This window comes from Rhinoderma darwinii, chromosome 2 (assembly GCF_050947455.1).
Source record: "Rhinoderma darwinii isolate aRhiDar2 chromosome 2, aRhiDar2.hap1, whole genome shotgun sequence".
In the NCBI taxonomy this organism is placed as follows: Eukaryota; Metazoa; Chordata; class Amphibia; order Anura; family Rhinodermatidae; genus Rhinoderma; species Rhinoderma darwinii.
Window position 1 is genome coordinate 41,591,971 of NC_134688.1, and position 72,089 is coordinate 41,664,059.

Below are 72,089 nucleotides of genomic sequence, written 5' to 3' on the forward strand. Positions count from 1 at the left end.
TTTTGATACCGATGACACGGACACTTTCCGTGCTATCTAAATAATCTAATAATGGAAGCTGTGAAGTTTTTTATATTTGTCTTCTTTAATTTCCATTTTAATACTTTTAGTCTATATATATATTTATACTTTTATATTTATTAACATTCCTCTTTCCTAAGTAACAACTGATGTTTATACATTTAGCTACTTTTACTTTCTTGACTGCGAAAACGCACATTAGGTGAATTTGGCTACCAATCACACCTTGTATGTCCTTTCACCCGTTTTATGTGCTTGAGCGGTTTATTATTCATTACACAAAAAAATCCTTTATTCCCAACAATATTCAAACAAAGAAAAATCCTCGTTTGATAGGTCATTTTAATATCGGGGATAAAAATACAAATATGTATTATACTAACATTTGACAGTTTTCTACTTTTTTATTACCCATTATTGTTTTTATTTCATAGGTTGCAAGTTTTTAATGAATCTCTAATGAATTCCTTTTAACTCTTTAAAATTGTGTTTGAAGGACGCACTACTTTGATTACAATTGTATGTATGTTAATTTATGAATGTTAATTTTTGGATTTTTTTAGGGTACTAATACTGGTACAGTTTCCATTTTCCTTCCCTTAGGTACAGTTATCAATTTGTTCGTAAATAATCTATTTTAAGATAATCTCTTGATACCTGTGTTACTTATGACGTCATAATTACCTTTTGACCTTTCCCCTGTATGACCTTCATTTCCTTCCTGTTTGTCTGATTTTTGTCAGTATATAAGTAACCACTTTGTATGGTTTTTTTTTGGCCTGAGGAAGACGCTAGTACAGCGTCGAAACGCGTAGCCTTAATGTTCCAATAAATATTTATTCATATATTTCTATATCTATCATTGATTATCCCCAAACAACCACGCAGCAGCGCCTCATAGGATCCTCCCTTTTGTTTCCACTTTTTTTCTTATGTTCTAACTAGCGGTAACCACCCTGGTTTACCGGTTTGGATCCTGGCAGCAGCATTAAGTGGATTGATTTACTGCTTTTATTATACACCAACGGGGTGAGCATAACAGACTACGTTTATGATTCTCCCTTTATCCTATTGACCTGCACCATGTGGCGCTGTGCCTTTTGCTTCTCCATACTGAATCCTGTCCACTGCAGAAAGCCCCTACAATAGGCACGAGCATTGGAACTGTGGCTCGGACCGATTAATCACATTTACTTTTCCATCATATGGATGGCCAGATACTTGTGCATGGTTATCTGGGAAAGAAATGGTACCAGGATGCACTATGGGAAGAAGGCAAGCCGACGGAAGCAGTGTGATGCTCTGGGCAATGTTCTGCTGGAACACTTGGACCCAAAAAGTGCTGCAAACTAGGTACACCCCTTCATGGAATCGGTATTCTTTCAGCAGAATAATCCGCCCTGCCACACAGGTGTTGACAGCCTTCAAATTCACTAGATCTTAATCTGTTAAAAGCATCTATGGGAAGTGCTGGAAAAACAAGGCCAATCCATGAGGTCCCCATCTCGCAACTTGGAGAACCTAAAGGACCTGCTGTAGACGTCTTGGTGCCAGATATCCTAGGAGACCTTTAGAAGTCTTGTGGAGTCCATGCTTTGAGGGATCAGAGCTGTTTTCGCAGAATGAATTTGACCTACACAATATTAGGCAGGTGGGTTTAATATTATAGATATGCAAAATAAACCCAAAAGCACTCTAAAGATACTCGACTGTATTGATTTCCAAGGAAGAATTATTTATTTTCATTCATTCCAAAATGGTAATTTGTACAAAACAGACTGGATTATGTCTCCCTTAATAATGCTGTAACAGCACGAGCAATGAAGACATGGAAATGTCCCATTACGTTTTGTCTGTAGGAAGGTTTGTCTGGATATTTTTGTAAGACTGCCAATGTCTGCTCTGATGACAAGATCACGAACGTTGGAAGATCTCTTTGAACACATCATTACTGGGTTCTTAAATTCCTAGATTCCTGGATAAGCGGTATGTACTACCGACCAGTGCCTGCGGACTCTCTGTAGTAAATTTGGTATAATTGGATGGTAAGTCAAGATCAAGGGTAATCTAGCCTGTTTGTTTTTTTTTTACAATAGCCTCCTGGTTTGTCATTAGTAGTCTATCTAATTCCTTTGACAATAACGGTTTAGGATAACCTCTCTGTTCAAATTTGTTGGACATATTCTGCAGTCTGATTTTTTTGGTGTCCACATCAGATACGATCCTGGACACTCATGAACTGTGATCGAGGTAAAGAACAGAGCGTGTTCCTGGGATGGCTACTATTAAAATGTAACAGACCATTTCTGTCTGTAGGTTTAGTGAAAAGGGTCAATAAGCCCTCTGGCAGGGCTTAATAGGTGCACAAAGATAACAGACCTGGGGGGCCTTTATTAGGCCTCAGGCTGCCATGACAACCATCGGAACCCTGCGATCGTGTTGTGGGTGGGAAAGCATGATGGGTCACCCCCTTCAATGGTTTATATGCCGCAGTCACTACTGGCCGTGGCATCTAAGGGGTTAAACGTGCGGGATCCTGCTCATTGCAGTGAAGTATCAGATGTAGCATACAAAGATGCGCAACTTATTGAGCGAGCTCAGGCCGTGTGATCGCTTCATACTTTCACTCCCAGCCTCCTCCATATGTATAAGGCGGAGGTCGGGAATGGGTTAAATAGTCGTGCACCCCCCCCGCCCCTCAGGCCCTACACTAGACATAGCACATTTATCAGTTATATTTTCCGATTGGGAATCAGGTCACAGTAATCCTGTATTTTACGGCGACTTGTAGGAGCTGCTGTGTTGACATGGAGCTCTTGCCAAAAACGAATAACCTATATATATAACCTGTATACAAAGGTTGGAAAATAAATCATTAGGCCTGATGCACACGACCGTAAAGGTTTTTACTGTCCGGAAGTAAAGATATGCAAATACGGATGCACATCAGTATCCGTCTGCAATTGCGGAAACTCCCACCATAGACTTCTATGGGCGAGTCCGTGCCGCAATTGTGAACAAGAATAGGACATTATGTATATTTTGCAGATCATTTTTACGGCCCGGACCTCATCCGTAATTACGGATAAAAACTACGGAAATGTGGGCCTAACACATAAAATATGGTGCAAACATTCACTTGGAGCCGTTACCAAAGGAAAAAGTTATAGCTGTTATACAAGCGCATCTCAAAAATTGCCAAAGAAGGTCTGATTATAGAGGACCAATATAGCCCGAAGCAGTTAAATGGTTAAGCAGGTCTAAAATGAGGAACCCAATTTTTTTTATTGTGGAAACATTTCTATATTTTGTCATTTAATGCTACAAATCCAAAATAAAGGCATAAGCAAAGTACTTCAGAAATGTCTACCACAGCAAATATAACTAAAATAATGTTTGTCCCTCAGCTATATTTTATCATGTCCCAATGGCGTGATCCATATAAAAATAGTTATGTTTACAAAATGTGGGTTATGGGTGAATGGATATTAGGAGATGATGCCAGGAAGAATTTTGCTTGTGTCTACAGAAATGCCAAGGTCATGTAACTAAATACCAGCCGGCTCCACCGCTTATGTGTTTGTGTTATAGAACGTCCTTATTCAAATAAACATGTGCTTATATATACACATGGGCTACAGCTGAATACTATGAATACACATCTAGTTAAAAGCATCGCCAACCAAAAATTATAAATTACCGTAGCCAAAATTCCCCTAATGGTAGACCTGGTTGAGCCCGATTTAAGTGACCGCTCCCCCCAATTAATCAGACAACAGCTTCACACTGCTCGCAGCCTGAAAAGTCTTCTGCTATAGAATAATCTTCTATTCTGCTTCTTTTTATTCTGCGGCTCAATACGATTACGGTGATACCAAATTTATATTGGTTTGTTTATATTTTATTACTTAAAAAAACAAAAAAACTTTTCGTTAAAAAAAAATTGTTTTGTTTCACCACATTCTGAGAGCCATAACTTTTTTTTATTTTTCCGTGGATTAAGCGGTGTGAGGGCTTTTTCTTGCGGGACAAGCGGTCGTTTTTATTGGTATCATTTGTTTGGTACATATAACTTTGTGATCACTTATTAAAATTTTTTTGCAAGCTATGGTGACAAAAAACAGCAATTTGGCGTTTTAAATTTGTTGTTTTTACCGTGTTCATCGTGTGAGTTAAATAATGGTATATTGTAATATTTCAGACTTTTAGGCGGGATTCACACGACCGGGTCGTTCCCGAGCCCGAGTGTCGGCCGGTAAAATCGGCCATTTTGCCCGGCCGGTTTGCATTAAGTTTTTCATCCGTGCCGGGCCGGGCAGATCCGGACAGTGACATCAGCGGCAACTCCTGAAGGGGAATCCCCATGTGTTCGGGGATTCCGCTTCAGGAGTTTCCCCTGATGTCACTGCCCAGATATGGACAGAGGCATCAAGCGCTCTGTCCAGGAGCGGAATCCCCGAACACACGGGGATTCCGCTCCTTCAAGGAGCTAAAGTGCGGCTAGCACATAGAAGAGCGGGGAGATACCTCCCCGCTCTGCTATATTGGCGTCGCTACAGTAGTAGCAGCAGCTGCTAGCGGCGCCATCGAAGGTGTCGCCGGGCCAGGGTGCTTTTCAAGCAGGGGAAGGGAGCCAGCGCAGCGCTCCCTCCACCTGCTGTACACCCCGGCCCTGCCACACAGTGTACAGGGATGCCATTCGTCAGAATGGCATCAACTCCTCCTCCTCACATGCACTCTGCGCTGTGAGGAGGAGGAGATAGAGCGCAAGCTCCGGAAAACCCGGCCATCACTCGGGACACATCCCGGTGATGGCCGTGTATTACTCGTCCCCATATACTTCTATGGGAGCCGGGCGGCCGGGTACCCGGGCGAAGATAAAGCATGTCCTATTTTTTGACGGCCGGTTTTCCCGGCCGTCAAAAAATCGGTCGTGTGAATAGCCCCATTAGGGGTCTATTATTCCTAATGCAGCCGGGTGCCGGCCGATTTATGAACGGCCGGGAAACCCTGCCGTGTGAATGAGGCCTTACAGATGCAGCAATACCAATTTTGTTTCTTTTTTACATTACTGTAGAGGAAAAGTGGGAAAAGGTTTTTTTTTTTTACTACTACTAACTTTATTAAAGTTTATTCTACACATTTTGTTGAACCAACGATCGTTAGATCCCTGGTACAATATACTGCAATACTAATGTATTGCAGTATATTGTGGTTTTCACAGGCTTCTGTTAAACTGTGCCAGAAACACGGCTTAACAGAGGCAGACAAAAGGCAGAACTGGGGGCCTTCATTAGGTCCCTGGGCTGCCATGACAGCCACCTGCATCCTCCGATCGCGGTGTAGGGGCGCTGATGAGCTGTCTGAAGGGGCCGCACCTGTCTTTTCAACGCCTCAGATGCTGCGGTCGCGATTGACTGCATTTCAGGGGTTAAACGGCCAAGAACAGCGCGATCTCTGTTCCCGGTCGTTAGTCCCGAGTGTCAGCTGTAAAACACAGCTGACACCCGCAGCGTATGGAGCGTGCTCAGCCTGTGAGAGTGCTTCATACTTCCTTATGATGCTTATCACGTACATGTACGTGATAATGCGTCAAGGGGATAAAATGCTAGCAATGACATTCAAGACACAGTCTGTCCCCTCCATACATCTGTGCCCTAATCTCTGCTTCCTCCCCACACAATCTCTGGTCCTCCCAAAATCATCATCTCTGCTCCTGGATAATTGGCCAGTATAAACAGCTTTTAGGCAGATAGTAGACTTTTTTTTTTTGAGGGGCGGGTTAGGAAACAGCAATTTTGCTATTGCATTTTGGGTTGTATTTTTTAATGGCATGCACAATGTAGTATAAATGACACCTTAAAGTGTAACTAGTGTGACTTGAACAAAGTTAAAGGGTAACTAAACAATTAACAAACTTCTGACATGCCAGAAGGTTTGATCGGTGGGGGTCCGAGCACTGAGACCCCCGCCAATCGCTAAAACGAAGCAGCTGAAGCGCTCGTGCGAGCGATCAGCCGTTTCGTGTCTGTTCGGCTTTTTCTGGAAATAAATGTATCGTGTACGGGCTCATAGACATTCTATTGAGTCCATGCTCCAATACATTCATTTCCGGAAAAAGCCGAACAGGCACGAAGCGGCTGATCGCTCGCACGAGCGCTTCAGCTGCTTCGTTTTAGCGATTGGTGGGGGTCTCAGTGCTCGGACCCCCACCAATCCAAACTTCTGACATGTCAGAAGTTTGTTAATTGTTTAGTTACCCTTTAATTTTGTTCAAGTCCGTGCAATAACGGCGATACCAAGTTTTTACATATAGATTGATATATATATATATATCTATCAATCAATCAAACAAAACAATTGAGGCAGCACCCCAAAGTAGTGGATGAAAAAAGTGGTGTGTTTAATCACCCCACAGGCAGGCAACGTTTCGATCTGGCTTATTGGGATCTTTCTCAAGCATATATTATCTATCTATCTATATATTATATATATATATAAATTTATTTTTTTAATACTTTTGCACAATGAAAAAAAGAAAGATTTGGTTTTGTGTCGCTATATTCTGAAACCCACAACATTTTCATTTTTCCATCGACATAGCTGCGTGAGGGCTTGTTTTTTGCGAGACGAGCTGTCGTTTTTATTGGTACTATTTTGGGGGTATACACAACTAGGAGTCCCTGCCTCTCCGTGGAACTACTGTCCCGTACTGAAAACATGATTACAGTACGGGACAGTTGTCCTGCAGCGAGGCAGTGACTCCTAGCATCGTACATAATTATGATGCTAGGAGCCCGGCTTCCTGCAGTGTGTTCGGTCCGGGATTAGTGGCCGAAATACGTTCCGTCCATTACGGACGTAATGTGCTCGTGTGAACCCAGCCTTATTATGATGGTCTCTTTATAGGTCACAGTAAATACTGCTAATGTGTTCATATACGTATTTTAGCTATAGTCATATATAACTTATCAGCTTTATCCATTCACTGTTTTTTTCACATCTGTAAAATAATTTGAACTGTCTGAGTTTTGGACATAAAATAGAAGAAAAAAAAAAAGAGCAAGTTGGCAACGTTGCTTGGGGCTACTATGATTTTAGAAAATCGCTTTTTAATTGTCCTACAAAGTTGGGTTGGGTGGGTTACCTACTCAGGACTCACCTGGCTAGATCCCAAACCGGTATTGCAGGCAAGGCAAGTATTTACCCAGTGGTTGCTAAAAAGAGAAAGTCTGCAGACAGTCTATCTCCAGAGGACCTCAATTTTAAGCAAAAATTTCACAAGTAAAAACAATCAAAATTAAATTTACAAACATATGAATTTATTTTACAGATATTTTAAATAACTTTTTGGTCACTTTATACAGTTAAAAAATATACAGTAATATGGAAGTGTTAGAAAATATTTACTCTATAGCAAAAATTGGAAAGTAAGCCCTCGTGTACAAACATTTTCTGGAAGGGGGCACCAATATTCATAAAAATGCAACCACGCATTTGCTGGGAACATATTTTACATTGGTTACAGAATCTTCATATTTTAATACATTGCACTGCCAGCTCCATTGATGCCAACCACAAACATGGCCTCAATTTGTAATAAAGCTTGGCAAGGTGATGAAGATTCATTACAGCCCACATGTTTAACAGCTGCCGAGCAGAAAGGAATGTAGCTCATATGTAGAGCCTTACGAATATTTTAGATTTTAAGAGCTGTTTAGTAAGGTATTTTGTCCATTGGTATGGTTTTCTCCTTTCATGCAAAAATCTAAGGGTTGTCTGTGCAAGATGCCCTAGTGGCATGTTATCTTCTGGTTGGCATTGTAGTTAGTTGCTCTGGCACCTGTTGCCTTTCCTCAGAAAGTGGGAGAGCAAAACAACCCCATACAGCCCAATATATTTGTTAAGTAAGAATTTAAAGAGGTTCTCCAGTCATTTTATGTTAATGGTCTATCCATAGGATAGGTCATCAATATTAGGCTACATGCACACGTTGCGTATTTTGCTGCGGAAAATACACACCAAAATACAGGAAACTTGCAGGTAACAAAACACACCTAATCGAGCGTTTTTCAATGCATTTATTGGAGTGCGTTTTTAGGTTTTGATGTGTTTTTCTGCACATTTTTGTGCTGCGGGTTTTGGTGTGATTTTCCACAGGACTAGGCAGGCACAATTCGGAAGCGCAAGATAAATTTACATGCTGCACATCTTAAAATACGCACCGCAGGTCAATTTCCTTCGCGAAAAATACAGCAGCGTGTACATGAGACTTCCTGGAATCTCATTGATAATGCTGGTACTGTATTACGATGCGGATTTGCCGCACGCAAATCCACGCGGCAAATCCGAAAGGAATACTCATTATGTGCATTGAGCCTTAGATCAGTGGGGGTCCGACTCATGGTACCTTCACCGATCAGCTAACTGAAGGGGTCGCAGCGTTCGTCGCCGCAGCTTTTTCCCAGTTTAGAGGCACAGCGCCGTACATATCTGTAATGGCTGTGCCTGGGATTGCAGTTCCACTTCCAGTGAAGTGAATGGGATTGAGCTGCAATCTTAGGTACAGCTGGTACGGATGTGTACGCTGCTATGCCTGGTAGACACTGAAGAGACAGACGCAATGAACGCCGGGCCTTTTCAGGCAGCTGATTGGAGGGGGTGCCGGGAGTCACATCCCCACTGATCTGATATTGATGGCCCATCCTAAGGATAAGCCATCAATATAAAATGCCTGGAATAGTCCTTTAATAAACATACTGTAAATAGCACTTTTAAAATTGCAAGTTATGACTGAAGAACAACTTTAAAGAGGTTCTGTCACTTGGTCATAAGTTGAACTGGTTAACGGACCTGAATAACGCAGTCTCCCTGTTCTAGCGCTGTATATATTTTCTTCCTGGACCCCCCTGTTCCAGAAATATGGCCCACTGTTTTGTTGGCTCCCTCAATGCTAATTTGCTGTAATTAGCCAATAGGGTGTGAACTATCCTCATGCTGATGGGTCAGCATCAGAGGCAGGGAAGCTAGCTCCACCCCGTTGGCTAACCACAGCAAATTAGAATACAGGCAGCCAACACAACAGTGGGTAATATCTCTGGAAGAGGGGGGTTCAGGAAGAAAAGAGAAACAGCGCTGAAATCAGGGAGACGGAGCTATTCAGATCAGTTAACCAGTTCAACTTATATGACCTAGGGACAAGTTCTCTATAAAAGCTTGTCTGAATTGTACAGCGTTCATAGGTTTGTCAGCACAGGTTATGCAAAGGTCCATTTCACGCTAACTTTCCATATTTATACCCCCTTGAAGAGTATGTTCACTTTTGAAATAATTTTTTATTTCACCAATGTATCGTAAAAAAAACAATAAAAGGCAAAGAAATCTTCTAGTGTTTTGTGTATACAGTTCCTATGCAGACTTATCTAATTACAGACTAAAAACACTCATATCCTGCAGTTTTGTGTTACTCTATTCCTTCTCCTACTTTATGTAAGTTAGCAAGAAGAGGGAGGAAGCTTGAAAAAGAGTAACATGTCTTTAGGATCAGACTACATAGGGTTTGTTTGTAGTCTGTAACCATGGCGACACATAGGTCTGTATAGAAACAGTCTTGATATATTCAAGAAATATTCTACTATTTTGTATAGACAATCTGCAAAGTGGCTTCATAGTCTTCATTTACATGCATTGGTGCAATAAAAAGGGTTGCAAAGGTGTACAAAGACTTTAACCTGCTGTACAGTCTTTAGACATAAGGCACCTCTTACCAGAACCAGGTATGTTAGTCATAGTTAAGCTTCTTGAAAAAGACAAGAAATTATTTCCTGATGACCTCTTTGCAAACAATACATATCCTAAGATATTAAAATAGTTTTTATAGTAATATTGATCTTCTAAAAAATACCAATAATTACCTTCTTGAGGTTTTAAAAACCAGTGCAGATCATAATATAACAAACTACAGTACATTGAACATTTGAATAAATACTACCATGGGGCACAAAATCAGCCCATCATAATAAAAAATGAGACAAAATATAACACGTCCCTGTGGTTTCCTAGTTTGCTCTGTTGCTATAGTAAGGTTCATCTAGTCACATCTTATGCCGCATTTCCATAAAGTTATTCCATATACGTCAAAAGGAGGCTGTCACCCATAGGCAAATATAGCATCAGTTTGACACATACATCACAATAGCGTTTTCATGATGTTTACATTAAAAAGGATGCAATTATAGCCTATGGGTGACACATGCCATTGGTAGGCATCCGTCACCCACTGACTATAATGGTATCCATTTAGCATATGGGTTATGAAAAGCCCATGATTTATATGTTAAGCGGATGCCTGTGACGTATGCCATAGAGTTGCCATAGCCTGCCATGTTAAAAAAAAAATGTATAGAGAGCAAGAGAGAGAAAGATAGTGAGCGAGAGAGAGAAGGCTGTTCCCTGCTCTGACTAAGAGATCGGGGTCCTAAATGGGGGACTGCCCTCTAGCAACACAATTTCCTAATAGGGTATTCGAAAATAAATTTTCTCAAATTAGACAATCCCTCTAAAGAGTCTAATTTCTGTGGTGGCAGAATGTACATATTCCATTTATAGCAGTAAAAAAAAAAAAAAAACATTTACAAAATAAAAAAGATCTACCAGCCGATGAAAAGGCAGAAAAACAAATCATGTTCTAAAATTCTAACATTTGGATTTTGGTTCTTGAACATATTTAGCCATAGAGGGTTAATGTTGTCACTGCAATATTAACACTTATATAAAAATTGTATTTATAAAAAAAATTATGGAAAATGTTAAAATATGTTAATAAATATGAAGTCACTGAAAACGAAAACAGATCTTTACACGTTTATGTTTAGAGTGTAACTGCCCATCACGTGTGTGTATAGCAGCTCTGGACTGGGCCTAAGGATTGATAGAAACGGACGGGTATATATTGGCCAAAAATAAAAAAAACGGAATCATTTCTTTAAAAAATGGATAGCACATCATTTCATATAAAAATAGCAAAGGCAATGTGGTGGTTGTCTTCAATCCAGGCGCTCTCTGGAGAGCTCCTCGGGCATGTACTGCAGGGGTGTGGCAGGCTCCTGAGGAGTTTCCTCATCTTTCATTGCGTTATTCTCAATCCCGCCACTAGTCTGTGCCGGCCTAGGCTCCAAGTGGTAAGTTGCTGTGCTGCAGTACATAATGAATCCCACCATAATCACAACAAATGCCAAAATGTAGAGAAGAGAGAACTGCAAGAGTAAGAGAGAAAAAATTAATATTTAGACTCATCAATAAATTAGTTTTTGCCACATCTCCTAAAGAAAATCTTTTATCTTTGCATCTTTAAGGCGTTTTCTGCTTTGGACAATCCTTTTTGTTTCCGTGGGAAAATAAGGTGATCACAGGATGTCCTGCTGTCTAAACCCCCAGGAATCAGCAATAATCTGAGAACAGGAAGTGTTTTATTCCCCTGCAGCGCCGCCACAGGGATAACAAAGTATTACACGATGCCTATTAAAACCAATAGGCTGTCCAGGTAATGCACAGACATGTTGTGGGTCCTCCAGAGGGAGAAATGCATGTTGTAGATCCTACTTTTACTGTATTTAGAAGCATCTAAATTGTGATTATCATCAATTCCATCTATTGTAATTAATATATAGTAGATGGCTTGATAAACATATAGATGGCTAACTCGTCCACAACAACCCCATTGACTTGAATGATCTGTTCATCTAAATGTACAGGTTAGTTCTGTGGAGAAGTGAGAGATAAGCGGTTAACTAACATATCTGGCACTGTTTATTTCTAGGTAAACCACAAAAAGGTTAGTCAGGAAAAATCTTTAGTATATCCTTGTATCGTCAATCACAGCATTTACTAAAGTGACTTTTCTTAAAGATTTGTGTGTACGTTCATATGTCATATGTGTGTACATGAGGAATAACACTATGTCTGGCCATTATATGACTTGTATTATGCATTTTTTAGCAGTTTCCCCCTCTGCAGGCTCTGTCTTTTTTTCTCAAATTTTCTATTAGCTAATGAGTGGGGCCTAAATGCTATCATGTCTACTAAACACTGCACAGAGAACTCCACTATCTCCATCAAATATATAGAAGCTGCAGCAGCATGGAGGAGATTATATAGCAGTAATGAGAAGTGTAGCTGAGAATCCATCACACTGGGGTACCATTTAACACTAACCAGCAGCCTGCTCATTGCCAGCAGTCTTTCTCTCTGCGCTCCCTCCTCCATAGACTTCTATGGGTAGTGTCTGTCTTTCACTCCCTGCTCCCTCTCTATAGACTTCTATGGGCAGAAGCATCGGTGTCTGTCTCTTCCTGCCCCCTCCTCCATAGACTTCTATGGGCAGGCTGTGAAGAGACAGCCCCACTTCCTGCAATCTGTCTGATGGATTTTGCTTAACAACAGTGGGTGGGCCACCAATTACAGGAAGGGAAACGCCTATTGGCAGTGACTTCATACATAATTTGAATGGATAAAACAACTAAATTTTAACAGCAAGTAAATGAGAAGGCTGTTATATATCAGGCATACTATTAGATTTGCATAAGTTGTTTGAAAAGATAGTGTAAATTTAAAAGGGAATCTATCAGCATGTTTTAGGCTAACAAACGGCTGGCACCACCTATTAGCAAGAGGTAAAGGAAGATGTACATACCAGTGATATGGATCATATGGCTTGCATCAGGGTAAAAAATAACTTTTATTCTGCCGCACATCGTATGCTAATTAGGTTGGTGTGTGCTCCAACCATTCCCCTTCCAGCTGCAGTTGATTGAGGGCCCTGCTTGCCTTCATCATCATACATGTAGAGCCGCCAATCAACTCGTTTGAGCTCTAAATGCCGGATACTTCCGGGCTCCACAGACTCTCCAACCTAAATAGCCTACAGTGGGCAGTGAATTAAAAGTTATTTTTTCACCCTGATGCAAACCATATGATCTACTTCACTAGTATGTACAGCCTCCTTTATCCTATCGCTAATGAGTGGTGCCAGCCTAAAATGTGCTGATGGACTCCCTTTAAAGAGGACCTTTCACCTGCCCATACATGTGCAGCTGAGTGCAGCATGTAATGGGCAGGGCTGCACAAACCCTGGGGCACTTTAAAAAAAAATTTCGACCCTCTTACGTTATTTAGATATCGGTGCCGTTATATTTTGCGCCCGATATTTAAATAAGCCCCTGAACAGTCAATGGGGTGTGTAATGGCAAGGGGGCGTGTTACTATGGCTGTGACACTGTCCAATCAGCTATGGACAGTATCACAGCAAGAGCTGGACAGAGGAGAGTGTGTGCGCACACACGCTCTCACTCTTCAGCTCTCGGCAGACAAGGACAAGACTAATCTCTTGCGATAGATCACACAGTCTTGTATTTGTCTGCAGAACTCGCAAGGGGGCATGTAGTGGCAATGGGGCATGTCACTGCTGCAGACAGTGCAAGAGCTGGAGAGTGGAGAGTGTGCATGCGCACGCATGCACACTCTTTAGCTCTCGGCAGACAAGGACAAGACTGTGATCTCTTGCGAGAGATCACAGTCTTCTACTTGTCTGCCGAACTGGCAAGGAGGCATGTCACTGCTACGGCCAGTGTAAGAGCTGGAGAGAGGAGAGCGCGCTGTCCGTAGCAGAGACACACCCAATTGCCAGTTCAGTCTTGTCCTTGTCTGCTCTACTGTCTCCAGCTCTTGCACTGTCCGCAGCAGTGACACGCCCCCTTGCCACTACACGCCCCCTTGCCAGTTTGGCAGACAAGTACAAGACTGTGTGATCTCTCGCGAGAGATCAGACTTGTCCTTGTCTGCCGAGAGCTGAAGAGTGAGAGCGTGAGCGTGCACACGCACTCCTCTCTACAACTCTTGCTGTGATACTGTCTGTAGCTGATTGGACAGTGTCACAGCCATAGTTACAAACCCCCTTGCAATTACACGCCCCATTGACAGCTCAGGGGGTTATTTAAATATCGGGCGCCAAATATAACGCCACCGATATCTAAATAACGGAGGCGGGTAGAACAAAAAAATGTAAAGTGCCCCAGGGTTTGTGCAGCCCTGCCCATTACGTGCTGCACATGTATGGGCAGGTGAAAGGTTCTCTTCAAGGGTCTGCCAGTCCTCACATATTTAATTGCTAAAAGTCTAGTAGCTGCAGCCTCCTTTAGATCACACGTGGACATGTTAAAACAACGGTCAAGCTGTACACAGGTCTATTCTTTGTACATACATTTTATTTCACTACCTACAATCACAAGATATTAAGTTACAACAGGAGGAAGTAAAATCTTCCAAGACCTTAAAATATATTATTAGAAATTGTTCTTACATTGTATCCAAATAAAAAGAGGCCAAAGAAGAGGCTGTAGAAGTCGGCAGTCAGGATACCCAGGTTAACAGAGGTGGCACTGGTGACTCTTATCACAAGGGGCATCACACTGTACAGTCCAAACATGCAAAGAGCAAAAACCGCAAACATCAGACCTGCAATACAAGAAAATACACAAACGTTACCAATGCATGAAAGAAGGAAAACCTCTATAGAGAGAGACACGGAGCGGGTAGTTCTGACCCACAATCACAACCGTCACAATGTTTATTGGAACAGTTGTTGGAGCTCTTTATTTGTATACTCTGATATACTGTGTCATCAGGAACAATTTCTACAGGGGAAAAAAAAGTTCAGTGGGATAGCTATAGGTAGCACACGGACACAGGACTGGTGCATGTGAGGCTTTACAATACTTCTCTGATGTAACACATGCCATCCCAGGAGTGGAATCTTCTTCTACCTCTCTGATATCTAGGCCTGCTCCACGCGGCCAATATGACTGAACTACACATTCAGGCTATAATGCTGGCCATTCATGAGTTAGTTGACTCTCCCGAGTCCCCAATAAACATACATGATCGGATCAGTCGACTGCGAATATTTTTTTGAATAGGGGGGATAAGCAGCTGACAGACACCTCTGGCAGCTGCTTATCCCCCAAGAGAACAAAAGACTGTGCAAAGTCAAATAACCTGATCCTTCATTTACCCTAAAGGCAGACACTAGGAAAACGGTCTTTCCGCCATATTATTAGGCTCTGTTCACACAGAGTTTTCCCATGTACGTTTGACGTCTGTGTCAGAAAAGCTCCCGGCACATACTTCAAACGTACCCATAGGCCGCCATTATACTGAAGGAGGCCAAAAGAGTGTCCATTTGGGCCTACGTGGGGCATATCATTTTTTTTGCTACATAGAATAGCATAATCGACTACGCTATTCTATCCAAAAAAAAAGTATAGGCATTAACGGATTCCATAAAAGCCGATGGATGACTGATGCCACTTTATGGTATCCGTCACTGGCCTCGGTTAAAGGCATACATCGGGAAGCTCCAGTGAGGTAACTGTTCATGTAGAATTATTACTAAAACTTCCTGTGCCTGCTCACTCTCTGGGAGCCTTTGTGCCCCCATCTGCGCTGCCTGGAAAAGCTGTACCCACGACTGTGCTATCCAATAAGGGGCCCACCTTCAGCTGGCAGCGCAGCCGTGGGAAGCCCCTCCGCACATGGACACGCTACAAGGTGGTTTCCTCACACAAATATACCGTCTCAGCAGCCCGCCTGGTCCATCACTCTGCAGAGCTCCACAAATACTGCCTGTACAAAGCTTCCCGTCCTCCCCCTCCACCTTTCTGCGGGACCTTCTCCCTCCATCAGTAAACAGAATATAGAGGTGCATCTGCTCGGTCTCCCCATATACGTGCGCAGGGTGAGTAATGTATCCGAGTCCGGTGCCAGACTCTCTCCGCCTGGTTTGCTGCGCGTCTGCGCTCTCAGTAGCAGCTGGAGTCCCCGGCTGCTTTTAACCTCTGTATGGGAAAGCTCCAGTGACATCACTGGAGCTTCCCCCGGCAAAGGCTAAAAGCAATCTCAAATCCGGCCTATGGGTGTATGTGGGGAGTCCGATCGGAGGACCCTCTATATGGTGCTCACTGATGGGGGGAAAAGGCTCCTCAGAAAGGAGCAGTGTAAACAGAGCCATAGATTGTCAGCAACAATTTATCCAAGTTTTAGCCTTTTTTTATGTGTATGGCTAGCATTAGTCCTCCTTTACACTTGTGTATTTTGTATCAGTATTTGTAGGACAAAACCAGGAGAGGTACCAACACTGATGCAAAATATTGACCAAAATATGAATGAGGCCTTAGGACATTAATATTTTGCTATCTTCGAGTCTGAAAAATTGGGACAAATTTATTTTTTCTTAAAGAAGAAACGTAATTTACAGTTTCAGGAAACCGTATGAAGGGCAGGTGTTGTAATGAACAAATTTCTTCTTAACACAGAAACCAGAAAGAACCTTCAAGAAGACGTCATCTTCTCAGAAGACCTCTATACATACAGAAAGAACTGGTTTCCTTCCACAATCCTATATTCTCTTTATAAAACAATTTCATCTCATCCATGAAGAGGTGGAGGATACCCGAACATCTAATGACGTCCATTATGATTTGGTAACAAGGTTACCTTTTCAAACTATGAGAAGTTGGCGCACATAATGCTTTGATGATGTAGACATATAAGTAAGTGAAAATAGCACGTACCTATCCTCCAGTCCCACTCAATGCTGCCAATAGAATTATATTCTACAATCATCCTTTTAAAGAGAAGGAAAAAAAGAAACAAAAATCAAACACATATTGGAGGCAAGTAGTTTTAGTATTTTTCTAGAAACAGCGCCACACTGGTCGCTGTCGGTGTCTGGTATTGCAGCTTAGCCCCATACACTTGAATGGAGATGAGCTATAATATCAGACACAGGCCATGGACAACAGTGGCCCTGAATAGAATTTGTAACATTCACAGAAGAGCACCATTCAATGGCATTTTTAAATTTTAGGGGGAAAGATTTTTCAATTTGTTTGCTATAAACAATAGAACCAAAAATCCCACTAAGGCCTTATTCATACGAGCGTTGAATACATCCGTGTGATGGCCGCTAAAACAATGACCGTCACACAGATGCATGTTTTTCAATGGGGCCGCTCACACGGCCGTTGTATCAATGGACTGTGTGAAGGGTTAGTTGAAAAATAGAACATGTCCTATTATCTTCCGTTTCTACGGATCCCTCCATAGGCTCAAGGCTATGGGAATCCAGATCCATTTATCACGTCCGAGTTTCCCCACGCTCGTGTGAATCTAGCCTAAGTCAATCTAAGCATCCCACCGGGACAAGATGAAGCAGCGCATGCACACAACCATACAGGCCCTTACATTTGAACCCCACTGATTAAAGTGCCAAACAAGCCCAGCATTCCCAGGAACTCCTCGCGGGTGAGGTTTTTCACTACATATTCTTCAGAAACATTGGAGATGGCGTACAAGCAGGCACCCAGGATAACCAGGGCATCACCGATCAGCATGTCACTTGCTGGAAAGAAAAAAAAAGCACAAACATTGGTAGACGTTCATAAAATCAAAAGGAGTATGGCAGTAGCTATCGCAGGCTTACTGTACATTAAATGCATTTAAAGGGGTATTCCCATTTCAGCAAATCAACCTTATTGCACAAGTCCTGCAATTTTATAACATTTTGTTGATCAGTTTCTCACCATTTTTGGAGATCTTTGCTTGCAGTTATTATCTACCTCCAGAAGCTGTAAATCTGTCCTGGTCACTGATGATCACACAGGTGCATGGCTTATTAACAGTGGCGTAGCATTAGGGGTTGCAGTGGTCATATTTGCGACCTGGCCTCAGGACCCCCTCCCACATCAACCGCTTAGGTTCAACTTACTGTGCATCTTGCGCACAGAACAAGGCGGACGAACCCTTGGCTCTTCAGGACCAGCCGCCTTAAGGGGGAAAGCCTGCACTTAAACTATTGGTGCTTTACAGTGGAGAGGATCATGATTGACTTCACCTTCTGTTCAATGCAGATTGCTGCCATCTCTGCTCCTCTGTTGGCGCAGTGAGTGACCTTACTGCGCCATCTGGCTGTAGCAAACAGAAGCGAGTTCAGCCGCAGCGGAGGAATTCATATAAATGCAGATGTTCGTGCAGTGTCGACCTGGCAGCGTCTGGTATATGAACATATTGAGGATGGGAGGATTTCTAACTACATTGCATATGAGCAGCAGACATCCTCCAGTGTGATAACAGATAAGACTATAATATTATGTAACTGCCGCATCCATATGATGTAACTGCCGCATCCATATGATGTAACTGCCGCATCCATATGATGTAACTGCCGCATCCATATGATGTAACTGCCGCATCCATTCTCCTGCCCTCAAGTATTCAGTCTCCAGGAACTAATACATGAGCCGCAGAATCTACCCCCGATAGTGTAACATATGCTGGTCAGATGGGGGAGGGGAAATTGATTTATGTATGGTGCATGGTTTAAAGGGAATCTATGTCCATTTATACATTTAATGGCCATGTATGTCATCTTTTTTTGCAGGTACTTTTGAGAGATATTCTTGTGTTTAGAATATATATAATAAATTGTGTTTATACATACTATTTTTAGGAGATCTATATTTTTTCAGGGTACATTGCCCTAGATTATTTTACACTTATCTGGTTTGGACCTAATATGTTCGTGGGAGTGGCCCATCAAATCATGACGATGCCAAGTTGATAGGGTGTTTTAATGGTTTTCACTTGTGGTGGCATTTTCCTCAATAAAATATGTGAAGTGTCTTGAGTGTGCCTCTATCTTGCCCCATTCTTTCTATCCTTTAAAATTTTGTGGTCTAAAGGAAATCGGTCAGCATTTTTGGCTACCCAAACCGCTAGATAGGCGAAGCGAAAAAAACCAGTTTAAACACACCCGCTTTTCTCTTGAGTGACGTCTCTATCTCGGTCCCCTGTGTAATATACATCATAGGGCTAGAGCCGTCACTCAAGAGCAATGGGGATGGGTTTACTGGCAAAAACCCACGACACTTGCCATCTAATTAGCCTATGGTATGTGACGGTTGTGATACCAGTACGATTGGCAACTCACCTATTTAGAGGTGTTAGCGGTTGGGGGAGGGGGGGGGGCAAAAGTGTGGACAGATTCCCTTTAATATCTGCAGCCAAAGGTATATATCTATATAGAAGATGGAAGGAGAGAGTCCAGGGTAACTGGCCGTGCACCTAGAGTACAATCACATGGACCAGGAAACTGCTTGTAAACATCAGGAAACGGGAAGAGTTTATATGGCAGTCAGTCAGTGAGGACCTGTGGGACTGGGGAGGCGCTATGAAACGGATGGGGGCACAAGCTGGACCATTGCACCAGGGCCAATGAACATTTAGCTACGCCTATGCTTGTTACAAAAGACAGTTTTCATATTACTGTTACATATTCGTGCACCTGTGTAATCACGTGACCAAGACGGATTTTCAACTTCTGGAAGTAAACCATGAAACATAAAAATGTTGAGCAGTTGATAGACAAATTAATATAGAAAGTTGCAGTACTTATTATACAATGATTAAAGGGATTCTCCACTTTGGGCAATCTTTACTTGTTAGAAGAGTCCCTTGACAATAAGCTTATCACAAAGTGTCCCCTGACTGGAACCCAGCGATCAACTGTAATCTGTGAAGAAACCTTTCAGTGAGAGTTCAGTTTCCCTGCAGCGCCACCACAGGTGAAAATAAGCATTACACAGTGCCTATTCAACATAATGGGTTATCTGTATAATAAAGGACAGCACAGGTCCCTCACACCAAGAGCTCCGTACTTTGTTATCGCTCTCCACTTTGGTCAAGAGATGAGGATCCTGAACAGAGGAACCTCTCTATTAACTCAGAATTTTCTAATAGACTATATGAAGGTTGGTTTTTCAAACTAGACAACCCCTTGAAAGGATTGTCCAGTCTTATATAAATAAAGCTTAATCACTGTATAATGGAAAGATATTACGTTCTATTACTTAACATCTTCAAGATCTCTGCTCTTACTCTTGTTTACATTCAGAGGCCGAAAACCCATAGGACCAATGCACACAACCGTGTTTTTTTTGTCTGTGTGCTATACGCAAATTTGCGGATAGTATACGGACCCACTTATTTATATGACCCATGCACACGACCGTAATGTACAAGGATCCGAGTGGGGGCCACAAAAAACTAGGACAAGTCATTTTACTGTTCATATTTGCGATTTATGTGACCTACAAGTGGGTGAAATCAATTCCAGCCTTCCTTTTTTTTTCGGCTCTGTGAATACTGAATCCGTGGTTTGGCGAGGGTATGTTTGTATCTATTCTAGGCCGTCCTCTGAGTCAAACAGCCTGACACACGGTACCATCACTGATACGTTGCAGCAATTTCTTTGAGCAGGAGAGATTTGTGCTGCTGAGCGTTGCCTAGACTGGATACAATTGTGGCAAACGCTCAGCTGTAAGGGTCCTCTTGCACGGCTTGACATGGGACGTGTAAACGAGTACCGATCAACGAGATAGCTCGTTGATCGGCGCTAGATTGCGCCTTAAAACAAGGAGCAATGATTGTTTATGTACGCGGACGAGCGCTCATTACTCTGATCGCTCGCCCCCATACATTTCCATCATGTCGGCAGCGCGTCTCTCTGTTTACACAGGAAGATATTCTGCCGACAACGATAATATTTTAGGATGCATAAACGATACAATCAACCGATGAACGTTGCCCTGTTTACAGAGCAATAATAGTTTGCCCAATAATTGGCCCATGTAAAAGGATGTTAATGCTTCTTTAACAGCTGCGTCTGGGCTCCGTTTAGGTGTTCCGTCAGAGCTTTCCGTTAGAATGGAACAATTGGGACATAGAATATAATTAAAAAGTTCCAAGTAGGGACTCGCAAGTGTGAGGATCCGTGACGAGGATTGCGAGCTTGCATTCTTTTGGTCAAAACGACAACCAATACCCCATGTTTTTTCATGGTTACTTACACTGTACACTTTTTTTCAGGATGCAGCCAGGTCTTATGATGCTGGGATAGCCTGGTGTGCAGGTGTCTGGCATTGCATGCAGAGAAGCCTGCTCTATCTTACTCTATCTCTAAATAGGCTGCTATACGGCGATATATGCTGTGCTTCACTATCCAAACACTATGCCTCCATGTTTTATACACTACACTCACCTCTTTGTATCACCCACAGCCCTGACCCCTATACACTACACTTAGTAATGTCCCCTATATTTCACATGTATAACATACACAGTATATATATTTTTTTCCATTACACATTTACTTCCATGCCCAACACATCACTCCCCTCAAGGTTAGTTGGAGTGGTTATCATTATTTAACACACCTGGGCACTTCCCTTCAGTAGCATTCTCTGACCTGGTCGCGTCCTGTTTGGAACGGGTTTTTACCCTCCTAATTTGTGAGTATGGCCTTTCCTGTGTTTTTAATTCCGTTAGAACGGAATCCTGACTGAAACAAACGGAAACCATAGGTTTCCGTTGGCATCATTATTGATTTCAATGGTGATGGATTCGGTGCAAATGGTTTCCATTTCCGCTGTTCTGTCACATACACCCACATTAACTTTACTGAAGTGTCTTCAGAGTGAATAGACATCACCTCCAGCCAGGACGCGATGTCTATTCACACTCCCGACACTTCGGTAAAGTTTTTGTGGGACTTACTCACACAGCACAGCGTGATCTCGTGAGATCACGCTGTGCTGTCATTCACAGCATCTACTCCCCAACTTTCCTCGTACTCATAGTACTACCCCCCTTTCTATTAAGCAGTCGCATCAGTGCTTCACCCCCAGTAGTCACAGTGCTCCCCTTTCCTTTAGTAGTAATAGCAGGGACCCTCATCCCTTATCCCCCAGTAAATCGGAGCCACATTTATCCAAATATTTACTGTAAGGCTCCCTGAGTCACAGTTCGGCCTACACCTCCCCCCAATAGTCACATCAGAGCGTTCTCCCCTTTCAATTTCTCCCTTCTTTTCTCCATATACGCAACTGCTGCATGTAGTTTCATGATGCTGCACTGATCTAAGGTAAAAGATCAATGCAGGAAGAGCAAACAGCACTGCCATCATGACACCTGCTGTTTGCTCTTGCTGCCTCTGCCAAGGTGGATGGAGTCAGAACCTGTCAATGACAGCATGACTCCATGTATTTGACAGTGGGTGAAAGCACCAGTAACCGAATGAGCAGGAAGAAAAACCTAGTCTACACAGAAGATTTTTTTAGACATCATGGCGATCATGTCAATACATGTTCTTATTCAATACATGTTCTGCCCTGCCTCTTAAAAAGGGTGTTCCAGCCTCGAGCATTTTCCACCTGATAAATGCTAGATCGGTGGGGATCCAACCGCTAGGACGCCAACCGACTGCCAACACAAAGGTTTGTGTTCCCGCCCGAGCCGCAAGGCGACAGCTAGGAGGGGCTTGAATGGAACGACGGCCGGGTTTGGTAGGTCTGCTCCATTACACGTCTATGGGTCCCACGGAAACAGCTGAGCACAGTAGCCCCCTGGCTGCCATGACAATGCATTGGCACCCCACCATCTGTCTAACGGCTTAGATGCTGCGGGTGGTTAAACAGCCGAGATCTGAGTTATCTCCAATGCCAGTCGTTGGAGCGAGGTGTCAGCTGTAATATACAGCTGACACCTGCAGCGTATGGAGTGGCACATCATGGTGCGGAAAGGGATCACTAAAAATATATATATTACATGTAAACATTAAGAGAACACATTGTAGTAAATGGCGTTATAACGTATACTTCATATCTGCAAAAATATTTCTTAGGAAGGTTGCACAATCCTCTATTCTGCTGATAACAAGGGCTATCTGCAATCTAAGCAACCAAGTTATTTCACAGAAACCCAGAAGTACCAACGTTGGTTATCATGTGGCTAACCTTTGCCTTCTTCTCTTCCAGACAGCACATCGGCCCCAACCATGGTCCCAACCCCCAACAGACACACCACAACAGCAAGATAGTGGATCAGTCTGTATCGTGAGTGAAGAATAAACCAAGAAAGAACCATGAGAACAGGAATCCCGACACAGTCCAGAAGCTGAAAGATGAGGGAAAGACATTTGACAAGTCAAAACTGCTTAATAAAACTTAATTAAGAAATTAGGTGAAAAATATGATGTAGTTACATACTTAGTTTAGCTGGGGCCTCAGGAGACTGCCCCAAAAATACAGCCCAAATTGCTATTGCGTCTGACAGACCACACAACCCATCACAGAATTTCCAGCTAAAAGTTCAGTCCTAGTTAGGCATCACTATACATAACCGAATATTGCTTCTTGTAAAAAGAGCAAACAAGCGCCGATCAACGAGCTGTCTTGTTAATCGTCGCTCATTTTCCCGACCCATATCGGACCCAAGTCTATGTGTAGCCCTGGCCTTAGGGTCAACTCCATAGGGAGCCAATTAACCTATTTGAGAACACGGAGGATACCCACTCAAACATGGAAAAACTACATGCAATTGTTACCCTTGGTAAGATTTAAACCCATGACTCCAACGGTACTAACCACTAAAGCCACCATGCTGGCATTCAATGGTGACAGCTTCACCGCATTTTACTGCTATATTAATACTAAAGGGTGGATCTGGGGGCAAGAAAGACTATTCTTATGTGTTTTTACCTGGACACTGGTGATGGTCGTAAACTGATAGGCTTTAACGATAGAATAGTTTGCTTCAACATCAACGATAGCCAAGAGCAGATACTTCCACCACTTATTTCTCAGAATATGGAACAGCCCGTTCTCTCCTGTTAGAAACAAGACAACAATGTTCAGACATCCCGGGTCTTATCTTTCAATTGGTTTTATTTTTCACATCGGTCACCAGGAGAACTCTGTACATTTGGGTAACTCTTGTTTTGAAGTTCAGGGCATTGGTAAGGGTATACAGTTCTCCAGATGTCTGAGTCTCTAGGAAACAGAACAATAAAATCAAGTTAAGGTGAATTCAAGGTCCAGACTGGACGTCAGAGTAGTTGGAATAACATTCATTGATGTGTGAAATTTTATACAGGAAACAAAAATATAATAAAAACAAAATGAGAAAAAAAAACATGTAAATTTTTATGCTGATAAATCGTTCTACTTCACATTGCAGGAAGAGTTCTATTTAAATAATGTATAGATTCAATGGGCTGGCATTAATCAAGCCTGGGTGAGTCTCGTCTTTGATCGGGTTCACACGTGCTTTTTTTTTTTTTTCTTTTTTTTTTTAACTCTTTCCACTGGATGTGGCGGCCACACAAGTGCAGGTCTCGCACCTCTTGGTATGCCTTTAGGACATAAATAATAATTGCTGAATACGGCAAGTTTAGTAGTGGCTGTAAGAAATAATCCATCGATGGACTACGGATATACCCGATACTTTACTTGATGGATCAGTTGTTTCTTCAAAATTACAGAAATAATATGCAAATCATAATGCAAAAGGATAAAATTATGGACATACCTGATCTGAACGCCAACCAAATGGTGTAAACCAGAAAAAGCAGGCAGTAATTGATGAAGCTCTGTAGCATCGGGGTGTCCACCTTATACTTCTCTGCAAGGAACTGACTAGTCACTGCAGTCCCACATATAAACAGAGAAAGCATCTGACCCAGGATGACCGTCTTCAAGACATACCTGGAAATAAGAGGATCCGTAATGAACGAGCGGGCATTGATTCAGAGGGAAAGCAGAGATGGTGCAAATTGACTCAGCTTTCTGCAACTTTTCCATGTTGTTCTAAGGAGGTATTCACACCTTCGATATTCTGCACGGAATTTCACCTGCGAGCACTCTTATTTTTCAATACACAGCATGTTCCATGTAATGCCGTATAAGACCCATAGTATGGAGCAGCTTGACTGCAATATGCATCATACACTGCACCATATTAGACCACCTGCACACGTAGCGGATTTGTTTTGGATATTCGTCCGGAAAAATGTTTACAAAATCTCATCCGCGTGCAGCTGGACATTCTTCTGCACGGAAATCAAAGTTTGCTGCAGATTTTCAAACCTGCAGCATGCTCATTCTGTTACGGATTTCACCCGATGTAGAAGGGGTAAAATCCGCAGCAAAATGTGCAAATAACAAGTGCAGATTTTGCGGCGGAATAATCTGCAACAAATCCGCTGTGTGCACAGCTCCTGTTCTCAGAGAAGCCTAGTGAGTACGGTCAGGATTGTAAGAGCCTCCAATCCATGTCGTTTATCCTTTTGGTCACGGGATGATCAAAGGGGACTCCGATCGCGTCACTTGGTTTCCCGTGACTTACTTAGAGACTAGGGAACCCTGTGCAGTCAGCCCTGGGGACCTGGAAAGCAGCCCAGGACTGTCTGTTCAGCAAGCCTTCTGGTAGGGCACTCTAAGGCGGGATTCACACGACCGGGTCGTTCCCGAGCCCGAGTGTCGGCCGGTAAAATCGGCCATTTTGCCCGGCCGGTTTGCATAAAGTTATGCATCCGGGCCGGGCAGATCCGGACAGTGACATCAGCGGCAGCTCCTGAAGGGGAATCCCCATGTGTTCGGGGATTCCGCTTCAGGAGTTTCCCCTGATGTCACTGCCCAGATATGGACAGAGACATCAAGCGCTCTGTCCAGGAGCGGAATCCCCGAAAACACGGGGATTCCGCTCCTTCAAGGAGCTAAAGTGCGGCTAGCACATAGCAGAGCGGGGAGATACCTCCCCGCTCTGCTATAGTGGCGTCGCTACAGTAGTAGCAGCAGCAGCAGCTGCTGCTACTACTACTACTACTAGCGGCGCCATCGAAGGTGTCGCCGAGCCAGGGTGCTTTTAACAAGCAGGGGAAGGGAGCCAGCGCAGCGCTCCCTTCCACCTGCTGTACACCCCGGCCCTGCAACACAGTGTACAGCGATGCCATTCGTCAGAATGGCATCAACTCCTCCTCCTCACATGCACTCTGCGCTGTGAGGAGGAGGAGATAGAGCGCAAGCGCCGGGAAACCCGGCCATCACTCGGAACACATTCCGGTGATGGCCGTGTAATACCCGGCCCCATAGACTTGTATGGGAGCCGGGCGGCCGGGTGCCCGGGCAAAGATAGAGCATGTCCTATTTTTTGACGGCCGGATTTTCCGGCCGTCAAAAAATCGGTCGTGTGAATAGCCCCATTAGGGGTCTATCATTCCTAATGCAGCCGGGTGCCGGCCGATTTATGAACGGCCGGCACCCGGCCGGGAAACCCTGCCGTGTGAATGAGGCCTAAATGTTGTCCTAACAGCAGCCTGTCTCAAAAAGTGACACAGTATAATGTATTACAATACAGGAGTATGATAATACGATAGAAGAATAAACAAAGCTGTAAAATAGTAATCCCTTTATGGGATTATTTATTTTATTTTTTTAAATAAAAACATTAATTTAAAAAACTCCAAAAATAAGTAAAAGTGATTATTTCATATAAAATATATTTTACGATGAATAACATACATAAAATAACTATTAGCTATCTACACAACTGTAATAAGCTGAAGAATTAATTTAGCAGTTTAGTGTAAAACCTGAACAGTATAAAAAACTAAGTTGAAAAATTAACAAATAAAATAAATGACACAGTAATTTATATGTACACCCAAACTACACAGAAAAAAAAAAATTAAGATTCCTCCCGCATAAAACAAGGCCTCATACAACCACGTCAATGAAAAAATAAAAAAGTTACGGCTGCTGAAATGCGGAGAGGCAAAAATGAAAAAAATTTAGCTGGTCATTAAGGCTCTTACAGGCCTGGTCATTAAAGGGTTAAACTCTTTCATTATTCAGCACATATACAAAGTTGAAGCCACCCATAAACTTCACAGAATAACCGGATTTCTTTATTTCCGAGTAATATATGGAAAAAAAAAAACAAAAAACAGAGCTCCCCAGGTGATGTGTACATCCTGTACAACGACTGACACAGCGGGACAAAGCAGAGAAGCGGATCCATTGTCCTTACAAACAGGATCAAAAAGCTGAATTCAGTTCTTAGGGTCCTATTAGACAGGCAGACATTCTTTCATGAACGAGCGACGAGCGAGGATTCAGCGAGTCGTTTGCATTCGAAAGACGGTCTATTACAAATAAAGATTTTTGCTGTTCAGTCATTACTGCGATCGTTGCTTGTTCGCCCACACCGCCTCTATAAACTGCTAACAACTGGAAAATTACTGATTAGACGAGGGGTTGTGGCGGCGGCGTCACGTCCATTCTTGCCGCGTAAGGTGTGCCAAATGTTCCCATGGTCAATGGAAGTCCTAATTCCGCACCACAAAACACGTCAAAGAGTATACTGAAAACGCATAAAAAACGCCTGTATTTTAAAAAGTGCTTCACAAATCCGCTAGCAAATTAGACACGTTTACACGTTGGGTTTTTTAGCGCTGTGTGAACATCCCCGAACTGTAGAAGTGTTGTCCGAGATGTTAGAAAGATTAGTGAAACAAGCGCTTCATGTGCTCCTACATTATATACGATCTTCATTTACAATTAAAGGGGTTGTCCAGGATCGGGGGATGTTTTTATACTGATGACCTATCCACCTCCGGACACAAGAAGCTTTGCAGAGGTCGGTGCCGGAAGCAGAAGGCTTTGGTCACAGTATAGCGGCCATGCTGCAGCTCTGCTCCTCTTTAAGCGAACAGGAGCAGAGGTGCAGTACGGGCTGCTATACTATGATCAGAGCCTTCTGTTTCCGGCACCGACCACTGCAAAGCTTCTGGTGCCCGGAGGCAACCGGAACAGCCGATCGGAGCAGGCTCTGAGTGTCGGACCCCCACCGATCATATACTGATGACCTATCCCATTATCCCTATCCCCTTTAACTGGAAAGCACCGTGTTTTGGTGCAACCCAATTGAAAGGAAATTCCCATCTTATACAATGTTGGCCTATCGCTTTATGATCGGTGACGGTCCCACTTCTAGAAGCATCACCGAACCTGAGAATGAAGGGGCTAAAGAGCTGATTTAGCGCTGTGTCCCCTCTTACGTTTTCCCTGCACAGCGGCGCTCCTGGCCACCCAGCTGTGTAGGAAACACACTTTATTCAAGCTGTGCCGCTGTGCAGGGAAAAACAGCAAAAGAGATGCAGCGCTAAATCAGCTCTGCAGCCCCTGCAATATTAGGATTGTGGGGGTCCCAGAGGTCGGACCCCACCAATCATAGTAATGGTATAATCTAGTGATATGCCATCAGTTCATAAGATGGAAGTACCCTTTTAAGAAGCTCTACTGACATCTCTATTTTAGTAAATAATTGTAATCCTCATGAAATAACAATTCTGGACCATATTTTCTTGGAACTCTGCATTGTGCCATTCCTCTGTTATTCCTCCTAGAAAAATATGAATAAATTGTCAGCTGGGTGTTAACAGTTGGGGGGGGGTGTCCAACACAGACTGACACTGTCCAATCAGTGCTGACAGAGTGAGACTGTGTAGGGATATCCATATTTGAAAAGGTGAATAATAACACTCAGTTGTTCATTTATTCATAAATATCTAGGAGGAATAACAGAGGAACAGCACAACACAGTTCTAAGAAAATATGTTCCAGAATTGTTACTTCATGGGGAAGGCAAGTATTTACTAAAACAGACATGTCAGGAGAGGCGACAAGATCCTTTCTGGGGCTTCAAGGTGACTCTCGGTCATGGAAAGTTGCCACGTGACTTTAATGTTTGATTTTTGCAAGGGAAACATTGAAGTTGTGCTCGAGTTGCAGTAATCTTATGATTTTTAACACAAATTGTGGGCAACTCTGTCGCCATGGAGCGCTTGTCGTAAAGCTATGCAGTTCCTAAGCGTAAAACGCTACAAAATACACTTGAAATAGGCCTGCAAACAGTATCCCATTGATTTTAATGGGAATACACGGTGTTGTTCAAATAAGGCGTATTTTTACACCGTCTAATTAAAAGATTGCCTCGTAAAAATACGCCCTGCAAAAAGAAGTGGCAAGTCACTTATTGAGGCGTTTTTTAAGCAGATTTTTCCATTGACATTACAAAAAAGGCGCCTCAAAATACGCTTGCAAACACCAAAAACACTTTGAAAATCAGCTCCAGAAACGCCTGAATTCAGAGGCTGTTTTCTCTTGAAATCAGTCTGGTGTTTCACTACACGTGAACATACGCTTACAAACTATTTAGGGCTCAGTCTTCTGTTTGCAGCTTGAACAGAAGATAATGGACTCAGCTGCACATACACATTATACAAAAATCAGCTGAACCCGCTCATTTTGGCAGACTTTGTGTATGGGGCCCACCCAACTCTCCTCTTGCCGACGTTTATGTTGGAATGGGGAGAAATAGTTGTTGGCCAAATGAGCATTCAGCTGACCGCTATTTCAAGAGAACGTCCACCTTAAGCGTAGGGATACACTAGGCAGAAACACTGCAGATTTTCCGCAACGGATTTCATTGCAGAAAATCTGCAACGTATTGCAGTAGTAGCAGTGTGGGTGAGATTTAAACAAATCTCATCCACACACTGCAGAAAAAAAGATTTATAAATTCAGCTGCGGTTTTTTAAGCTGCAGCATGTCAATTTATGCTGCGGAATCGCTGCTCCTCCATGGCGGATTTTCCCCATTGAATTCAATGGGGAGGAAAAACCCGCAACAAAGAGCTATGTGTTGCAACTCTGCCCCAAAAATCGCAAGTGAGAGGAAAAAAAAATACGTATTTTTTATTAGAGTTCATAAAAAAGCTTAGCGACACGATCCTCTATTCTGAGTGCAGTCCGGCCCCCTAGGATGACTTATCATCCCAATTGACTGTTGCCTAATCAAAGGCTGCAGTGGTCACATGGACTAGGGAGTCATCCCAGGAAGATGGGCTATGCCCAGAAGTGAGGGATGAGTCGCCATGACTACGGCCGGGTAAGTATAAACTTTTTTTTTCTTTTTATTCCTGCAGGATTTCCGCAGCGGTCATGCCAACCGAAAAACTGCACCACAATTTAGTGTGGTTTGTCTTACTGAATTCTCTGCATCTACGCTATGTACTTTTACGCAGCATATTCACCTAGTGTGTTTATACCCCAAAGGGTTATTCCTATCACAGTAGTAGTAATGACGTGTCATCAGGATATGCCATCACTATCTCATCAGTACCGGCTGTGCAGGGAACTCACAGGTTTTTTTCTATGGAGGAAAGTCACGTAACAAAGTTTGGATCTTTCATATTGCTTTTCTCAGCACCTCCGTATATCTATCACATGTTGCCCTCACATAGGGCAGTATGATTGGTCTGACAGTGCCCCCTTAACATTTTTGCATCAATAGTTCCTGGGATCGGCGCTGTAAAATCAACATTTTAAACCATGGGTGGACAAATTACTATATACTTTAGGAGCCGGATAAACAACTCAAGGAGACAGATTTCAGTAGTCAAACAATAAAAACTCCTATACACATCAACAGAAAATAACCCTAAGGCCGGGTTTACATGGTGCGGTTTTGTTGGCTTTCTTATCTTGGTATATAAACTCTAATGTCTGTCAATGGGAGTTCATAACCCAAACAAGAAACGCACCATGCGACTGAAAGTTAGGCATCAGCAGCAAACTACTAGCCGCAATGGCATTTATCCAGTCCTGACTTTCATGAATGTTAAAACACCTACCTCCCCCTTTTCACAAACAGCCATATAAAGAGACTGAATCAGAATATTTGACCAGACAGGCCAGGTCAGGGTAAGGCCACACGGAGCGGCCCTGACACGGTCGCAACGCGGCTAACAACCGCGCCGGCACCATGTTCGGTGCGGCTGTCAAACAGCCTGTTAGTGGCCACATGTTAACGCGGGAAAGCCGTCCCTTTAGCTGCAAAATCATGCGGCCATGAATTAATACAACCTTTATGGCCGCACGATTTTGCAAATGACAACAACTTACCTCCTATTCATTCTCTATGGCAGCGCCAGAAAAAGCCGAACACTGCAAGCGACAACTTTATTCTCCTAGACCAGACGATTACAAATGTATATGTTTTTTTTAAATGTTTTACTACTTTTACAAAGCAAAACCATAGCCGTATGAGGGCTTGTTTTTTACAGGACAAGTTTCAGTTTTTCACGGCATCATTTAACACACCATATAATGTACGATGTACAGGAAACAAATTTTTTTTGAGGGTGGAAAGGGAATAAAATAGGGTAACCTCCATTGTATGTTGGGTTTTATTTTCACAGCGTTCGTGTGATAAAAACGACATTAACTTTATTCTGTGGGTCAATACGATTATGACAATACCAAATTTATGTAGTTTTTTAATGTTTTACGACTTTTACAAAGAAAAAACTATTTGTTAAAAAAAAATGTTTTGTTTCGCCATATTCAGAAAGCCATTACTTTTTTGTTTTTTTGTTGTTTGAGCGGTTGTGAGGGCTTATTTGTTGAGACCATTTTTTGGTACATGGTGACTTTTTGATCAGGTTTTATAAAAAAAAAATTGAGTACCAAGCTAACAAAAAAAACAGGGATTCTGGCGGATTTTTTTAACTCCTTCGCGCACCTCGACATAAAAGCACGTCCTGGTGCGGGGGATGATGTATGGAGCGGGCTTACACGCTGAGACCGCTCCATAATCTGTCGGTCAGCTGTGTATTACAATTGACACCCGGGACTAACCACCAGGAACAGCAATCACACAGCATCTGAGGCATTAAAAAGAGAGGGGTGGCCCGCTCAGACAGCTCATCTACCCGTCGCGACCACGGGGTGATGATGGTTGTCATGGAGGCCCCCAGGTCTGCCTTCACTCTGCCTCTTAAAGAGGCTCTGTCACCAGATTTTGCAACCCCTATCTGCTATTGCAGCAGATCGGCGCTGCAATGTAGATTACAGTAACGTTTTTATTTTTAAAAAACGAGCATTTTTGGCCAAGTTATGACCATTTTTGTAGTTATGCAAATGAGGCTTGCAAAAGTACAACTGGGCGTGTTGAAAAGTAAAAGTACAACTGGGCGTGTATTATGTGCGTACATCGGGGCGTGTTTACTACTTTTACTAGCTGGGCGTTGTGTATAGAAGTATCATCCACTTCTCTTCAGAACGCCCAGCTTCTGGCAGTGCAGACACAGCCGTGTTCTCCAGAGATCACGCTGTGTCGTCACTCACAGGTCCTGCATCGTGTCAGACGAGCGAGGACACATCGGCACCAGAGGCTACAGATGATTCTGCAGCAGCATCGGCGTTAGCAGGTAAGTCGATGTAGCTACTTACATACAAATGCTGATGCTGCTGCAGAATCAACTGTAGCCTCTGGTGCCGGTGTCCTCACTCGTCTGACACGATGCAGGACCTGTGAGTGACGTCACAGATCTGCACTGCCAGAAGCTGGGCGTTCTGAAGAGAAGTGGATGATACTTCTCATCAGAACGCCCAGCTAGAAAAGTAGTAAACACGCCCCGATGTACGCACATAATACACGCCCAGTTGTACTTTTACTTTTCAACACGCCCAGTTGGACTTTTGCAAGCCTCATTTGCATAAATACAAAAATGGTCATAACTTGGCCAAAAATGCTCGTTTTTTAAAAATAAAAACGTTACTGTAATCTACATTGCAGCGCCGATCTGCTGCAATAGCAGATAGGGGTTGCAAAATCTGGTGACAGAGCCTCTTTAAGCCGTGCCTCTGGCAGGGCTTAAAGGGGTTTTCCCATCAGAGACATTTATGACATATCCACAGGTCCAACCTCTGGGACCCACACCTATCTCTAGAACGGGGTCCCCTAAACACCGATCTAACTTTTTGTGCTCACGCTGCCTCCCAGCCACTGAATGACTACATGGTCGGGAGTTACAGAAACAGCGTAGCTCGCATGCTACGTTGCTTCCGTTACTGCCATTCACTACTATGGGAGTTACGGAAACAGCGTAGCTCAGCGAGTTATGCTGTTTCTGTAACTCCTGACCATGTAGTCATTAAGTGGCCAGGAGGCAGGGCGAGCATGAAAAGCCCGAACAGAGTTTAGGGGTCCCCATTCTAGAGATAGGTGCGGGTCCCAGAGGTGGGACCCGCATCTATCTGACATTTATGACGTATCCTGTGGATACGTCATGAATGTCCTTCATGGGAAATTCCCTATAAATTAGGCGGTTGCTATTGACCGCGGCATTTAACTAGTTAAATGGCAAGGAACAGCGTGATCGCTGTTCCTGCCCGTTAGAGCAGCATGTCAGCTGTAAAATACAGCTGACACCTGCAGTGTATCGAGCAGACTCAGCGAGTGAGCCCGCGCCAAACATCGGCACGTCATGGGTCAGGAAGGGGTTAACTAGGGAAGCGGTCAGGGGTCTGGCGCAGCCGGGTCCCTCGACTGCCGACTATAAGACGCAGGGAATTTTTAGCAAGATTTATTCTTGCTAAAAACTGCGTCTTGTAGTCCAAAAAACATGCTACTGCAATACATTAGCATTGCAGTGTATTGTACCAGCGATATAACAATCGCTGGTTCAAGTCCACTAGGGGGACGAATAAAATGTGTATAAAAAAAGTTTAATAAAGTTTTAAATGTCACATTCAAAAAAAAATAATTGTTATCGCTGCGTCCATAAAAGTCCAAACTATTACAATATACCATTATCAAACTCGTACGGTGAACACCGTAAAAAATGTAAACCGCCAAAATCACTATGTTTTGGTCATATTAGATCTAAAAAAAAAAAGTAATAACGACAAGTTGTATGTGCAAAAAAATGGTACCAATAAAAACTACAACTCATCCCGCAAAAAATAAGCCCTCCCACTGCTCAATCGACAAAAAAATAAAAAAAGTTATGGCTTTCAGAATGTGGTGAAACAAAACAAGTTATTTTTTTAACAAATTTTTTTCCTTTGTAAATGTAGTCAAATATAAATAAAAACTATATAAATTTGATATCACCGTAATCGTATTGAGACACAAAATAAAGTTAAGTTGCCATTTCTAACGCACGGTGAAAGCCGTAAAAATAACACCCCAAAAACTATAGAGGAATCTTTTCCAATTTCAGCTCGCAATGCGTTATATTTCGGTTTCCCAGTACATTATATGGTACTTTAAATGGTGCTAATTGAAGCTACAACTCCTCCCGCAAACAATAAGCCCTCACACCGCTCTATTCAAAAATTAAAAAGTTATGGGTGTTGGCAGGTGGGGAGTGAAAAGGGTTAAACAGTGTTCACCGTGTGAGCTAAATAATGTTACATTGTAAGGGTATGTGCGCACACACTAATTACGTCCGTAATTGACGGACGTATTTCGGCCGCAAGTACCGGACCGAACACAGTGCAGGGAGCCGGGCTCCTAGCATCATACTTATGTACGATGCTAGGAGTCCCTGCCTCGCTGCAGGACAACTGTCCCGTACTGTAATCATGTTTTCAGTACGGGACAGTTGTCCTGCAGCGAGGCAGGGACTCCTAGCATCGTACATAACTATGATGCTAGGAGCCCGGCTCCCTGCACTGTGTTCGATCCGGTACTTGCGGCCGAAATACGTCTGTCAAATACGGACGTAATTAGTGTGTGTGCACATACCCTAATAGTGCGGACCTTTACGGACGCAGTGATACCAATCTTGTTTATTTTTTTCCATTACTGCAAAAGAAAAATAGTAAAAAATTATTATTATTTTTTTTTTTAAACGTAATCTTTTTTTTGGACACTACTAAAAAATGTAACTATTTTTAACACTTTTTACTAGTCCCCCTAGGGGATTTAAACCAGCAATCGTCAGATACAATACACTGCAATACTAATGTCATTTTTACAGAATCCTGTTAAGGCGGCAGACTTGGGGGCCTTCATTAGGCCCTCATGCTGCGATGACAACCATCGGCACCCCACGATTGCAACACGGGGGGGGGGGGGGGCTGATGGGCCATTGAAGGTTTCCGTTTTTTCACGGAAACAATAGTGTAGTCGACTACGTTATTCTTTCTGTGCAGACAATGGAAACTTCACAGAACGGAAACAAACGGGAACCAACTGCAACGGAAGCATTGCCATTGAAATCAATAGTAATGCAAAAGTAAGCGATAGTATCCGTCTGGCTTTCCGTTCATCAGTTCCTCTGACAGAATGGTTGAACGGAATCGATGAACGGCAACCAAACGCTGATGTAAAGAGGCCCTAAGGCCTCATGAACACGGCCATGCCCATAATCACAGCCCGCGATTGCGGGCACGGCCGGCCACCCACATTTGCAGGTCGTGCTCCCATACGAAGTATGGGAGCACGGCCCGTAAAAAGCAAAAGAACGGACAGGTCCTATCTTTTTCGGTACACTTCTACAGCAAGGACACCTTCCTGTAAATATATGGGTCTGTAATTACGGATGATTTTTACGGTCGTGTGCATGGGGCCTAAAACCCACTTTTTGTCCTGTAAACTGCCTGAATCTGAAGAAGCAGCAGACTGAGCTCAATGATTCAAAGGTCCTGGCAGTGCAGTGTAATGGCGGCAGCATGTCCTGTGCTGTGTGTAAAGAATCTCGGTTATCTGCTCGCTGAACACTCAGAACTTACACACAGACTTCTGTCATCCCACTGCCCAGAGAACAAATAACACAGACATATGTAAACACAGCTCAGCAATCTCTACAGCTACTGATCTGCAAGGACCTTCTAGCCACGCCCCCTCCTATGAAGGCGCAGCAGCAAGAGCAGATTCATCACCATTAACCCCTGCCTCTCCACACCTCTGATGTCTGGCTGGTTCTGTGGAGGGTGAGGGCACTATAGCTGCCATCATCTTGGATCTCTGTGGCTGGCATTGTATTGGGGTGTTTTGGTACTGTATCTGTACCATATTCGGTGAATATTAATTACCCTTAGGAAATGTAAAGAAAGAAAAACTTTTTCTCTGCTTTTATTCTTCAAATTATGGCAGAGTCTTATGAATATAGTGTGTATATATGTATATATTTCAAGCTATTGCGAGCAGTTTCCTCTTGCTTGAATTGTATATTAGTTTTGTTACTATGTAATGTCTGATATTGTCTGTACATGTTCCCTCTGAATTGTAAAGTGCTGCGGAATATGTTGGATTATTGTATATACAATATATATATATACACACACACACACACACACAAACACACACACACATTGCTCTACACTAAGACAATCCATAAAATTAGTTGTAATACCTGGTGCAAAAATAAGCTATAATTCTACTGCTATAAATATATATATATATATTATGCTTTACATGCAATAATATTCTCGATAATGCAAAGGTAAGGTCACATATTCCACATCATCAGCATTATGTCTGGAGTATAGGGATTTACCAGGTGAAAATCTTCCTCCAGAGCCGAGATAGGAGATCGCACAGTCCGGCGCTATGTGGTGCAGGTGGACGATCCAGTGATGGTTGACAGGCTTCTTCATCATCCATCCTGGAGGGGCATGTAGGTCCTGAAGTCTGCCGGAGGTCAGCAGAGAAGCTGTGCTAGAGCAGCACTGCCCGACAATGTGACAGAAGAGGGACAGAGCGTCCAGACCACACAGCTCACCATGTGGCTCAGGTTTCACAGCACCATCACAATGGGAAGTGCTAGCCAGACCTTACTTGTCGATTCTCGAATCCCAGTACACATGGCTAGGCTGGTTTGCCGCACCTGGAATAATCGATCTGTTCAGTAAAGGGGTTTGTAGCATCTGCTGCGCATGTGTATCTCAGACTTAAGAAGGTGTCATGAATTATTTTTTTTATCATATTGCTTTCAATATAATATTAACATAAATTTTATTTATTTGTGTTCTTCTTTTTACTTTGTTCTTACTTTTACTTCTCTATGGGGGCTGCCATTTTTTGGAATACGGCACATACAACCCCATACAGGAGCCGTTCCATTCTCTGAAGTGTACGCCGTCTGTGTGGGAATGGCGCATGCGCCGCTCCAACACAGACCAAAACGAAGCTCGTTCGCAGAGCGAAATCCGGCGCCATTTTCATGTGGACCGGAAGCCGCTGCCGGACAGTAAGATAACGACTTCCAGCCATATGTTCAAGGAAGCGAAGACGCAAGGTATAGGAGCGGAGGCAGCAGGAGAAGGTAAGTTATGTTTGTGTATGTGATGTGTGTATTATGTTCATGTATGTTTGTGTTATACTGTTGTCTGAGCCCTGTATCTAATCCTCCTACACTGTGCAGTCGCTCAGAAAATGGCGGCACACAGTGTAGGAGGTTTGAAGATTCAAACCCCTGCTTCTCCTGGCACTAGCCAGAATAAGGGTGGGGGGATTGTGTGAGGACACTAGAGCGAGTGTGTCTACCCCAAATTTGCAGCATAAAGCAATGAGGTTGCCTTACCACATTGACCATGCTGCAATTTTGGGAACTGCTCCCTCTAGTGGCCAGCACATGAAATGTTATAAATTAGAATCTAATTTATAATATTTCCTGACTTGTGAAAAAAATTAAAACAATGTGTAATCACTTAAATAATAATTGTTTAACTAAAAAAAAAATATATTTCTAGCGACACATTCTTTCGGTGTAGTGAATGTGGAGTGCAATATGTCTGACTGAATATAATGTCCTTATGTGTTGCATATGATGTGAATATGTTGTGCTTGAAACTAGGGGCAGGGGAATGTGAAGTGTCCAAAGAAATGTAGTCAGGTTTTACTTTCTTTCTGAGAAAGCTGTTATACAAGTTTTGATGTGGGAGATCTAGTAGCGGGAATTGATCAACCTTTCGGCGCAGAAAAGTCGCAAAAGGGCCCAATAGAAACCCCGTAAAGACCAGGCCATTTTTAATTTTTTACTCCCACCTTCCAAGAGCCATCATTTTTTTTATTTTTCCGTTGATATGAGGGGCTGGTTTTCTACAGGACGAGTTGTAGTTTTTAATGGCACCATTTAACGTACCACATAATGTACTGGAAAACTGTAATGAAATTCTTGGTGGGGTGGAATGGGAAAGAAAATTGATTCCTCCTCAGTCAATAGGATCACGGCGATACCGATTTTGTATAAATTTTTTTATGATGTATTTTATACACAAAAAAATATTGTTTTGTTTTATGCTGCCATATTCTGGGAACCATAACATTTAGGGTATGTTCACACGAGGGCGTCCGTAACGGCTGAAATTACGGGGATGTTTCCGCCTGAAAACATCCCCGTAATTTCAGCCTACCGGCATGTGCAGGCGCTTGAACGCCGCGTCCATTACGGACGTAATTGGCGCTGCTATTCATTGGAGTCAATGAATAACGGCTCCAATTACGGCCAAAGAAGTGACAGGTCACTTCTTTGACGCGGGCGTCTATTTACGCGCCGTCTTTTGACAGCGGCGCGTAAATTACGCCTCGTGTGAACAGACAAACGTCTGCCCGTTGCTTTCAATGGGCAGATGTTTGTCAACGCTATTGAGGCGCTATTTTCGGATGTAATTCGGGGCAAAAACGCCCGAATTACGTCCGTAATTAGTGCGTGTGAACATACCCTTAAATTTTAGTCGATGGATCTGTGTGAGTGTTTAACCCCTTCCCGCCGCAGCCCTTTTTCAGATTTTCATTTTAGTTTTTTCCTCCCCACCTTCCAAAAGCCATAACGTCTTTATTTTTCCGTCAATGTAGTCCTATGAGGGCTTGATTTTTGCGGGAGACGAGTATTCGTTTTTCGTAGCACCATTTATTTTGCCATATAATGTACTAGGAAACGGGACAAAAAATATATGTGGGGTAGAAAATAAAAAAACAAAGATTCCTCCATGGTTTTTTTGCGCGCCGTTTTTACGGAAATCACTGTGCAATTAAAACATGTTAAATTTATTCTGTGGGTCAATACGATTACGGCGATACCAAATATATATAGTTTTTTCTATATTTTACTACTTTTACAAGTAAAAACCTAAGTGTAAAAAATAAAGTTTATTTTGTGTCGCCAAATTCCGAGAGCCATAATTTTTTAATTTTTCCATCGATTAAGTGGTATGAGGGCTTATTTTTTGCGGGATAAGCTGTAGTTTTTTATAATACCATTTTGGTGTACATGCAACGTTTTGATAACTTTTTATTTCATTTGTTGTGGGAGATTAGGTGACCAAAAAATAGAGATTTTGGCGTTTTCAATTTATTTATTTTTTACGGCGTTCACCGTGTGAGTTAAATAATGATATATTGTAATAGTTCAGACTTTTACGGATGCGGCGATACCAATTATGTTTATTGATTTATTTTTTTACTATGCTCTAGGGGGGAAATGGGAAAAGTTTTTTTTTTAACTTTTAATTTTTTATTTATTTACTCATTTTTACTTTTTTTATTAGTCCCCCTAGGGGACTTCAACCAGCGATCATTAGATCCCTTGCACGATATACAGCAATACTAACGTATTGCAGTATATCGTGATTCTGACAGGCTTCTATTAAGACCTGCCAGAGGCAGGGCTTAATAGGAGCACAAAGATGGCGGACCTGGGGGCCTTCATTAGGCCCCCAGGCAGCCATAGCAACCATTGCCCCCCGCGATTGCATTGCGGGGGGCGCGATGAGCTGTTAGAGGGAGTTGCCCTCTCTTTCTAACGATTTAAATGCTGCGGTCGCTATTGACCGCAGCATTTAACGAGTTAAACGAGCGGGATCACGCTCTAGCGCGATGCCGCTCGTTACTCTGAAGTGTTGGCTGTAACAAACAGCGCATCGTATGGAGCGGGTTAAATCCGTGAGCCCGTTCCATACTTCCCCTACCCGACTTTGGCGTATGGATACGTCAAATGTCGGGAAGGGGTTAATTTTGAGGGGTGAGCTGTAGTGTTTATTGGTATAATTTTTTTGGTATATATATATATATAAAATTTTGATCACTTTTTATTACATTTTTACTAAAAGGACCAAAAAACAACAATTCTGGTGTTTTTTGTTTTATTTTTTAACAGTATTCATCCTGCGTTTATTTTTTTTGTTGTCACCGCAGGGGATACTCGTTAATCTACTACTCTACGACCATTTGTACAATAATTATGTATTGCAGTGTATTGTGATTGTCACCGGAGGCAGAGCTTAATAGGAGCAGAAAGATGGCAGATCAGGGGACCTTCATTAAGCCCCCAGGCTGCTATGACAACCATCTGCACCCCCTCTTTCTTTTGGCTTAGCTGCCGTTGTCGCTATTGACTGCGCAATCTGTGGTTAAAAGGCCAGGATCTGAGTTAACACCAATTCCGGCCGTTAGAGCGAATTGTCAGCTTTAATACAGAGCTCACATCCACAGCGTCTGGAGTGGGCTCAGCTCCCTTGCCCGCGCCATACTTTTTCCCCTAAACCATAATGTACAGTTAAGGATTTACGCCGCCCTAGTCACTTTTGCACTTTTGTAAGAAGGGGCTGGACCGCAGCGGCCTGTCAGTTATTATACTTTACGCCAGAAAACTGAAATAAATTATAATGAAAATATTTCACTTTGTGAGGCGTAGCAATGTAGAGGCCCATGCTGGACCCCATGCTTTGCTACCCTCTATCTATGGATTATTTTTATTATTTATTTACCCCCATTATACCACCTTATTAGTACCTGATATACCCTGCACAGCTTACCTCTGCCCCCCACATAAAAAATTTAAATACCAATAAAACCCCCAAAAAAACTACTACCAATCAAATTCGTGCTCCAAAAGCCAAATGGCGCTCCATTCTGAGCTCTACAGTGTGCCCAAACAGCAGTTTTTTACGGGTACATATAAGGCATTGCCATGCCCGAAAGTACCTGCTTAACAATTTATGGTGTGTGATACAAGATGGGCACAACATATTGAGCACTGAAATGGCATATCTGTGGAAAAATTGCAATTTACACTTTGCACCATCCACTGCGCATGAATTTCTGGAAAACACGTGGGGTCAAAATGCTCACTACACGCCTTTGAACTCCGAGCCCCTGCAATTGTGAACCAATGCTGTGCAAATTACCAAATTAGGCCTGAAATGTGCATTGGGCTCTTTTACTTCTGAGCTCTGTTGTATGTCCAGGCAAAAGATTACAGCCACATATTAGTTGATTTTAAAACGAGGAAACACAGTATAATAATTATAGACTGCCTTTTCACAAGGGCACAACAAATTGGGCACTCAAATGGTATATCTTTGGAAAAATTGCAATTTTCACTCTGCAACATCCACTGCGTACTAATTTCTGAAAAACACCTGTGGGGTTAACATGGTCACTACACCCCTAGATGAATGTCTTGAGGGGTGGTTTCCAAAATACTTTTGTGGGGTTTCCACTGTATTGGTTCTTCAGGGAATTTTCAAATGCGACATGGTGCCCAGAAACCAATCAAGCTAAATCTGCGCTCCAAAAGCCAAATGGCGCTCCTACCCTTCTGAGCCCTGCCGTCTCTCCAAGCAGCAGTTTACAACCACATATGGGGTATCGCTGTATTCAGAAGGAATTGCTTTCCAAATGTTGGAGTGCATTTTCTCCATTAATCTTTGGGAAAATGAAAAATATTGAGCTAAACCTATATTTTACTGGAAAAAAATTAGTTTTGGTGCGATCGCAGCATCTAAGACTCTAGAAAGATGGGGGAGCCTCTCTCTGACAGCTCATCGCCCGCAACACAATTGGGGGTGCCGATGGTTGTCATGTCAGCCTAGGGGCCTAATAATGTCACCAAGGGCTGCCTTTCTTCATCTGCTGTTAAGCCCAGCCTCTGACCTTATATAAAAAATATGGGGAATTTGGGGGGGATCTTTCTTATGTTTTGGCCTCTGTAAACCTATAGTGGTGCCTGGAAAACATCCTAATAAAGTAGTACCTTGTGGATTTTGGGGCCTACTTTTTATTTCTGAGGCCTGTGTTTCAGTCAAGTAGCACACTACAGCCACATATGGGATATTTCTCAAAACTGCAGAATCCACGTAATAATAATTGAGTTGTTAAATGTTTAAGAAACATTCAAAATGCTGTTGTGAATACTTTGAGGGGTGCAGTTTTTAAAAAGGGGTGATTTATAGGGGGTTTATGACACATAGACACTCAAAGCTACTTCAGAATTGAATTGGTACCTAAAAAAACAGGTTTTGGAAATTCTCTTGACAATGTGAAGAATGACTGCTAAACTTATAAACCTGCTAACATCATGAACAAAATAAAGGATTTTCAAAAATTCTGCCATCATAAAGTAGACATATAGTAACTGTTATCTAGTATCGAATGTATCCACCAAAATCTACCACTAACATAAAGTACAATGTGTCACAAAAACAATCTCAGAATCACCTGGATGAGTAAAGCATTTTAAACTTATAACCACATTAAGTTATGCATTTCGAAAAATTGGACTATGTCAAAACTAGCTGTCTTCAAGGGGTTAAGAGATTACAATTTTACATATTTATTATAAACTTATAATTTATTAGCATACTTCTGTATAATAATAGATTAAGCTTTACGTCATTATGACAGGCTGTTCCTAGGGCAACACTCAGTGTGTCTAGACAGGCCTGGGGTAATTTTTAGGTCACCAGGAAAGCCACTATCAAGGGATCAGAGGTTCCTCCAGTTTCGGCTGTTAGAGCAGGAACTAATCTGTCAATAGACAGCCACGCACCAACTCCAGGGTAGCATCGGACACTCGTGCACCTCTTCTACAGCGCTGTAAAAAGGTAGCACTGAAGAATAAGGGTATGTTCACACGGAGTGTTTTCAGACGTTTTTCGGGCTGTAAACATCTTTAAAAAACGGCTGAAAAAATCGGAAGCAGAACGCCTCCAAACATCTGCCCATTGATTTCAATGGGATAAACGGTGTTCTGTTCCGACGGACCAGTTTTTTACGCGGCAGTTTTGAAAAACGGCCGCGAAAAAGAAGTGCGTGGTCACTTCTTGTGCTGTTTTTGGAGGCGTTTTTCATTGACTCTATAGGAAAAACGGCCGTTAAAAACGCAGCGAAAAACACGATTTTGATTAAAAAAACTTCTGAAAACCAGGAGCTGTTTTCCCTTGAAAACAGCTCCGTATTTTCAGACATTTTTTATTTTGTGTGTGCACAAACCCTAAGGCCCCATGCACACAAACGTGCTTTTGCGGCCGCAATTCCCCCGAAAATCCACGGGAGAATTGCGGCCCCATTCATTTCTATGGGGCCATGCACACGACCATAGTTTTTACGGACCGTGCATGGCCCGGGAGCCCGCACCACAGAAAGAACGGACCTGTCTTATTACGGCCATCTTCTGCGGTCCGGGTTCATTGAAAATAATGGCCGCAGCCATGTGCAGGTCCCGTGATTTGCGGGCGGCTCGCGGCTGACAGTCCGCAGCCGGCCGACCCGAAAATGAACCAGCCGTGCACATGGCTACGGTCGTGGGCATGAGGCCTAAGGGTGGACTCACATGCATCAAATTTTGTTGCTGAAATTTCTGCAACTAAAACTCCGTTCCATTCATCGGTATGGACCTTCGAGAAATCCATGTGAATTCTGCATAAACAACCCAGTCAGATAAATGGAGCCTGATTTTCAATTGCAGAAATTTCTGCAGCAAAATTTGCCGCGTATAAATCCACTTTTCTTAGGGTATGTTCACACGGCTTATTTTCGGACGTTTTTCAGGCTGTAAATGGCTGAAAGACGACGAAAAGTCGGAAGCAGAACGCCTCCAAACATCTGCCCATTGATTTCAATGGGAAAAACGGCTGCGTAATAAAATGCCCGTGGAAAAGAAGTGCATGTCACTTCCTGAGCCGTTTTTGATTGAGGGCGGATTTACACGAACGTGATTTACGTCCGTGCAACCCGCGTGATTTTCACGCGGGTCGCACGGACCTATACAAGTCTATGGGGCAGTGCAGACTGTCCGTGATTTTTGCGCAGCGTGAGTCCGCTGCGTAAAACTCACGACAGGTTCTATATTTCTGCGTTTTTCGCGCATCACGCACCCACTGAAGTCAATGGGTGCGTTAAAATCACGCGCGCCCCACGGAAGCACTTCCGTGGGACGCGCGTTATTCATGCAACAGCAGTAAAAGAATGAATGTAAACAGAAAAGCGCCACGTGCTTTTCTGTTTACAAACATCCAAACGGAGTGTCATAATGATGGCGGCTGCGCGAAAAGCACCATATGAACATGACACACGGAGCTGTCAAGTGCCTTTTGCGCACGCAAAACGCACACGCTCGTGTAAATCCGCCCTGACTATAGAAAAATAGCTCCAAAAACGTCCGTAAAAAAGCTGCGAAAAACGTGAGTTTGCTTAAAAAAATTCTGAAAATCAGGAGCTGTTTTCCCTAGAAAACAGCTCGGTATTTTCAGACGATTTTTAGTAAGCGTGTGCACATACCCTAACATCTCTTCTCCTAATTCTCAGTTTGTCCTCCCTCACACACTTGCGTTTTAAAAAGCATGTAAAAAACACCACGCTTTTCAAGCAGCATCTTTTACATTTGTTTTTGGTGGTGTTCTATGTAGTGTAATTTTGTACATGAGTTTTTTCAAGTTTTTCTATAAAACGTTGAAAATGCCATGACAGATGCCATACATAAAGCATGCTGCATTTAAAAAAAAGAAATACCACTAACCTTAAAAACACTATTAACCAAAACGCTGTGTATGCAGACATTCTCATATTTGAATAGATTTTAAAGTTACATCTGGCTGCAGTGGAAAAATAAAAAATGTGTAAAATAACTCTACGAATAATAACATTTAAAAAGCAAGTAATTACATGTAAAGGGACCTACATCTTCTTGCTCAGCTAATATTGGGTCTTGACTTCGAGCAGCCTTCTATGCGACGCAGCACTTTAATGTCATCAGTGCTGCGTCACATATAACGTTCTGACGCTGCCCGACGTCATTGCGTTGTATGAGCTGCGCTGAAGTGATGAGGGGTAGCGGCTGGGAAAAATGGAGCAGTGAGTTTAGAATATTTTTATTATTATTATTTTTTTTATTTAACCCCTTAATGACCAGCCTATTTTGGACCTTAATGACCAAGCTATTTTTTACGTTTTTCAATCGTCGCATTCCAAGAGCTATAACCTTCTTATTTTTGAATCGACATAGCTGTATAAGGTCTTGTTTTTTGCGGGACAAGTTGTATTTTTTAATAGCACCATTTTTAGGTACATATTATTTATTGATTAACTTTTATTAACTTTTTTTTGGGGGGGAATAGAAAAAAATCTGAAATTTCGCCACTCTTTTTTGCGTCCTAAATCTACGCCGTTTACCGTGTGGTATAAATAACACAATAACTTTATTCAGCGGGTTGTTACGATTGCAACGATACCAAATTTGTATAGTTTTTGTATGTTTTACTACTTTTACACAGTAAAATGCTTTTTTTTCAAAATTATTTGTTCTTGCGTCTCCATATTTGAAGAGCCGTAACGTTTTAATTTTTTCGCCGATGCGGTTGTATGAGTGCTTTTCTTTTGCGGGACGACTTGTAGTTTTTATTGGTACCATTTTGGAGTAGATGCGACTTTTTGATCACTTTTTATTACATTTTTTTAAAGTCAGTATTCACAGAAAACAGCAATTTTTCCATAGTTTTTTATTATTTTTTTTACGGCGTTCACCGTGCGGGTTAAATAATGTTATAGATTTATAGTCGGGGTCGTTACGGACGCGGCGATACCAAATATGTGTAACTTTTTAACTTTATTTTGTTTTTTTAATAGCAAAGCAGTTTGTAAGGGGAAAAGCTGGGTTTTTCATTTTTTTTCACATTTTTTTTTAAATTAACTTTATTAAACTTTTTTTTCACTTTTTTACTAGTCCCACTAGGGGACTATAATATGCGATTCTCCGATCGCTATTGTAATACACTGCAATACTTTTGTATTGCAGTGTATTACTGCCTGTCCGTTTAACACGGACAGGCATCTGCTAGGTCATGCCTGCGGCATGATCTAGCAGGCAGTCGCTCCAGGCAGACCTGGGGGCCTTTATTAGACCCCCGGCTGCCATTGGAGACACAGACACTCGGCGATCGTATCGCCGGGTGTCGGTGGGAGAGAGAGGGAGCTCCCTCCCTCTCTCCAAAACCACTCAGATGCGGTGCTCGCTATTGAGCACCGCATCTGAGGGGTTAAACGGGTGAGATCGATACTAATATCGATCTCACACGGCAGAGCAGGGACGCTCCCAGCCCTCAGCTGCCTCTAGCAGCTGAGAACAGGGAGATCTGACAGTTCCCTGCTCTGTTTACTTATTCCGATGCCGCGACGTAAAAAGTCTATGGCATCGGAATAAGGCCCGTTAGTGACCGACGTAGAAACACGATGGGCCGGTCACTAACGGGTTAACTGTCCAGTGCAGTTACGTCAGTTTTCTGGCGCACCTGATAATACATTTGTCAGGCCACTGTGACCATGCCACACGCGCCCTTTCCAAAAAAAGAGGTGAGAAAAAAGAGGTTAGTGTTGCAAAGAGCAAGAGTTTTAACTTTTGGGACCTTTTGCGAAAACTGGCGTAGAAAAGTTGTGATGAAATTTTTAGCTGAGATCTGTACCGTACATATTGAAGTTTAGTTTATTCCTTAGAAGTTGAAAACACGTTTAAGATCTTAAGTACAAAAACCAAAATCTAACCCTAAGACCCCATGAATAAGGCCATACTGTATTATGGATTTGTGTTGTACAGATCCATAATACAGTGCTCATAGCCTTCTATAGACCAATACTGTACCTCTGTGTGCCTCTGATTTGATATGCTTGAGGAAAACATATTCTTCTAAAAGCATTGCTCCTAGGGAAGAATACTGTGCACTGCACAAAGTGCCTACGGTCTGTAATACAGACCAGAAGTGTAAGCCGTACAGGGTCCATCCATGCAGCATTTTCTCATGTGCATGAGCCTAAACTGAGTAATCCCGTCTCGAACATTTATGGCATACCCACAGGATATGCCATAAATATCCGATAGATGTGGGTTCCCATCTTTGGGACCTGCATCTCTTAAACGGGCCCCCAGACTCCATCCAACCTTCTCCTGATATCGTTGGGCTGCATTACAAGGATGTCGGGCGTACAAAAACAGACAAGTTTGCTGGGCTACACTGTTTCCTGCAACTCCCATTCACTTCTATCGGATTTTTGGTAATAGCGTAGCAAAACGCGATGGGTTCCCACAGTGCAGATCTGCTGCCTATTTTGCATGCGTCAAAACCAGGAACGGTATCTAAACAGAAGAAATAGTCTTCTCTCCCTGATCCAATTCTGGTTTTGGCATACAAAATGCAGGCAAAATCCTTAGCAAATCGGCACGGTGAGAACCTAGCCTAAAGAGGTTTTATGGGACTTTGATATTGATGGCCAGCTCCAGGCACCCCCACCAATTAGCTAAGTGAAGGGGACGCAGCACTCCCGTCAGCGCTGCAATACAAAGCTCAGCTATGCCAAATGTACGGCACTGTACCTGTAAATAATGAAAAGGCCTCAGTAAACAAATCGGTGGGAGTCGGACCCCCACCAATCAAATATTGATTGTACTGTATATCCTAAGGATAAGCCATCAATATCACAGTCCCGGAAAACCTGTTTAATCCAATATAGTACATGGCTCAATGTCTATAAAAATAAAATTCCAGGCTTAAATTGGACATCGATTTATGGAATATTCCTAGTGTGTGCAGAGCCCAGCCACAAAGGGGAGGTGAAGTGGAGGAGAGTCGGCCGTACAATTGTGTGGCACTAACCATTATAGTCTTTGTTTTACTCTCCCCAACATTGAACTTGCAACACCGAAAAGGGGAAGCAAATCGAGAAAGTAGCAGGTGTCTCTAAGACCTGCAAATGATCAAATTTTCAAGCACCTAGCTTCATCTGTGGCACATGGAAGGGCATAAAAGCCAGATTGAAAGAAACGTTTTTTAGCCACATCAAACCTCAAAAATCGGATCAAGTGTTGTGGGATGATTGTGTGATGCCGCCTGTTCGTCAACGTGCTAGTTATCGCCACTTGTCGCAAACTGAGAGGGACAGAATCCTTGAACTGAGAGACCTTGGTTTATCACTCCAGCAGATCGCTACGCGCCTAGGCCGAGATGTCAGCACTGTTCAACGTTGCATGTCCTGGAGGTTGGGAGAACAACAAGGTGCGCGGAAGCGAAACGTCTGATTAGAAGAATTGCGCATAGTGATCCATTCTGTACTGCAAGTGAAATACATAGTGCGGCAACCAGTGTCGGCGCAAACCATCAGAAGGTGTTTGCACAACATTGGGCTACGAGCCAGACGTCCAGCTACAGGTGTTCCATTGACCACACGCCACAGCTCTCAAAGGCTATCATGGTGCACAGCAAGATGGCAAAGGAGGCTGGAATGAAGGTCTGTCCACTTCCGTGATGTCCCACTTTTGTCTCGAATGCAATGATTGCCGGAGATTGGTCTGGAGACCAGGTCGGCAACGCCATGAAGAGGCCTTCACAAGGGAATGTCATACCGGCACTACTCCCGGGATTATGGTGTGGGATAGCATAATGTACGGTAGCCCGTTCCCTTCTAGTATTCCATTCAGGTACACCAACATTTCTGCGTTACATTGATTTGGTTGTGGAACCAATGGTACGAATATTTCTCCAAAGTGTCATAGAAGCCGTTTTTCAACAGAACGTCAGGCCGCATGTTTCTCGTGCTGCTGTGAGCAGCCCGAAAGGCCTAAACTTGCTAACATGGCCTGCAGCGTCTCCACACATGTCTTCCATCGAGCACATCTGGGACGTCATTGATCAGCATTTGCAAAAGGAGCAGTCAATCTTCATGATTTGCGTGCCCAAGTACACTCAGCGTGGCATAACTTTACTCAGACAACCATTAATAACCTCATTGATCGCATCAGAAGGCATGTAAGTTCATGTATTTCTGCACGTGAGGGGGGATTTACACGAGTGTGCGCGTTTTGCGCAAAAGGCACTTAACAGCTCCGTGTGTCATCACATAGGATGTGCGGCTGCGTGATTTTCTGTGCTTTTCTGTTTTCATTCATACATTTGACTGCTGTTGCGCGAATCACGCGCGTCCCACGGAAGTGCTTCCGTGTGGTGCGCGTGATTTTCACGCACCCATTGACTTCAATGGGTGCGTGATGTGCGAAAAACGCAGAACTATAGGACCTGTAGTGAGTTTTACGCAGCGAACTCACGCTGCGCAAAAATCACTGACAGTCTGCACTGCCCCATAGACTAGCATAGGTGCGTGAAAAACACGCGCGTTGCACGGACGTATTACACGTTCATGTAAATCCGCCCTGACTCTCATACTCGATACTGAATGAATCAAGATGTTTGGAATATTTTGTTTCCATTTTTTATCATTTGCATGTCATTAGCATGTCTATCAATCCTGTGATTTCCACAATTCTAAAACTTTTCCTTCTTGGTGTTTCAATTTTAATGTTGAGGAGTGTAGTTATTCCTTACAACGTAGATACAGTTGAAACCGGGACATACCACCGGCCGCCCGGAATCTGGAACTGTCCCTCTGAATCTGGGATGGTTGGGAGGTATGCAGATCTGGGACCCGCACCTATATCGAGAACAGGGTTTACTCCACCCCTGTTCTGTCTGGTGGCCGTAGATTCCAGACTGGGACTAGTGGAGAGAGCGCGCACGGTTCTCTCCAATCAGTTCAATGGTAGTTACGGAAACAGCTGAACAAGGAGATAAAATGTCAAATCCAAATCCTTAAGGTATATTCAAATGTGGCAGATTTGTTACAGAAATATCTGCAACTGTCCCATTCATCTGAATAGGGCTTGCAAAAATGCATGCACATGCTGCAGAAACAACCACATTTAGATGGAACTGATTTTCAGTCACATAGATTACTGCAACAAAATCTGCCACATGTGAATCCAACCTGAGGCCAGGATCACACTTGTAGTTTTGATACAGTTTTTGGCTTCGTTTTTTTTTAGCCAAATTTAGAAGTGGATACAAAATCAAGGAAATGTATAAAGAAAAGATTGATGCATCTCCTTTCTTTATGTCCATTCCTGTGTTTGATCAAATATAGCCAAAAACTGCATCAAAACTGTGTGTGTGAGATCCTGGCCTTAAAGTTCACCAATCTAGCTCTGCCACATCTGTAGTTATCGAGTTCCTTCGGTACGGAAATGATTAACTGCATTTTGATAAAAAATTACCATTGCCTGCACTAAAGTACAGCACAAATCCTTTACACCTCATTGACTCTAGATTTGACCCCATAATAGCATATTATAATAAGTTCATAAAGGACAAATAGACCAACGTCTACAAAATTCTCCCTGTTCCAACAGCTCCGAGCCTTTCACAAGAGTAGGGTTCTGCTTTCTTATTCATTATACAAGTTATGTATATAGATTATGCCCGTGGCAAAACTTTTCTGCCTCCTCTCGGTGGACCCTTATCTCACATGACATACAAAATAAAATATTCTACATACCAATTAAAAACCTTCTCTCTCAATTTAAAAATTGCATTCAAGAAGCGTCTTCTCCAAGGCTGAAGCTGCACAGAACTCTCGTGAGTGTTTATTATCTCCATATTGGCGTCGGTTCAGGTTGCCGCAGAAATGACTGATGCACTGTAATACGTGTCAAAGACTGAAAGCGCTGAGAAGCAAATTTATACTTTATAATGAGCTGCTGAATCATTAACTGTCCTAACAGGGTTCATGCACATTCTGTAACTAGTCCAAGATCTGGAGATGGGATTAAGTACTCACACAGAAAGGACTTTTTTTTTTTTAGTTAGCAAATAATGTGACGTAATTATCTAAAGGGAAAATTATTCACCCTCCTATCACAACAATTGCAGAAAATGTTTTCTGAATGTTAATAAAATTAGATTAAGCAGATTACACTTCATCTATATAGAAAAAACTTTTTTTTTTTCTTTCTCGGATGTAGTCTCCTATCTCGTAGGTCAAAGTTTTAGCATTTGTCTGCAGAAATATACATTTATTGGCTGTGTTAATAATTTGTAGAGGTGTGTTATATAACTTCATCAGATCGCTTCAATACAGGTAATTATTAAGATGATAATATTCAGAAAAGTGATTTGAATTTATTTTTTTACATTCTAAATAGTACAGTGATTCAAAGACAGGTTTTCTTGTTTTTGTATTTATGTCAGACATTTTGGAAAAAGAGGAGACCCCCTGGAAGAGTGTGCTTTTTTTTCCCCCAAGATTACCAGTGTCGCCTTGAGTGGTTCACAGGAAGAAGAAGTGTTGACATCAGCATTAAAAAAAATAAATATATTTTTATTGTCTCATAGTACAGACACCAGCAACGTTTCGGCACTAAATGAGCCCTTTTCAAGTGCAATCATTAAGGGCCTGTTCACATCAGCATTGGCTTTCTGTTGAGGGGTTCCGTCTGAGGTTTCTGTCGGGTGAACCCCTCAACGGAAAGTCAAACGGAAACCATAGCTTCCGTTTGCATCACCATTGATATCAATGGTGATGCAAACGGAAGCTAAGGTTTCCATTTGCCTTTCCGTTGAGGGGTTCACCCGACAGAAACCTCAGACGGAACCCCTCAACAGAAAGCCAATGCTGATGTGAACAGGCCCTAATAGAGACAAGAAGTAGACATGCACAGACCACCAATGCGCTTTTATTTAGGAATATTGTGCTTTCTGTATACTTGAAGTAATAATAAATATTGTTTATTGACCCTGGTGCTATTTTTGGTTGGTGTATCAGTTGTGCACTTACTGTATATTGTGAAACAAATAGAGACCCAAGTAGCTGGAGGGCCAACAATCAAATTATCAATATCACTAGTTGCCTAAACAACAAAAAGACCCTAGATTTCCCAGCTGCATAAATTCATTTAAAACGTAACTTTTAATTAACCCTCTCATGACCGAGTCGTTCATGCCCCTGTGTCCAGGTCAAATGTTCCATTTCTGACATGCACTTCTTTAAACGATAATATCTTTGCAACCGCTTTGAATATCACAACTATTTTTACAAGACTTATTAGGCTTTCATTTTCTAAATTAGTTTAATTAATTCCAGGTTTTTAATTTTTATTATGATCAGAGAAATCACTAATAAGGTGGAAATAAACACTTTTTTGTATTTATCTTTATATATATTTTTATATATTTTATTATATGTTTTATTACATATTTTATTTTTAATATACACTACCGTTCAAAAGTTTGGCGTCACCCAGACAATTTTGTGTTTTCCATGAAAACTCACACTTATATTTATCAAATGAGTTGCAAAATGACTAGAAAATATAGTCAAGACATTGACAAGGTTAGAAATAATGATTTTTATTTGAAATAATAATTTTCTCCTTCAAACTTTGCTTTCGTCAAAGAATGCTCCATTTGCAGCAATTACAGCATTGCAGACCTTTGGCATTCTAGCTGTTAATTTGCTGAGGTAATTGGGAGAAATTTCACCCCATGCTTCCAGAAGCCCCTCCCACAAGTTAGATTGGCTTGATGGGCACTTCTTGCGTACCATACGGTCAAGCTGCTCCCACAACAGCTCTATGGGGTTGAGATCTGGTGACTGCGCTGGCCACTCCATTACAGATAGAATACCAGCTGCCTGCTTCTTCCCTAACTAGTTCTTGCATAATTTGGAGGTGTGCTTTGGGTCATTGTCCTGTTGTATGTGATTCACTGTAAAATTGATAAGGAATGTCGTTCCAATATTTTAAATTAGATTCACCGCCTGAAAGAACGATTAAGAAATTGTTTATTCATTGTATTAGTTAAAAATGTGGCTCAACCAGCCACTAATTCCAGAACCAGGCATAAGCAAGTGATTAGCGACAAGAAAAGCGTCCAGAGTGAATGATATCTCTCTACCACCCAGAGACTAACTTTCCCTGCTTGTAGTATAATAATTCGCTATATCCTTGCCATTAAATTATGATCTATCCAGATCCTACGCGTTTCAGCATCACAATCTAAGTGATGCCTCCTCAGGGATTACTAGATATAGATTCTTAATTGTTAAAAAGTTTGAACACTGGATAGCACTGTTCATGTGCTGATTATAGCCTCCAGATGTGTGCACGACTCTGATACACTGGCCGCACCCGCGCCGGAGAAACTACTGGCTTATAAGGTTGAGAGCCCGCCCTCCAAAAGTCGTCACCGGGGCGAACCGCCAATCCGCATTGCACACGACACACTGTGACGTGCCGGAGGCGGTGCCCCTCGGTCCTAGCAACCAATGAGGGTTCCTGGACGACCAATGCGCCCATAGTAACTAGAGGACGCTAGACGCGGCTCCTGCACTGTCCATCAACATAAAACAGCAATATGGATAGTGATCAAGTATCCCTACTGTCACACACAGCCCTGTCCTCAACAGGCAGGGCAGCGTGGAATCAGAGGGAGATGTAGTCTGTCACGGGAGCCGTCTTGATCACAGACTAACTCCCGGTCATCACATACGTAGCATCGCTGCGTACCGTCACTAGATTAGCCAGGGGTCTCAGATAGGTGAGGGCATTGCCCTAAATATCGCAGATGAGGTACACTATATATGAGGTACAGAAGAACAGGGACCGGGATGAAATAAATAATGTCCCGTCCCGGCCCCTTACAACGTGAGGCAGGACAAGAAGGGCACCAGGCGCACTCTCTACGCCTATCTAGAAGTGGTCCCATATGAACCTCGTCATATATTAATGTCATATGGGGTACCAGATCTCCAAGACAGACACAGGGGTGTTACAACCGAATATGTACCGCAAGGAGACTGCAACTAATAGTCTACTGCGGTGGGAAAGCTGGCACCCAATAAACCTGAAGAGAGGAATACCGAAGGGCCAATATCTTAGGGCACGGAGAAACTGCTCAACCATCTCAGATTTTAGGGTATCTGCACGTGATCTTGAGAACAGATTTAGACATAGGGGATACCCCAGGGATGTGTTGAGAGGGGCATATCAGAACGCACTGGGGTGCAACAGAAACGATCTCCTGAACCCCAAACCGAAGAAAACGGAGGAAGAACAAATTAGGGTTATAGGCACCTTTGACTCTGCCAGTAGAGAGGTAAGGGAAGTCCTTAAACGCTTTTGGGGCATCCTCAAGGCCGATCCTGATGTGGGGGACCTGGTGGGGGACTCCCCACTGATTACATACAGGAGGGGACACAATCTAAGGGATCGATTGGTCCATAGCCACCTACAACCGCAGGCACAATCCAGAACCTGGCTGGATAATAGTGTTAAAGGGACGTACAGATGCGGAACATGTAAAGCATGTGTGTCCATTCTATGTAGTAAGAAGTTCACGAGCACTAAAACCGGAAAAACCTTCGATAACAGGTCATTCATAAACTGCAAAACAAAGGGCATTGTCTATTTGATCACCTGTAGATGTGGCCTACAATATGTGGGTAAAACTAGCAGGGAGTTTCGGAGAAGGATCCGTGATCACATCGGGGATGTCAGAAGGAAAGTGGACACCCCGGTATCGAGACACGTGTGGTCTTGCCATGATGGGGATGCTACTGCTCTTGGTTTTCAGGGAATCGAACATGTGAGACCCCTCCTGAGAGGTGGGGATCTGGACAAGAAAATATTACAAAAAGAGGCAGAATGGATATTTAGAATGCAGACAATAAACCCCCATGGCCTTAATGAACAAATTTCATACCCCTGCTTTCTCTAGTCACACAGTGCGATTGTATCGCGATTTTTATCGCAGGCCACATGTCCTCTTGTTGACTCTGCATATTCCCGTAATAGGGCATCTATATTGCTATCTGGTACCCCATATGACATTAATATATGACGAGGTTCATATGGGACCGCTTCTAGATAGGCGTAGAGAGTGCGCCTGGTGCCCTTCTTGTCCTGCCTCACGTTGTAAGGGGCCGGGACGGGACATTATTTATTTCATTCCGGTCCCTGTTCTTCTGTACCTCATATATAGTGTACCTCATCTGCGATATTTAGGGCAATGCCCTCACCTATCTGAGACCCCTGGCTAATCTAGTGACGGTATGCAGCAATGCTACGTATGTGATGACCGGGAGTTAGTCTGTGATCAAGACGGCTCCCGTGACAGACTACATCTCCCTCTGATTCCACGCTGCCCTGCCTGTTGAGGACAGGGCTGTGTGTGACAGTAGGGATACTCGATCACTATCCATATTGCTGTTTTATGTTGATGGACAGTGCAGGAGCTGCGTCTAGCGTCCTCTAGTTACTATGGACGCATTGGTCGTCCAGGAACCCTCATTGGTTGCTAGGACCGAGGGGCACCGCCTCCAGCACGTCACAGTGTGTCGTGTGCAATGCGGATTGGCGGTTCGCCCCGGTGACGACTTTTGGAGGGCGGGCACTCAACCTTATAAGCCTGTAGTTTCTCCGGCGCGGGTGCGGCCAGTGTATCAGAGTCGTGCACACATCTGGAGGCTATAATCAGCACATGAACAGTGCTATCCAGTGTTCAAACTTTTTAACAATTAAGAATCTATATCTAGTAATCCCTGAGGAGGCATCACTTAGATTGTGATGCTGAAACGCGTAGGATCTGGATAGATCGTAATTTAATGGCAAGGATATAGCGAATTATTATACTACAAGCAGGGAAAGTTAGTCTCTGGGTGGTAGAGAGACATCATTCACTCTGGACGCTTTTCTTGTCGCTAATCACTTGCTTATGCCTGGTTCTGGAATTAGTGGCTGGTCCAGCCACATTTTTAACTAATACAATTAATAAACAATTTCTTAATCGTTCTTTCAGATTGTCCTGTTGTAGGATGAAATTGGCTCCAATCAAGCGCTGTCCACAGGGTATGGCATGGCGTTGCAAAATAGAGTGATAGCCTTCCTTATTCAAAATCCCTTTTACCTTGTACAAATCTCCCACTTTACCAGCACCAAAGCAACCCCAGACCATCACATTACCTCCACCATGCTTGACAGATGGCGTCAGGCACTCTTCCAGCATCTTTTCAGTTGTTCTGCGTCTCACAAATGTTCTTCTGTGTGATCCAAACACCTCAAACTTCGATTCGTCTGTCCGTAACACTTTTTTCCAATCTTCCTCTGTCCAATGTCTGTGTGCTTTTGCCCATATTAATCTTTTCCTTTTATTAGCCAGTCTCAGATATGGCTTTTTCTTTGCCACTCTGCCCTGAAGGCCAGCATCCCGGAGTCGCCTCTTCACTGTAGACGTTGACACTGGCGTTTTGCAGGTACTATTTATTGAAGCTGCCAGTTGAGGACCTGTGAGGCGTCTATTTCTCAAACTAGAGACTCTAATGTACTTGTCTTGTTGCTCAGTTGTGCAGCGGGGCCTCCCACTTCTCTTTCTACTCTGGTTAGAGCCTGTGTGTGCTGTCCTCTGAAGGGAGTAGTACACACCGTTGTAGGAAATCTTCAGTTTCTTGGCAATTTCTCGCATGGAATAGCCTTCATTTCTAAGAACAAGAATAGACTGTCGAGTTTCACATGAAAGCTCTCTTTTTCTAGCCATTTTGAGAGTTTAATCGAACCCACAAATGTAATGCTCCAGATTCTTAACTAGCTCAAAGGAAGGTCAGTTTTATAGCTCCTCTAAACAGCAAAACTGTTTACAGCGGTGCTAACATAATTGCACAAGGGTTTTCAAGTGTTTTCTAATCATCCATTAGCCTTCTAACACAGTTAGCAAACACAATGTACCATTAGAACACTGGAGTGATGGTTGCTGGAAATGGGCCTCTATACACCTATGTAGATGTTGCATTAAAAACCAGACGTTTGCAGCTAGAATAGTCATTTAGCACATTAACAATGTATAGAGTGTATTTCTGATTAATTTAATGTTATCTTCATTGAAAAAAACTGTGCTTTTCTTTCAAAAATAAGGAAATTTCTAAGTGACCCTAAACTTTTGAATGGTAGTGTATATAAATATATATAAAGGGCAGTATGGCAAAGTGATCATTTACAGCTGAAGTGGCGTACAAAATGCTGTGCTCTGATACTGAATCAGCTAGTGACGGATCTGAATTTATTCTTTCCTCATCTTCCAGCGATGATGAGGAAATTCCTCAGGGTCACGAAGTGGGCCGCCATCAAGTCTTCCCTGATAATAGCGAACATTTCTGGGTTCCTCCGTTAATTATACCCCCCAAGTTCCAGAATTCAACGCTACTTCAGGGATTCACTTAGATCAAGCGGGACCTGATGATATACGTTTTTTAAACTCTTTTTTTCAAATGAGTTTGTTCATTTTATTGTTATGCAAACTAACTTATATGTGGAGCAATTTATTGCCGCTAATACGCAGTCATTATATGCCAAGCCAGACAGGTGGCATCCTGTTAATGCAGTGGAAATGTATAAATTCTGGGGGTTGCTGTTAAATATGGGCATCACAAAAAAAACCTCTGTGAGATCATATTGGTCAACAGACATGTTGCACCATACACCCATGTACCGCAATAATATGTTCAGGGGAAGGTTTGACGCAATAACAAAATTTTTGCACTATAATGATAACCTGCAGTGCCCACCCCCAAGTGACCCCAATTCTGACCGCCTTTATAAGATCTGGCCTGTGATCACACATTTTACCAACAAATTCAGTGAAATATACACCCCTGGAAAAGAGATCGCAATTGATGAATCTCTCGTTCATTTTAAAGACCGGCTAAAATTCAAACAGTACCTCCCCAATAAAAGAGCCAGATACGGCATCAAAATTTACAAATTATGTGAGTCTGAAACTGGCTACACATACACATTCAGGATTTCTGAGGGCAAAGACACAAAGATTGAGCCCGCAGACTGCCCTCCTGTTCTAGGTAACAAGTTGTAAAATTGTCTGGGATCTCTTGAACCCCCTGCTAGACCACGGCTACCACTTGTACCTAGACAATTTTTACACCAGCGTTCTACTTCTTAAATGCTTGACTGTAAAAAAAAACGTAGCCTATGGAACAGTACGGAAAAATCAGAGAGGCCTCCCAAAGACACTCCTAGGCCAAAGGCTACAAATTGGCGAGAGCAGGGCAATGTGCAGTGACGGGGTGCTCCTCTTAAAATATAGGGACAAGAAAGACGTCCAATATGCTCACAACTATACACTGACGCAAGCACTCTCATCCCTGTGCGAGACAGATCTGCTGAGATCCCCAAAGCCTGTTTGTATACAAGCGTATAATAAATATATGGGGGGGGGGTCGATCTTGCTGACCAGATGATTAAGCCCTATGATGCTATGAGGAAATCCAGGACCTGGTATAAAAAAATTGGCATGCGTCTTGTCCAGGTAGCGATGTACAACTTATACATTTTGTAAAGATCTGCCGGCCATCGCGAAAAATACCTGGAATACCAGGAAAACAATCAGAAAATTAATTTTTGAAGGCAGTGAGGTGGAAGGAGAACCTTCAACATCAGCGAGTGAAGCCTCAAGAGTAGTTCGAGGGCAACATTTTCCTACACAGGTGTCTCCCACACAGAAAAAGTTACGGGCACAAAAAAAATGTCGTGTGAGCTACAAACGAGGAATCCGAAAAGATTCTCGCTATCAATGCGACACATGCACCTCCAAACCTGGCCTTTGTATAAAAGATTGCTTTAAAACCTTCCACTCCTCTTTAGATTATTAATTTTGTTAATTTATTCAATCTTTCACATTTATTCACTGCCACTTTTAATTTTATTAATTTATCCTTATGCCACTTGCTTTATTGCCCCATTACAAACTTGAACACAAAATAACTAAACAAAACGAAAAATTCTCATTATACCCCTAGATGAATACTGATATTTCTGTACTACAGAAAAAAGCGGAACAGACATTTGTTTCTCTATTGTTACCAACTGCAAAAAAATGTAACTAACTGACACATCTGAAAATAATAACAATTGTTACTCTGTACAACCTCATACATTTCTGCCAACCCCTTGTGCTTTGAAAATTCTTATTACACCACTAGATGAATACCTTGGGAAGTGAATAATTATCATATCTTTTGATAAACTGAGGTTTTTATATTTTTGCTTGTCTTTGCCTGTTATTATGACCATATTCTGCCATATTCAGCTGTTATATTTATTCTCAGAACTGGTGATATGGGCATCTTGCATTTTTTATTTTTTTTTGAGGATATCAAGCTGTTCATGATCAATACAGTATGGACTCTAGATGGTTTTATTCTGTTTTTTCACTGACCTCTTAAAACCGACAAAACTTCTAGTAAAGCTGACAATACTTTGGGGACTGGTGGTCCTTTACTATCCATATATACGGAGTTGGACATTGCCCCTTAAATATGCTGCAGGAGACAGGTTGTTTTGCGCACATTTCAGTTCCTACCTTGCCGGGCAGGGACCTGTTATGGTGTGCCAACATCACTTGGCACGTCCGTCTCACATATAGTGATTGATGGAGCTAAAGAGGCGTTGTACAACCAGTCCCTTTGAAAAAAGATGATGAATATATTTCCCTGCAACTGTTCTTTCATCCTGTGAACACGCTTTCGATTCAACACGGTTGTATCTATTTTTTTTCTCCAATTTTTAGATAGATTGCCCTTCACTACAGGACAATTTTTCCTTGCTTGCTAACTTACTATATATCAAACCAGGACTATGTTTGAAGGTCAACAGCTTTGTTGGCATTATATGGCCATGTAGTAACTACAGGCAAAAATTCACTGTTAGGAACAAGCCTTTTTTACCAGTAAAAATTGGCGCTCCTCTATTGTTTGATTCCCCAGAAACGCAGCCTATTTCTAAACATAGGAGTAACAGAGTAAAGGAATAAATTGTGAGAATACAGGCCATTTATATATGCTGTACCAGAATGGCACATTCCATTTTTTATACATCTAACCCCAATTATTTTCCGCTTTAAAAACTTTTATCACTACATCCCTAAATGAATAGTTTAGGGGGGTATAGTTTTCAAAATGGAGTAACTTCTGGGGTTGATGTATATTTTCAGGTAGCAGACTATGGCCAAAGTAGAGATATTACTGAACACAGAAGAAACGGTGCAATAAATATTGGGGTGCATTCCTTCAGTATCATGAATTTTGCATGACAAAAAATTAAAATGAAAATGAAACTTTGCATAAGTTCTGGACCAAAATGTGGGCTCAAAATGCGCACTACACCCCCTAGATGAATACCTTAGAGGGTTTAATTTTGAAAATCGAGACAATTCTGGAGGTCTTACATCATTCTGCAAGCTGAAATCCCCTAAAGGCGTGGAATAGGGCCTATAATTTAGATAAAATTGTGTCCTGAAAGCCGCAGGGTGCTCCTTTTGGGGCCCACCATTTGATCGAGCAGCAGATGGGGGTATTTATAAACATAGAACAGGCATAATCAATGTTGGGGTGCAATTATTCAGTTTAACCCCTTAACGCTCAGTGACGTACTATTCCGTCATGGAAACCATCCCGTTCGCGCTCAGTGACGGAATAGTACGTCGCAGGAGTAACGGCCATTTTGCCCGTTTTCCCGACACATGCAGGAGCTGTGACAGCTGCGGTCTTGTACAGCGGTTGCCGCAGCTCCTATAGCGGGGACCGATCGCTGTGTCCCCGCTGATTAACCCCTTAAAAGCCACGTTCAATAGAGATCGCAGATTTTTAGGGGTTAAGCTGCCATCGCCGGCCTGCTACACGATAGCGGCGAGCGATGGTGACTATAGCAACCGGACACCTAACAATGGCGTCCGGCTATGCCATCGACGGAAGCCTAGTGGGTCCTGACAAAGTCAGGACCCACTATGCTTGCTGTCAGTGAGTAGCTGACAGCTCTAATACACTGCACTACGCATGTAGTGCAGTGTATTAGAATAGTGATCAGGGCCTCCTGCCCTCAAGTCCCCTAGTGGGAGAAAGTAATAAAGTAAAAAAATAGATGTGTAAAAATAAGAAAATAAAAGTTTTAAAAGTAATAAAGGTAAAAATCCCTCTTTTTTTCCCTTATCAGTCCTTTATTATTAATAAAAATCTATAAACAAACAAACTATACATAATTGGTATCGCCGCGTCCGTAACGGCCTGAACTACAAAATTATTTCATTATTTATCCAGCGCGGTGAACGCCGGAAAATAAAATGATAATAAACCATACCAGAATCATAATTGTTTGGTCACTTCACCTCCCAAAAAATGGAATAAAAAGAGATCAAAAAGTCGCATGTACCTAAAAATGGTAATGATCGAAACTACAGTTCGTTACGCAAAAAATAAATCCTCTCACGGCTTTCTTGATGGAAAAATTAAAACGTCATGGCTCTTAGAATAAGGTAACACACAAAGTGAATGATTTTTTACAAAACGTATTTTATTGTGCAAACGCCATAAGACATAAAAAAAAATTATAAACATCTGGTATCGGCGTAATCGTATCGCCCCGCAGAATAAAGTGAATGTCATTTATAGCGCACGGTGAACGCTGTAAAAAAATAGAATAAAAAAACAATAGTAGAATTGCTGTTTATTAGTCACCACGCCACTTAAAAATAGAATAAAAACTGATCAAAAAGACGCATGCACCCCAAGAAAACTACAATGGATTCCTCAAGGGGTCTAGTTTCCAAATTGGGGTCACTTTTGGGGGGTTTCCAATGTTTTGGCACCACTAGACCTCTTCAAACCGGACATGCTGCCTAATAAAAAAGAGGCCTCAAAATCCACTAGGTGTTCCTTTGCTTCGGAGGCCGGTGCTTCAGTCCATTACCGCCCGAGGGCCACATGTGGGATATTTCTCAAAACTGCAGAATCTGGGCAATAAGTATTAAGTTGCGTTTCTCTGGTAAAACCTTTTGTGTTATAGAAAAAAAATGGTATAAAAAGATTTTCTGACAAAAAAAAAAATATAAATGTAAATTTCACCTCTACTTTGCTCTAAATTTCTGTGAAACACCTAAAGGGTTCATAAACTTTCTAAATGCTGTTGTGAATACTTTCAGGGGTCTAGTTTATAAAATTGTGTGTTTCATAAGGGTTTCTAATATATAGGCCCCTCAAAGCAACTTCAGAACTGAACTGGAACCTAAAAAAAATAAATTAGACAATACTTCGCTTCTTACATTATACTAATAATGAGCAGTGCCCACCCCGAGATGGCCCCAGTTTTGACCGTTTGTATAAACGGAGACCCCTATTAGACCGTTTCAGTGCCCGGTTTTCCCAAGCATACACCCCCGAGAAGTGTATTTCTATTGATGAGTCCCTGGTACATTTTAAAGGGAGGCTTCAATACCGGCAGTACCTGCCGAGTAAGAGGGCAAGGTATGGCGTGAAGATGTATAAGCTGTGCGAGAGTGCATCAGGGTATACCTACAAATTTAGGAAAAATGAAGGGAAGGACACCAGTATTCAGCCCCCAGAATGCCCCCCCCCCTTACTGGGAGTTAATGCAAATTGTGTGGGATTTGGTGCACCCACTGCTGGACCAGGGTTACCAACTCTACCTGGATAATTTTTATACCAGCGTCCCGCTCTTCAAGTGCCTCGCTTCCAGAAGTACTGCGACATGCGGCACTGCTAGAAGAAATCTGAGAGGCCTCCCTAAGACTCTGCTTGGGCAAACACTCAGAAGGGGTGAAAGCAGGGCACAATCCAGCAGCAACATATTGTGTGTCAAGTACAAGGACAGGAGAGATGTCCTTGTATTGACAACAATACATGGCCACACCAGTACCCACGTACCGTACGAGGTACCAGTACAGAGACCCTCAAACCAGACTGCATCCTGGACTACAATAGGTACATGGGAGGGGTGGACTTGTCAGATCAAGTCCTGAAGCCCTACAGCGCCATCCGATGTGGTATAAGAAGCTGGCCGTGCACATCATTATCAAGTATCTAATCTTTAGGGACCAAGAAGGGGGCACCCAGTAATTCTGGAAGCGAGGCCACACGCATCGTACCAGGGCAACACTTTCCAGAAAAACTTCCCCAAACTGGCAAGGGAAAAAGTCAAAAGAGGTGCAAAGTCTGCTATAAGAGGGGAATAAGGGAGGACACAATATATCAATGTGACACGTCTCCTGAAAAACCAGGGCTCTGTATGAAAGTGTTTTAAAATTTACAATACATCCCTTTGATTTTTCATCTACCCTGACGCACTCCGCACAGCTTATCCCCCTCCTCTTTCCATTCTGAGCCCTGCTGTGTGCCCAGGCAGCTGATAACAGCCACATGTAGGGTATTGCCGTACCCAGGAGAACCCACATTACAGTTTATGGGGTGTATATCTCCCGTGGCACATGCTGGGCACAATATATCGAACACTGACTTGGCATATATATAGAAAAAATTGCAAATCTCACTCTCCACCATCTGCTGCGCATTATCTTTTACACAGTACCTGTGGGGTAAAAATGCTCACTACACCTCTAGATGAATGTCTTAAGGGGTGTAGTTTTTAAAATGGGGTCACTTCTCAGGGGTTTCAACTGTACTGGTACCTCAGGGGCTTCTGCATACATGACTTAGCACCAGAAAAGCTCCAGTAGGCCAAATGGTGGTCCTTTCCTTCTGAGCCCTCCCATGGGCCCAAACGGCAGTTTATCACCACAAATGGGGTATTGCTGCAATTAGGACAAATTGGGCAACAAAATGGGGTATTTTGTTCCCTGTGAAAATAAGAAATTTTGATCAAAAATTACATCTTATTGGAAAAAAATTAAATTTTTTTAATTTCACAGCCCAATTCAAATACAAGCTGTGAAAAAACTGTGCGGTCAAAATGGTCACAACAACCATAAATCAATTCCTTGAGGGGTGTAGTTTCCAAAATGGGGTCACTTCTGGTGGGTTTCTATTGCTTTGATATCTCTGGGGCTCTGCAAATGCGACATGGCACCCAAAAACCAATCCAGCAAAATCTGGACTCCAACAAACAAATAGCGCTCCTTTCATTCTGAGCCCTCCCATGGGCCCAAACGGCCGTTTATCACCACAAATGGGGTATTGCCGCACTCAGGACAAATTGGGCAACAAAATGGAGTATTTTATTTCTTGTGAAAATAAGACATTTTGAGCTAAAACTACATATTATTGGAAAAAAAAAGTTTTTTTTTAATTCCCAGCCCAATTCAAATAAGTTCTGTGAAAAAACTATGGGGTCTAAATGGTCACATTACCCATAAATTAATTCCTTGAGGGGTGTAGTTTCCAAAATAGGGTCACTTCTGGTGGGTTTCCATTGCTTTGAAACCTCTGGGGCTCTGCAAATGCGACATGGCACCCGAAAACCAATCCAGCAAAATCTGGACTCCAACAAACACATAGCGCTCCTTTCCTTCTGAGCCCTCCCATGGGCCCAAACGGCAGTTTATCACCACAAATGGGGTATTGCCGCACTCAGGACAAATTGGGCAACAAAATGGGGTATTTTGTTCCCTGTGAAAATAAGAAATTTTGATAAAAAATTACATCTTGTTGGAAAAAATGAATTTTTTTTTAATTTCACAGCCCAATTCAAATACGTGCTGTGAAAAAACTGTGTGGTCAAAATGGTAACAACAACCATACATGAATTTCCAAAATGGGATCACTTTTGGGGGATTCCTACTGTTTTGGCACCTCAACACCTCTTCAAACCTGGCATGCTGCCTAAAATATATGCTAATAAAAAAGAGGCCCCAAAATGCACTAGGTGCTTCTTTGCTTCTGGGGCTTGTGTTTTGGTCCACGAGAACACTAGAGACACATGTGGGACATTTTTTAAAAACTGCAGAATCTGGACAATACATATTTAGTAGTGTTTATCTGGTAAAACATTCTGTGTAATAATGATATAAAGATGATTCGAGCATGGTTAAATGTTTTCTCAATGATTTTGGTGGATGTCATCACTTCGGAAAGTCGTGTAGTACAAAAAATGGAGATCCGAGAAGGAATTACGTGAAGATATGTTCGGTATTTAATACATATATATATATATATATATATATATATATATATATATATATATATAAAAATAATAAAATATATATATATATATATATATACATATACATACACGCTCATGAATATATGGGAAATATACATGTACATCCAGAAAACATATTTATATATCATAAACGTATATATGAGGAAAAATAAACAAGGGGAGAATCTCAGACAATATATATTAATGTCAGTGAACAAGAACACAATATCACAGAAAATAATTGAATTACATCCAAACTGCATATAGAACAACATAGAAAGGAGGGAGGGGTATTAACAAAATACCCCTCAGGACCATACCATAAAGTACCGGTAATATGGTGCACAGAAAGATAAATAGAATTTAGGCACCAGTTAAAACATACCTGTGTATAAATGGTTGTGATGATCGATGTAATGGCGTCTCCCAGACGCTCAATAAAGAATATGTGGCTAGTGTCTTGTGTCTCTCTAAATATACGACGTTAATTATTCTGATCTTACTACCGGATGTCCGATGTCGGCTCGTGTGCAGGGCACTGTCTGCGCATGCGTGCATGTTGTGACGTAGGTATGCTAGTCCTACAGCGTTCCTGGAACGCAAGCAGTGTGGTTGTCATGGAAGGAGCAAGTGACGTAGTCTAAGGTACGGAATGAAGAACCCTGTAACCATGGCAGCATCGGAAGCATCGTGGTATGATAGTGAGTATGTTGAAACAGAATTGTATATTGTGTAGTGCTTACATATTTCTTTCTAGACTTCACTGTAACAAGCAGGATCCCGCTAGTTTAACCCCTTAGATGCAGCGGTCAATAGCGACTGTGGAACTTAACGCGTTAGAAAAGGGGACAACCCCCTCTGACAGAATATCACCCCCTGGATGAATGCCCCCAGGTCTGGCACCTTTGTACTCAGGGGCGTAACTAGGAAAGACTGGGCCCCATAGCAAACTTTTGACTGGGGCCCCCCCTCTGCTGGGTATCACACAACCCCCCCCCCCTTGTAGATAGTGCCTCCCTATAGATTCCACCACACAGCGCCCCCCTATAGATAGCACCATACACAGCCCCTGCAGATAACGCCATACAGACTCCCTCTGTAGATAACGCCATACAGCCCCCCCTGTAGATAACGCTATATAGCCCCCCCCCCCCAAAAAAAAACGTCCTATAGTTTGTCCTACAAAAGACATGCATCCCCTATCCACAGGATAGGGGATACATGTGTGATCACTGGCAGCGATAAGGAGAACGGGGGACCGAAAGTCCCCCGAAGTTCTCCATGGCTAACCTCGGACTTCCGGCGTCTGCGCAGTTCAATAAAAATGAAAGGAGCGCTGGTCACGCATGCGCACAAGCGCGACCGGCGCTCCATTCATTTCTACGGAGCTGCCGACACAGACCCGAGGTTTGTCATGGAGAACTTAGGGGGGACTTTCGGTCCCCCGTTCTCCTCATCGCTGCCAGCGATCACACATGTATCCCCTATCCTGTGGATAGGGGATACATGTCTTATGTAGGAACAACCCCTTCAGTGGCGTCGCGCTGTAGCAGCCATAGCGGCTGCTAGCGGAGCCTGCGGCCATGGGAGGGGGCCGTGCCGGCGGGTGCCACGGGCCCCCTCATGCTGCAGGCCCTGTAGAAGTCGCTACGGCTGCTATAGCGGTAGTTACGCCACTGCGTATAGGTTTGTACGGCGTATAACTACAGCTCCCAGCATGGCCGGAACAATGGTAAGGATATGCTGGGAGATGCGGTTTCACAAAAAAAATCCTATCACCATCATCTCGCTGCAGATCATACAGTGACTACAATACTGATTAGAGGCAGAATAAACATTTACATTAAGTGACTCACCGGTGACGTCTCAGATTCTAGTTCTTTTCTTCTCCCTCCGGTTCAGACATCTATGATGGATTTCTCCCGGCCATGGCCCATTTCTGCAGTTTTCCGTTTAGATGTCTTCAGCTTCTCACTTTTAAAACATTTCTGCACCTATAAAACGAAGTTAAAATTCTCAACACATCTAAATATAACTGTCACAAACACACAACATGCCCCCTGTAGATAGTGACCTACATAGAAGCCCCTGTAGATAGTGCCCACATATGGACTCCAGAGCTGCAAGGCAATAGTGCTAACCACTGAGCCACCGTGCTGCCCTACATATAGCTTCCCCTATAGTTAGTGCTCCACGTATAGCCCACCTCTGTATATAGTGTCTCACATATAGCTCCCCCTGTATATAGTGTCCCACATATAGCCCACCCCTGTAGACTGTGCACTACATATAGCCACCCTGTTGCTAGTGCCCCACAGGTAACCCACCCCTGTATATAGTGTCCCACATATAGACCCCCCTGTATATAGTGGCCCACATATAGACCCCCCTGTATATAGTGGCCCACATATGGACCCCCCCTGTATATAGTGGCCCACATATAGAGCCCCCTGTATATAATGGCCCACATATAGAGCCCCCTGTATATAGTGGCCCACACCCCCACATATAGACCCCCCTGTATATAATGGCCCACATATAGAGCCCCCTGTATATAATGGCCCACACCCCCACATATAGACCCCCCTGTAGCTACTGCCCCACATATAGACCCCCTATATATAATAGCCCACATAAAGATGACCCCCCCCCCCCATAGATAATGCCATTCACATTTTTATGAGGGGAAAAAAAACAAAAACTTGACATACTCACATTCTCCGGTTCCCACGCTGTTCACTGGCGATGCAGACATGCTCTCTTCTGAGCATGTCTGCAGGAGTTGAACGAGCGTCCTCCAATGACGCTGATTGGCGGGGCAGAATTGCTTGCCCCGCCAATCAGCACCTTCCAAGCATGGAAGCGGCGCGATGATGTCATCGCGCCGCTAGCCAATCAGTGTCATTGTAAGGCACTGGATGGTCAGGCACGGAACATGCCCGACCATTCATGTATTTGGCTGCCGCTAGCACTGGGGCCCCCTCCGGTGCTAGCGACACCTACAGGCATGAGATGGCCTGTGTAAGGCTCGGCGTCGCGGGCCCCACAGTAGCGACGCTACCGCTGTAGTAGCCATAACGGCTGCTAGCGGCGCCACCGGGCCCCCTCAAGCCCCGGGCCCCGTAGCAGCCGCTACTGCTGCTACCGCGGTAGTTACGCCACTGTTTGTACTCCTATAAAGCACTGCATTAGTATTGCAGTATGTCGTGCAAGAGTTTTAACGATCGCTTGTTCACTTCTAATAAGGGGACTAATAAAAAGAGGAAAATATATATTTTTTTATTTACATGAAAAAATATTAAGTTAAAAAAAAAACTTTCACATTTTCCCTCTAAAGCATTGTAAAAAAAAAAAACAAACTGTATTGGTATCGCCGCGTCCATAAAAGTCTGAACTATTACAATAAAAGATTATTTAACCTGCACAGAGAACTCTGTAAAGAATAAATACATTTAAAACGCCAGAATCTCTGTTTTTTGATCACAGCAGTAGAAGAAAGGACTGCAGCACTCAGGTATCCAAAAAGTAGAAAATTTATTCACCAAGCATAAAAACTGCAACGTTTCAACCCCAATAGGGTCTTTGTCAAGCATAGTAATAATACATCAGTGCACACCTTATATACCACCTGTGATATGACATCACTTCCTGTACATCCACAACAATAATAAAGTTTACTAAACATTCATAGATACATTACATAGAAAAAATTGCTACATAGTTCCCCCCACATCATTATATTCAAATATAATGGAAACACTATTGTAGATCGCCAGTGTAGTACCTGTATAACAGTCTCCAAGGACAAAGTTGATCTCGTATATATCTATTTTTCTCATTGCGCATGTCCGGAAGTACAAATTTCTTCAATCTCCGGCGACAGCCGTTACCATAGAAGCACATTGCAGTCTTATTCAAGACTGCGCGTGTCCGGATTTACTAATTTCTTCAATCTCCGGCGTCAGCCGTTACCATAGAAGCACATTGCAGTCTTATTCAAGACTGCGTGTGTCCAGATTTACTAATTTCCTCAGTCTCCGGCGTCTGCCGTTACCATAGGAGCGCATCACCGTCTTACACAAGACTGCGCATGATCGGAAATTCTAATTTCATCAGTCTCCGGCGTCTGCCGTTACCAGAGAGGCGCATCGCAGTTTTACTCAAGACTGCGCATGCGCGTGCGCATCAGGCCGGGTAACACGTAGCCCCACCGATTACAGAACTATTAGGCATCAATAGACCGACGTTCACAAGTAAAGTAATGCTCTGCGTGTCTCATCTTCTTATCATAAATGTAATGACATGAATATAAATCACCTGCAGTAACAGTGATGCGGGGCAACACCATGGTACATCCAAGGACAGGTAAAACTTATGGGATTAAACAGTCTTTCACTTGCTTGTCAAAATTTGTTATATATGTCATACAATGTCCATGTGGACTTTTACATGTGGGTGAATCACCTGCAGTTACAAAAGAGCAGCATGATAAACATTTGTGATTTCTATACAACAGTACAGTAACAAGAGAAAATGTAAAACTTTCAACTGCCCACAGTTTTATAATGAGACAGGCAGAGAGCCATAGTGCAAGCCACATTCTCGGAGACTGAACAGGTTACTTCAATAGCTTTCCTCACCACAGGGTTTTTTCAAACCACGATTCCCACGAAAAAAGTCCCACATTTTGTAACAAACCTAAAAAGATAAAACAAACAATAAAGCGTTTAAAAATCAAATGACAAAAAAATCACTCTGTTAATAACCAGGCACTTTATCACAACCCCATTCCTGATGACAACGTGGCCAGGGTCCCGCCCACAGACACATTCTTAACAGATACCCGTAGTCCTGAAATCCCTATTGAGCCCTTTCGGCTCAAGAGTATCTAGTTCATAGATCCATTTAAGTTCTAGTTTTTTAAGGATCCTTTCCCTATCTCCTCTTCTCCTCAACGATGCAACCCCATCAATAATTTTAAACCTCAATTGCGAAATATTGTGGCCAAACTGAATAAAATGTTGAGGGATTGGTAAATCAATTTTTTTTACTCCTGATGGTATATTTGTGTTGGTTAATGCACGTTCTACACTCCTGTGTGGTTTCACCCACATATAAAAGTCCACATGGACATTGTATGACATATATAACAAATTTTGACATATATAAGAAAATTTGGTCGATATATTCAGTGTTTATTGGTGAAAAATTTCACAATTTAGAGAAAATTTTTCAGAATTTAAATGCATCTGTTTTTAAAACAGACGGTTATACCACCCAAAATAGTTACTAGTTCACATTTCCCATATGTCTACTTTAGATTTGCATCGTTTTTCGAACATTCTTTTATTTGTCTTGGGCGTTGCAAGGCTTAGAACATAAACAGCAATTTCTCATATTTTTAAGAAAATTTCAAAAGCCTTTTTTTAAAGGTACCTCTTCAGTTCGGAATTGGCTTTGAGGGGCCTATGTATTAGAAACCCCAATAAAACACCCCATTTTAAAAACTAGACCCCTCAAAGTATTCAAAACAGCATTTAGAAAGTTTTTTTTAACCCTTCAGGAATTTCACAGGAATTAAAGCAAAGTGGAGGTGAAATTTGCAAATTTCATTTTTCTTGCTGAATTTCAATTTTATTCAATTATTTTCTGTAACACAGAAGGTTTTACCAGAGAAATACTACTAAATATGTATTGTCCAGATTCTGCAGTTTTTAGAAATGTCCCACATGTGGCTCTAGTGTTCTCGTGGACTAAAACACAAGCCCCAGAAGCAAAGAAGCACCTAGTGGATTTTGAGGCCTCTTTTTTATTAGAATATATTTTAGGCAGCATGCCTGGTTTGAAGAGGTGTTGAGGTGCCAAAACAGTAGGAATCCCCCAATAGTGACCCCATTTTGGAAACTACACCCCTCAAGGAATTAATTTATGGTTGTTGTTATCATTTTGACCACACAGTTTTTTCACAGCACCTATTTGAATTTGGCTGTGGAATTTAAAAAAATTACATTTTTTCCAATAAGATGTCATTTTTGATCAAAATTTCTTATTTTTACAAGGAATAAAATACCACATTTTGTTGCCCAACTTCTCCTGAGTTCGGCAACAACCCATTTGTGGTGATAAACTGCCGTTTGGGCCCGTGGTAGGGCTCAGAAGGGAAGGAGTGCTATGTGTTCTCTGGAGTCCAGATTTTGCTGGATTGGTTTTCGGGTGCCATGTCGCTTTGCAGAGCCACAGAGGTATCAAAGCAATGGAAACCCATCAGAAGTGACCCCATTTTGTAAACTACACCCCTCAAGGAATTCATTTATGGGTGTTGTGACCATTTAGACCCCACAGTTGTTCCACAGAACTTATTTGAATTGGGCTGTGAATTAAAAAAATGAAATATTTTCCAATAATATGTAGTTTTTGCTCAAAGTTTCTTATTTTTACAAGGAATAAAATACCACATTTTGTTGCCCAACTTCTCCTGAGTGCAGCAATACCCCATTTGTGGTGATAAACCGCCGTTTGGGCCCGTGGGAGGGCTCAGAAGGGAAGGACTGCTATGTGTTCTTTGGAGTCCAGATTTTGCTGGATTGGTTTTCGGGTGCCATGTCGCATTTGCAGAGCCCCAGAGATATCAAAGCAATAGAAACCCACCAGAAGTGACCCCATTTTGGAACCTAAACCCCTCAAGGAATTCATTTATCATTGTTCTGACCATTTAGACCCCACAGTTTTTTTTACCGAATTTGATTGAATTGGGCTGAGAATTAAAAAATATGAAATTGTTTCCAATAAGAAGTAGTTTGGGCTCAAAATTTCTTATTTTCACAAGGAATAAAATACCCAATTGTGTTGCCCAATTTGTCCTGAGTGTGGCAATACCTCATTTGTGGTGATAAACTGCCGTTTGGGCCCATGGGAAGCCTCAGAAGGGAAGGAGCGCTATGTGTTCTTTGGAGTCCAGGGATTTGCTGGATTGGTTTTCGGGTGCCATGTCGCATTTGCAGAGCCCCAGAGGAATCAAAGCGATGGAAACCCAGCAGAAGTGACCCCATTTTGGAAACGACATCCCAGCAATGAATAAATTTATGGGTGTTGTGACCATTTAGATCCCACAGTTTTTTCACAGAATTTATTTGAATTGGGCAGTGAATTAAAAAAAAATTCACTTTTTCCAATAAGGTGTAGTTTTAGCAAAAAATGCATTATTTTGACAAGGAATAAAATAC

General features: G+C 42.6%; 1 protein-coding gene across 2 annotated transcripts; it reads right to left on the reverse strand.

Annotated features, from left to right (window-relative positions):
• Window positions 1-8,958: 8,958 nt before the first annotated feature.
• Window positions 8,959-36,575, reverse strand: SLC35F2 (solute carrier family 35 member F2). Of its 2 annotated transcripts, none has more exons than XM_075849986.1 (8): window positions 36,322-36,575; window positions 24,499-24,674; window positions 23,670-23,797; window positions 22,926-23,085; window positions 17,320-17,476; window positions 16,647-16,699; window positions 14,378-14,532; window positions 8,959-11,276 (listed from the first exon to the last, which is right to left on the reverse strand). In XM_075849986.1, the coding sequence occupies exons 1-8, from the start codon at window positions 36,426-36,428 to the stop codon at window positions 11,067-11,069; spliced, it is 1,146 nt and encodes a 381-aa protein (XP_075706101.1). In that variant the 5' UTR covers window positions 36,429-36,575; the 3' UTR covers window positions 8,959-11,066. The 2 variants fall into 2 exon arrangements, with proteins under 2 accessions (XP_075706101.1, XP_075706102.1); XM_075849987.1 differs by lacking the exon at window positions 36,322-36,575 and adding an exon at window positions 35,555-35,641.
• Window positions 36,576-72,089: the final 35,514 nt, after the last annotated feature.

What these genes read in the sequence shown, in the direction of transcription:
- SLC35F2 (XM_075849986.1), bottom strand. Translation starts at nt 36,428, where the DNA reads ATGGATGATGAAGAAGCCTGTCAACCATCACTGGATCGTCCACCTGCA. An exon ending in TTGGTTGGCGTTCAGATCAG is followed by an intron (nt 23,798 to 24,498) that starts GTATGTCCATAA and finishes TGTTTCTAACAG; the next exon opens with GAGAGAACGGGCTGTTCCAT. An exon ending in CGACCATCACCAGTGTCCAG is followed by an intron (nt 23,086 to 23,669) that starts GTAAAAACACAT and finishes CTCATCTTTCAG; the next exon opens with CTTCTGGACTGTGTCGGGAT.